This window comes from Rhipicephalus sanguineus, chromosome 7 (assembly GCF_013339695.2).
Source record: "Rhipicephalus sanguineus isolate Rsan-2018 chromosome 7, BIME_Rsan_1.4, whole genome shotgun sequence".
NCBI classification, from domain to species: Eukaryota; Metazoa; Arthropoda; class Arachnida; order Ixodida; family Ixodidae; genus Rhipicephalus; species Rhipicephalus sanguineus.
This window is the reverse complement of record NC_051182.1, coordinates 105,479,810-105,551,898: the sequence shown is the minus strand read 5'-3', so window position 1 is coordinate 105,551,898 and position 72,089 is coordinate 105,479,810.

The following is a 72,089-nucleotide window of genomic DNA, read 5'->3' as shown; positions in this document are numbered from 1 at the left end:
ATTTATTTATTTATTTATTTATTTATTTATCTTACGAACGAGGTCCAATCAGTGGCGTGGCTCTGTCGTAAAACAACTCACTGCCACGCAGAAGGCCTGGGTTTCATCCCCGCTGCAACCGAAAATGTTTATTATTTATTTGCGTCTATCACCTATAGACTATTTTATGGGTGGCTTTCGGTGCCGCCATACTGGGCTGTTAACCTTGCCGTTTCTGATCTTGAACAACTAAATGAACAGCGCTATGGTGGGCGTCTACACATGAAAAAAAGATTGGGTTGGTGCATTCGGCGTTTCCAGACCTTATCAGTTCACGAACATCACGTCACAAGCCACAAACACAAGTTAACAGCCCAAGATGGGGCGCCCATATGTCTTACGTAAAATATTCTATGAGCCGTTTTTTTTTTTTCGCTCACAACAAACAACGCCGACGCCGACACCGACACCGCAATTTCTGCGACACGGGCTCTTTAACGCTACCTCGTTACCTCGTATTTTCGCATGCGATTTGGACAAGTGAAAAGCAATGGCAACTACCATCCTCAATTATCTCGGCTCTGCGTGTTTCCTGTACAGAATTTTTTCTACGCCATGTTGGGATCTCGTTCATTTCGACACAACTGGTTCTTCGATCCTTCACCGTTCACAAGAAAAGCGGACGCCGTTTATCTTCTTTTCTTATTTCGCAACTTGACCTTAATTAAGCTGATCGCTTAGCCCTGTTGCAGCTGCTGCGAGTCTTACTTCACAACTGCTACCATCGTTTGGTATATTATAGGTCACGCGTGGGTAGCGTGAGCCCCGTAGCTGTCGTTGAGCTACAAACAAAGCGAGAGGGGCTCAAAAGGCCCTTTCTTCTTCGCGCCTGCTGTACAGATTCCAAACAGGCGGCGAAGCATTTTGAAAGAGTTTCGTAGACCTGAGTTCCCTGACGTGGTAAAAGCCTTTCTTTTCTTTTTCTTTTTGTTTTGACCTCCTCTCCGTTCTTTTCAATATGCATGGTTGCGGGGAACTCCTGCCTCTCGAAAGCTTGGCGGCCGCGTTTATTGCAACGCCGAAGCTGGCTTTATCGAGTAAATACACGTGAACGAAATTTTTAGCTAAGCGGGCAGACGCCGCCATGAATTACCCGCTCCTTGATAGTTATCCATGGGTGTACATGGCTTTCACAACGTCCGCTCTGATCTTTGCAGTAGTTTAGCGGTAAAAAAAATCAATTACTGTACGTTCAATACAAAGAAACAACACTCAGCGAAACAAATTTCGAAGACTTGTCCTTCGTCATAATGACTGCGGTGTTCTCAAGAATTCTTTAAAATTACTGAACTCACAAGTACGCTCCTTGTCTAACATTGCAGATGGGATTTCAATAAAGGCAAGCTTGCTCTTGATATTGTTATGTAATAACCTGTCGCCTTATTTATATCAGTGTACTGAAGTTTTTTTGTAAGTAATATTCAACCGACGAAGCGTGGCTGCAGTTAGAGGTGTAGTAAAAGTAGTCAGTTTTCATGCATGGCTTCCCGTCTTGCTTCTCTTAACGCAGTTTTGTTTTCATTGTTCTTATTTGCATATGAGGTTTGTGGAATCCTGTACTCAAGGTGCCGGAACCGCTATGAAAGTGCTTATCCCTTTGATGATTGTCCCCCTTCATAACCCTTCTGCCACTATGCAGGATTGAATAAAACCCATGGGCTCATTTCTGTGCCCATGCGCTTATAGTTGTTGACTAATTGGCCTAGAATTGCCAATTTTTAGAATCTTGGTCAGCTCATTTGTTATACCGGCCCGGGAAGGCTTTGGTCCCGGGTTCGATCCCAGGACCAGGACGAAGTTTCTTTTAACTAGAAGCCTTCCTTTCGCAGAAATACTTTTGGATTTTCTATTGGCTTGGGCTTCAATCAATTGGCTTCGGTTGTCAAGTATCGCTTTCAATTGTCTTGACTTATCTTTTTCAACTGACTTGCTTCTCCGTGGCTTTCTGGCTCTACGGCTCTACGCAGAGTGAGAATGTCATTAAGCTGCCTTTCGCTACGGGCACTGAGGCTTACCAATGCGTCGTAGCGGTGGCTTGTTGCAGTGCGGGACCGTGGGCGGCGATCCGAATGATTCGGGAAGACGCAAATGGTTCTCGGCGGTCGATACATCACCGGCAGCTGAAGCGATGGAGAAAAGAAGGGCGAGTTAGGATGCGGCGTGGACTCGTCCTATTCACTCGGGGAATCGATGCGTCCGATTGATGTAGGATGCGTGGGTCGACTGAATGGCATTAGACGTGTAGGCCAGACGATCATGGCGTGTTGTAGACTGCTTTGCTGGTAAATTACGTCCTTTCGAGCGATTAGTTCTTGTTTCTTATTGCCAGCGCTAAGTGGGACAAACAACAACAAGGAGATGCAAACAGCGTAGAGGCTAGCAATGTATAAGTAATGCTGCTAGAATTGATAGTTGTTCGCAGGACTCGGCCGTTCTATGAAGAATCCTGCAAACACAATTGACGCAGGGAGAAAAAAGGGATACAAGTGAACGCGTTCGATCTTTTTCCTTTTTTTATCTCATTCAAATGCGACGTTAATGAACTATCTCTTGACATCTATAACAACTAGCCCTACAAAAAGCACTCTGAAATCCAGCAGTAATAAAGCCGCTCTTGCAGTGTCACTGTTCTTGTGTTTACTGTTTATTCACGTATTTTCTCCTTTTCATACCTTAATTCCTTTCTTCAATTTGAGGATACGTAACAACAATCAGGAGATGCGTCTGATCATCCACGCAGCCGGTATTCCTTGAATTTTTTATATGTGTTTCTTTGTGAATCGTGGCAACTGCGTTGCTCCAGTCGTACGTGCTGCTCTCTAGCGTTGCTTTTCTCAACAACGGCGCATGTGGCGAACTTGTTTCTTTCGACTATGGACTGTGAGGAAAAAAAGAAGCGTTAGCAAGAGCCCTCTTGGGCCTCCGCGCCCGTGAGAACGCACGAAGGATGGCCGTGTCATGAATGATAGATCAGAAGACGGGTGCCCACTTCCTAGAACAGCAAGACGAATTGCAGTGCAGCATTGTAAGCTTGTTCTTCCGGGGCGTTGGCTATTGTTTCGCAAGCTGCCGCGTTGAATGCCATGAATGCGCAATGAGAAACGCAGCATACGTGCGTCTACGTTCAGCGCTCTCGTTGGGTGACTTAGATTGAGTGCAAAGCAGGCCATTTCCTACGTGATGTGTAGCAATTTTTTCGTCGTGTAAGGAACGTTCCGCTTACTATCGTGGTCCGTGCTGGACGGCGGTCGTTGTCAGGAGGTTTTTCACAAAGATTCAAACATCACTTTAAAGCTTAATGTAATTTCGCTGACTAAAGAGCTGAAATAATTGGAAGGGAAAGTCAGTGTCGTGTAATTCATAGACATATATCTTTCTTTCATGCCATAACTTGGACGGGAATAAAATTGAATAAAGGCTCACCATTTCGGTGAATGCCAAGGTACACGAGGCGTTCCGATACAACAGCTCCACCAGTGTTGTAGCTGTTGATTGATTGATTGATTGATTGATTGATTGATTGATTGATTGATTGATTGATTGATTGATTGATTGATTGATTGATTGATTGATTGATTGATTGATTGATTGATTGATTGAAAAAAGTCGCAATAACTTGTAAAATCATTCTGCAAATACAAAGGCACCATGATGACTGCGCATGATGTTCTATACCTTGTTCTGAATTGGTGCGATGCATCTACTAGCTGATTTAATAGCATGCACAGGCGCGGGCATGCGCGCACAAGCCATATCTTTGTTAGGAGTGGTGTCCCATTATTTAAACTTAAATTCTTCATTTCCTCCTCTCCGTACTGCCGTTTTCTGGCTCACTGATTTAAAGCACGCAGTTTCGCAGCCGAACCGTACAACTTTCTCCTTTATTGTTTAAGAACATGTGGGCGACTATAAAACAAGGATACATAATATAATAATTGTTACGGTTTCCCGTGCAGAAGAAGAAGAAGAAGAAGAAGAATACACACTAGGGTTTAGTCTTGAACGTCGAGAAACTGATATTCAACTTCATTTTATGCTTAGTAATGAACCCCTTATCGCTAACTTCGAAATATCAAGTTCGATAATAATGCCTTGCTTGTCTGAACAGCCCTGGTGTTCATCTCTTGTGCCCCGTGGAGAAAGCTGTGTTGCACATGTCACTACCGGAATTTGAAACAGCCCTGTTTGTTCCCTTGAAGAATGTAATGATTATAAACAACGCCTTCTTTGCTGTATTAAATATGCAACGGTCTAGTTTGATGGGCTGCTCTGTGCAGTGGAAACTTCCGACGCCAACAGTGATATCCCTGCTGGCGAGTAGCTCGACCCTCCCTATAGAGTAGCTCGATTTCCTGCGAGTTGCTCGATCGATCTACTCGCGGTAAATATTGAATGCCTTTGTAGCGCTTTGTAGACTTCCTGAATTGTACAGTTACTACTGCAAGTTGGAGCACAGGAACACATTGCGTACATTTGATAAAAGACACACACAAATAAAGAAAAAAAAACAGCGCTTGAACGACGGGAGGGAGCACCCGCGCAGTTTATTTACGTAGCCTTTAACGGGAGCATTCGCACCGGGGTGTAGTGTATTTGAAGAAAGTGCATCGTGCGGTCATCGCCCTATTTTCGTGCCCGCCTGTATTCATCTTAGGCCGATTAAAACGCCGAGAAAGGAACCGCGGGACGAGCAGACTATTACGTCATCGTCTATTCGCGGCGTGGCATGCCATTGCGTGCATTGTGTCCCGGGTCGATGGTGGTGGTACATGTCGTGGCTGAAGGGGTTGTGCCGTATTTGGAAAGGACCTCTCCACCACGTGAGGTTCGTGCGTGGCCGCGTGAATCAAGTCGGCCCCCGCCGCCTGTTGATAGAAGGGTGTGTTCTAAAAGGAGGTGGTGTTCGTGACTAGTAGGTTGCCCTTTTTGCACGCGCGTTTCTTTTTTCGTGTTGTAAGTGTCAAATCAAGAAAAGCCATTTATTCCCGCATAGTGGACGTGTTAGCAATTTTTCGTGCGTCGCTTCAGCAGGACGATATTGAAGCATTTGATTGACTGCAGCTAAATTGTGGCTCGTTCGTTCGCTCACTCGCTCACTCGCTCGCTTGCTCGCTCGCTCGCTCACTCACTCACTCACTCACTCACTCACTCACTCACTCACTCACTCACTCACTCACTCACTCACTCACTCACTCACTCACTCACTCACTCACTCACTCACTCACTCACTCACTCGCTCGCTCGCTCACTCGCTCGCTCGCTCGCTCGCTCGCTCACTCACTCACTCACTCACTCACTCACTCACTCACTCACTCACTCACTCACTCACTCACTCACTCACTCACTCACTCACTCACTCACTCACTCACTCAGCATTAATGACATAGCATTACTGCAGTCTTCACGAGAGAAAAAAAGTCGAATTTTGGCACGAATTATGTTCCATCATACTTAAATTTAGCTTCATTTGTCCACCTTTCTTTCATAAACAAGGCCGGATGATTGCCGTTGTTGAATTGAATTGAATTAAATTTATTTCGCGCGCATGAGAAATTTTAAACATATGATACCGAAATGTTCACGATACTCATGGTCACCAGGCCTGCCTTATATTGTAATCGATTCGAATACAATATGTGTCTCTAAAATCCTTCTTTCAAATTCAAATTGAATTAGCCGTATGCGCCTCACAAACAACCATGCTATCGCAACTTATTCCGAAACAGATCACACGTGATTACATCACAAATATGAGCATAAAATATTTGCACATGCAAAAGAATCATTATGGTCACCAGCGTTCGTGTGATATATATGTTTAGCTTGCCAGGACCGATTGACGGACTGCTTAAATTGTCTTTTGTTAAGCCACCGAATAAATATGCCTTGCGCGGAACATCGGATCTCTTGGCTTTGCTATGTACGAAACAGCCGCGGCAGATTTTTTTTTTTCTTTTGACCTGACCTGATCGCTTAAATATTCGTTCGATGCCTGGAGGGCATTGTGCAACAACCACGAATGATCGCTGCTGAGAGGTTTTGTGTACTGCTAAGGCGAGATCGATCCATCCATTTTTGACACTGGGAGAAAAAGGTGCAGGAGTTGTACAAACGCACCACGCCCTAAAACTCTCTCTTGCCTGTACCTTTTTGTACTCTCTCTTGCCTGTACCTTCGAACACTGCTATTTAAAGTCTGTGTGCTGTAAAACGCCTACTATAGAAACGATGACCACGCGATGCACAAAGTTTGTTTTGTGGCTCCTGAACACTATCGATTGGGCAGTAGGGAAAGGACCATAGGCGTGCGCACCTGGGGGGGGGCAGGGGGGGGGGGGCGGCCGCCCCCCTTAATCACCTAAGAGGGGGGCACAAAATCTGCCCTGTACATTGACACTTCTAGTCACCTAAGAGGGGGGGGGGCGCAAAATCTGCCCTATACATTGACTTAGTATGGTGGGGGGGGGGGGGCGCTGCGATGAACCTTTGCCCCCCCCCCTGATGGGGAACCCAGCGTACGCCTATGGAAAGGACCGTATTGACAGTTCGTCCGCCGTCCATTACTGTAACGTGCCGTAATGATTGATTATATTCCATCGCAATAGTAGATATTGCAGTGTACATGATGGAAGCATGGCGGATGATGTTGTGGCCCCCTCCAAGCAAGTTGGAAACCTCTGCACCGGTGTCCAATTGACTACCTTGAAACGGGACTGAAAGTGATGAGTTCAACAACTACAAGTGAGGAGATCATATCAACAGATTCACACGGAAGGCGTCTCCTCCGGCCCATAGAAGACACTTACGGAGTGCAGCTTTTCCTGAGAACTGCTGCTCTCTTTCGATCCCCGTGCACGGTAGTCAACTGCACGCAACCACATAGGTTTCCCATTTGCTCAGGGGGATAGGAAAGACGGCTTAAGGCGGATTAGTGCTGCATTCAGTGTGGCACAGAGCACCCAGCTTCTCTCCCCCATGTCCACTGCATTATCCGCTGTAATGATGGAAAATATTCTACTATTATGGCGGATTACATAGGTAATGGATGATTGAAAAATGTTCGATAGGCTCGTGAAAAAAAATTTAGTCTTTATTTTAGATGTAGAAACTAAGTATAACTGAACGGTCGAGGGATTCCTTCTTTTTTTATTTTCGAAAGTCTGCCCTTAGGCATAATAATTATTGATTCAGAAATACGCATACAAATTTGCGTCGTGTATGAAGTCCAGTAATGAGCGGTGGTGAGGTCCACTAATCCAGCGGTCAAGGTCGGGTGGTCGGCCACGCCTGAGGCCTGTTGCACGTAGGTGACGACGACGGCTTAATTGTAAACGCGTGCAAGTCCACAATAAGTGTGCGACAGTTACATCGTGGATTGGGGCGTCGCAAAATGGGCACGTCGTACCATACGGGCCGCGGTACTTCTTCTCCCAAAGGGTGGTCACGCATGGGGTAATTAAGCGCAACCCCAACACGAATCCTCCGCTACGTAACCTCCTCTCGGCGAATTCTTATTCTATTAAACAAAGGCTTAAGCGCATAGAAATACTCATGCGACCGGCGAACCTTCGAGGGCCGCATATCTGTGCACTCGCTGGCGGCGAGGTTTTTGCCAATCATGCCGCCGCCTCGCCGAAATCTTTAACTCATAGAAACTTAGCTTAAAACGTAGTCCCAATCGTATTTCCTCGCATTTCTCGCTGTTTGTCCTTGGTGCGTGCTTGCACGCTGATGTGTGGTTAGTATAAGTATGGTTAGACCGCTCACGCGCGACGCGTGGCGTGACGCTGAAGGCGAACTTCTCGTCGTGCGACCACTAGCGACAAGGACGTCTCGGCACCTTGAGGAATTAACGAGCGACGTGAGGTGGAGCCTATACGCCGACCGCTGCCGGCTCACGCCCCGTCTACCGTGTTTTCACTTGACGTGCTTCACGGGGGGTAAGGAGTGGGCAGAACAAAACAAAACAAAACAACGCAAAAAGACGTCGTTGTGGGAAAAAAACAGCGAGGGTTCCTTGTATGACACAGCGAGAACCTATAGGCTTCGTGAATTTAAGGGCGCGTGACGAAAATGGGTGACAACACCGCGACGACAGGCGTCGTCACGACGCAGTTTACCAGATAGCACTTTGAGCGTCGATTGTACTTCTTTAGTTATGCTTCCTCCGTTGGCTGCCGACGTCGATCAACGGTGTCTCGCGACGAGGAAGTAGTCGCACGGTTCGATTTCTTTTCTTTTTCACTGTTTGTTTCTACCCCTACGCATTATTTTGCAGGAAGACGTTAGATGAAGTGGTTGAAGGCCGCAGTGCCAGCCAATGGCGACTCGCCGGAGTACTGAGCAGCGTAGTAATAAACGGAAAACAGGTGAGAGCTTGTGGCGAGAGTCCAAGACAAAGTTTCAATGAAATCACATTAGAAGGCTCCCCTGAGAAGTCACAGGAGATCCTGGTCATGACAAGGAAATTCAAAGAACAGAAATTGGCTTGGAGCAGCGCACATGGTAGGCATTGTCAAATTATTACAGACCTATACACCTTTCTACTATCATTGAAAATAAGATGACCAAATCGCGGAAATCTGCTTGTGTTGCAGAATATGGTGCAGTAATATGCTGATTAACAAAGTAGCTTGAGAATTTAAAGCGGTGGAGCAAGGACGTCAGTCGCAACAGTAAAAAGCAAGAACTCAGCGGTATACGGATCAACGAAAGGTAGGGAGTAGCCCATATTATAGTTCGCCTAAAACTTAAAAACTGGACCTACGCAGGTCATGAATGCGTAGTAAAAGTATACCTTAGCCTACTGAAGTAAAAACAGAAGTTTTGCTACCATTCCACCCTGTGAAAGTAAGTGTACAGCCAAGCTATTAAACAAGTACCTTAACCGCAACTTATGTTGGACGAAACAAGCTAAAACTACTGATGTAATAATTTTATTTACTATCTCTACCACGAAGCTTGCTGCTGTGGGTCGCTAAAGTACGGAAGAGCGATATTTTCTGGCAACCTGGGGTTATTTAACGCGCAGGGGCGTAGCCAGAATTTTCTTTTTTTGGGTGGGGGGGGGGAGGAGGGTTTCAACCATACTTCATGTACGCTCGTGCGTGCGTTTGTATGTGTGCGTGTATATATACGCAAGCAAAACTGAAAAACTTCGGGAACGAGCTTGAGCCCCCATTCCCCCCTTCCCCCTTAGCTACGCCACTGTTAACGCGCACACAAATCTAAGCACACGGAACTTATACATCTTAACAGCGTGAAGCAACAATCACGCGAGGAAGAGACATAAACAGGAAGGGCGCTAGACATCAGCTGAAAGTTTACTGACGTCGAAGTTACGGCTAACTAGCCCAAATTTCTGCTTTGAATAGTCTAATTACCCGCGTGTCCTTGCATGTCGCTGCCATAAAAATGCGGCCCCCATGACCGGGACTCGAACCCGCGTGCTGTAGCTCAATATCACTGCAACACTTCACCTGCTAAACAATCACGGCTCGTACACTTTCGATTAACGTCACTATATATGTGACTAGGCGAGTACTATACACTCTCGTGGCGAGCGGCATCTTGATTCCATCAAGCAGTATAACATCGGCATTCAAGCTGTTTCCGGAGATGAAGTAAGGAACTGCCAAGTGCTGTGTGGGTCTGCTCATGAGGGTTCCGCCCACGCCCAGGGACCGTCGGGGAACCCTGCGATCCCTCCTTGCTTTAATACAATTATTGCCTTTCTCTTCTGCCCTCGTAGACAGCGTATTACGGCTCTCGCTCAAGTACATACCGGAAATGAGCAGTAACTAACGCAGACAGCAGAAATATACCTACGTGCTGCAATTAGGAAAACCGAGAATGCCAGCGCACGAATACAAATGGTGAGCTCAGGTCCACTTCACTGCTGATATCTTTTCTTCGAAGACGTCAGGTCCCTCCTCGTGCGCGCGACCATCAGTAGTATAGTTCGTTGACTCAACTTGCACTAAATTTAACGAATATACATTTATATGAGAAAATATGCAAAAATCAATCTTTCCCTCCTGCACATTTCTCCCTCCTCTTCTTCTCTGCAACTCTTATTCTGTACTGAAGTCGCGCTGATGAAAATGGAAGTAATAGGGACATCTCAACATTCTGCTGCCGTGACTTCATTAAATTATTCGCCTTGTTAGCGATTGCTAGTGCCCACGAGTCTTCCGTTCGCTTGCAGAATCCAGTCGATTTTCATTCACTAACTTGAATATGTAATTAAGGCCGGGCACGTTCCACTGCGGCATCCCTCGTTGCTAGAGTGCTGCTCTGACGCGAGTTAAGCTCCCTAATTGAATATGTGAAAGGAAGGTGATCAAGACACGACGAGGCACCTGTTCTTTGCAAGCAACTGAACAAGACACTGCCGACTGTCTCGAAGTCGGTTGTGTCGAAGCGCTGTGTTTGCAAAGTGTCTGGACCTCGTTGCCGAGCTTGCCTACTATATCGTTTCCTCTTGCGCGATTTCTCGGCTTCTCTGAACCTTCCCTTACTTGAACTTGACACACGTGTATTCTAACCTTGTAACGACCGTCCATAGCACTTTCTCTGCGAGTGTTCCCGTTACCACAGTGAACCTGCGTTTCCTTATCAATCCGCCATTTTCACCATTCCGCGGCGCATGCGCCCTCTCCCTAGCGGAGAAGTTGCGAAAAGTCTCTTCATCTCGGAGGCTTTCCTTCTGGCAATACCGGTTGTCCCGGCCCCCTACCAAAACCCTACAAAAACGGCAGAGGGCAGCACAGAAAAATGGAAAAGGCGGACTTAAGGCGAGAATCTTCCTACTTCTCGGCGGATTGATGATCCTCGCCTTCGGGGTCCTTGCGCCTTATACCTCGCATTCTCCCTTTGTAGCGAGGCAACGACCCTAACACTTCTTCCTTGCCGCTTGCTTTTCCTTTGCAACGAGGCAACCACGGCACTCGGTCGAGCTGTTTTATTGCGATAGCAATTATTTGGACACACTCAACGTTGTTTTGCCATCGCCGTCGCCGTCATGCTCCGTATAAAGTCCAAATCGATAACATCGCCCGGCGCATCGTATGTTCTCCGCGGTAATAAAACTCGCTAACGACACGTTCACCTCCACTTTCCCTCGTAAGAGTTAACCTGTCATGACGAAATTAACAGCAACAGAGTCGTTGTCAATGCATAACTTATAGTCTGAGCTGACTCAGTGCTTCACTATACTGTCCCATGTGCAAGGCTTGGGTTACTGGTTGGCTGCCCTCTGCATAGAAAACGGCACAAAGACGTCTCTGAAGATTGCGCGCGTGCATGCAAATGCGCAGTGGCTCTCCATTTATTCTACTCGCGTCTCCGGAAGCGGCGGTTATCGGGCGACGCATTCAGCATTGAGCTGCTTGTCTGGACTAATAGAGGGCGACGGAAGGAAAGACGTGTTGACCGATCGCCGCAACTGCTATCGATCAAGGAAGCCATTACGGTTAGGCTTTCACCCTCTCTTAATGGGTGTTCAAATACGCGCCGGGAATACGGATGCGATCCCCCTGATCTCTTGAGCGATTGCATTGGACGAATGCACCGTATGCAAATACATTAGCATCTTCTAATAGTCACTGAGAGTTATTCAATGTAGGGAACAAACACGTCTTTGTTTAGGGTCTTGGTGTCTTTCTCTTTTCTTTGAATTGCTTTCTTATTTTTTGCTAAAAGATTTGTGAATGTGGGAAAAATTTTCTCTAGCGTCATTTAAATGAGCACAGTTGCATTAATGTGTATATCACTCTAAAATTATATGCGTTACGTTCAATGGGGAGTGCATAAACTAAACGTCATTTATATTTTGGACGATATAATTCCTGTGTGAAGAGACACGCCGGAATGTACGGTTAGACAATGTTGCGCGCATTTATGTAAGGATTGGCGCACGCGACACATTTTTTTTTGTTGTTATCTTTTTCTATTTGAGAGGGGGGAAGTGTTTATGTGGCTGCCCCGTGTAGTTGTATGCGATTTGCAGCTTCCACTGTGTTTCCGCAGACAGGAAATCGTTGAGCAGAGTGAGATAGAGGGATAGATAGAACTAGATATTGAGATAGATAGAACTTTGCGAATGTGTCCCCATTCTCACTGTGCCGCGTGTCACTGGACCTGTAAACTCCACTACTTGCGAAACAAACTTATCTTGACACAAAGACGATGCGCTGCGTTGGAATCAGTTTCCTCCGCGCCTTGCTTCCTCTCTTAAAAAGAATAAAAAATAAATCGAAAGTATATAAGACGGTCTACCGGTAAGGTGTGGTCTCCTAGGCTTTCACGTGCACTTGTAATTACGGCTTTATATCTCTAAATGTACACAGACAGACACAGAACTTTATTGGGTCCTGAGAAACGCTACTCTTAGAGCAACGCCGCGGGCCGCTCCCACGTGGGGACGGGGAGGCCTAGCCTCACCGCCGCATCATGGGCTCTCTGGACAGCCCGTAGTTGTGGTAAGAACTCTGAACTTCGTAAGGCAGAGTCCCAATCCTGTTCTGTGAGCCGACTTAGAAAAAAAAATATAGTCATGAGCCAATTCGTATTGATGTACTTAAATGCTAGAGACATACCAAGGAACTCCTATTTTGCAGAGATTCCTGGACAAAGAGTGTATCGCCGTATATCAACAAGCTTTAATTTATACAATCAGTATCATTTGAGGCAACATATATAGCCTTCCTATCGACTTTTGTAATGAGCCTTCCTGTGAAAGGTTTGTCTTTATCAAAGTAATAGGTCTGCTTGTTGAACTGCAGTGCTGCGTGATGCAGTTCTGCTGTTTCCTATGTGACCCTTCTTCACCCAGTTGCGCACCTTTATGGACGCTTCCTTTCCTGCATATCTCGTTCTAATGTTACGTTGCACGCTACGAGACCGCGGGGGAAATCGGTAAACAACCGCATTGTTCCGTGCAGTGGTTTATCGACGAATAGCGGCCCATTACACTAATATTGCCGGGCGTACACAGGTAATGGATCCAGACATCCAGATTTCTTAGATTGAGGGACGCTTGCATCGAACAGCATCGCAATGTTTTCGCTCATAGAACAGATATAAAGCACTGGTCGAGATGAAACGTTTGCCCTATGAGTCACGAATAGGGGACCAATGATACAAATGGCGAAGTCATTACGGTGCGCGGTCCATAGCCACTGCAAGCCATACAAATGGGTCACATGGAAGTGACATTGCTGTACTGCTGAATCGAACTTCCTTGAGAACGTAGCATGTGACAAACGCCACCCTGTGTTTCACGTCTTGGGACAAATCGTGGAGTTATCAAAGTATTTTCTCGTACAGCGAGTAAAGGTGTGAGTAGGCTACATATTCAAAAATTATTGAGGATGGAACTTGAGACTGCGATTGAGAACAGCAGTTTTTTTTTGACAGTTCTTTTACTTCAGGTCTCGACTTTCCTGCAAGTTTTATCTTTCTGGCTTTGCAGGCTGTCTACAACAACTTCCCGTTCGAGTATTTTTCCCGCCCGGGAACGTTGCACTTTGAGCTGCGTTTTCTTAAACGAAACCGGCTGCCACGAGCCGAGAGGGTATTTGCGGTAAGACGTGCCATGTTTGTAGGGGAGTCCTGTTCCTCAGACTTGATGCTGCGCTCGTGTCTTAACCCCTATGAAAAGAACTCATAAAGAGAGAGCGAGAGAGAAGCAGAAACGCAGGGCATGCCTCGTGGGTCGATGGATGGCTGTAGCGTGCACGATGAGATTCCAAAAGCGGTGGCGTGACCAAAAGGGTTGCGCCATATTTAGAAAGGCCGCGCGGGGCAAACGCGGAGGGTACCGTGTAAACCTAACTCTATACACTGCCGCCCTTTAATACACAGCGCTACTCTATAAAGACGCTTATGTTCTTCGTGGTGGCTCCTTTTGTGTGCACGTGGTTACATTGCTACGCATTTTATTTTCCGTTTCGAGGAGGTCTTCCTGACTCTGTTTGTTGTTAAAGCTACACGCGTGACAGCGAAGTATCGAATATAACTGCGTATTATTTTCGGACGTTCATTGCTGTCGTACATAGCGTGCTCGCTGAAGGACTGTAATAGATTCCGCGTAGCAGTTTCTGTGACTCGTTCCGCCGCTCTATGCGATACGTGAGTCGTTTGAATGAGAAGCATGCGCGAGTAGTATCATATGCGATGTATGCAAATGATGCCATTCCTCGTGGACATTCATCAGCCGTCTTAGCGTTGCACTGATCGATATTACGCGATTTCGAAACTGGCTCCGTCCTTTGATGCCATGTAAATATATGTCGGGAAAAAAGTGCTCCACACTCGCCGCCATGGCTACCAGTGGCGCCGACTAACATTCCTACGTTTAAATGCATATATAACCACATGCGCCACTTTTGTTATTTTTATGGAACTAGTCCGTTGCACGCGTAGCCGCCGCCTTGCGCAAGCCGCGCCCTAATGTCTGGGAACCTTCCAGATTATTTTAGAATCTTCTTATAAGCTCGAGCGCGCAAAGGCAAAGAGTTGAGTCTGTTCTGGAACTAACGCGGCCACCCGCGATAAGGCCGGAATGTTCGATGCCGCATGTATGAATGCCGACGCTCCTTACCGCAGATCCGTTTTATCGACGGCCGCCGCTCTGTTCGCCGCTATCAGTGTACAGCGTGTATTGCCGTAGTTTGGCTTTTCGTTTTCCGGGCACAGGTTCGCCCAAATCAGATGTTTATTCTGGAACCTACCGACTGCTACCTTCTTCAACGCCGTGACCACGTGACAATATACATACCCCATAAAGTGGTCGGCTGGACGTCCGCTGTCGTAGCTCAGTGGTAGAGCATAGGAAGCGTTATTCAGGGGTTGAAGGTTCGGTCCCTGCCGGCGGCCACTTATCTTTTCGTCCACTTTACTTTCATGACATTTACATCGTAATTACTTCAAATAACATCCCCTACACTGTACTTGGCTTTCTTGTCTGTTAGATTTAATTAATGTTGTGCATATACGTTGACACTCATCCTCAATTTTTTTTGTCTCTATTCGTGGCAGCGGCCCGCGATCCTCCCCCTATAAAACGGGGGTGGATTCCTTCAGGACCTAAATAAAGTTTCTTTACCTATTTCAAAAGAATATCAAGCCCGCGCACTGTCACTTTGAATTGTTCACTTAAACACTTGGGCTAGACCACGTAGCATTGCGAGTATTAGTGGACGTGGTTTCCACTTTATATAGGAGGCTTTAGCTCCAATCATTCCAGTGTGTCGCAAACAAGCAAAGATTTTAACAACGCCCGAGTTTAGTACTTTACACAGGAGGACGAAAGGATCCACAGGATGCTTCATCATCTTTTCGCATTGTTCAACATTATGCCGTTTGTAAAACGTGTACTAACCAAGCCAGATGAAAAAAAGAAGGTTTTACGTGCGAAGGCCACGATATGACTATGACGCATGCCGTACTATGGGATATCGCAGCAGCTTTGAATATCTGTGTTTTGACGTGCACATAAATCTTTGCGCACGGGAGTTTTTGCATTTCGCCTCAATTGAAATGCCTTCGCCGTAGCCGGCATTCGAACCCGTGCCCTTGAACTTCGCAGTGCAGCACTTTAGCCGCTAAGCTGTCACTACGGATTAAGCAATTTGAGCACGCTGCTGTATAGAATGAAGTAGCTCAAATAACTAATATATTGGTGGGGAAAGGGGGGGAGGGCAGGGCAGGGCATAGGAACGTGAGTTGCTTTCTCAACGATTACGGTCGTGTTGCTATTCCTTATTTCATATGAAGCGGTTATTCATATGGGCGAACGTGGTGCCATCTACTCCTTCCCAAATTTTATTATTATTATTATTATATATCCTTTAATATATGTATATTGTTTATATAGGTTTGCACGAAATTACAACGCAGGACAACGCCCTCGAAAGGGAATACACGTAGTCACGCAGCGTCGCTGAAAGTTAGTGAGGACAATAACACGAATATGCTGTGAACCTAGACTCTCATAGTCAATCGCTCACTTTTCAATAGTGAGCGATTGACTATAACGTCTTTGCAATAAATGGCAATGCAGCACATACAATTATACATCTTTCAAGGGCTGAAGGAAAGAAATTGACGAAGTGCTCCTGCGAACACAGCTACGAGAACATAACCGCAAAAATGCGCGATAACACTCCATAGACGACAAATCATATGCGTTTAGAAATTTAGGACCTCTTTCATCACAACGATTCTCTCGTAAACATTTCAAATACGTCGGGCCTTGATAATAGACTATGCAATTGACAGATAATTCTTTAAACGTTCAACCCAGAAAAATTTGCTTGATGAAGCTTCAAAGCGATTAATCATTTCGAAAAAGTGCGGGACTGCCCGCTGTTTAAAATTGCGGTCTCTGTGCATACGATTTCGCGTTTGAAAAATATCTCAGGACTCTTTATATCGCAAAGACTAAAATATTCAGGTGGGCGTTCAGAATGTGTGTACTTACGCACTGAATAATGGAATGGGAGAACACGGGCCGGAGGTCGTAAAGTGCCCGCATAAATGCTTCTACAGGATTCTTCATTCATTTTTTGTGTACTGTCGTGGTTGGATGTGGCACAAATAAAAAAGTGCGACGTGAACTAAGTAGTAAATGTAAATTTTTGAAGGAACAGTCTATGTAAAAATAAAGACAGAAGCACGATGTTTTTTTCTTTTGTTCATGATTCATTGTGGTTTAGAAGTGCAAGGATAAAAAAAAAAGAACTTGCAGATGATTTTAAGGGCTGTTTATGAGCACAGCAGAAAGTAAAGCACTGTTGGCTCTCCATTCGACCACAGGCACCGTGTTGCAGCTAATATTGAGCGTTCTGTGGCTCCACGTTCCCGAAACAGTATCGCTGCTTGTCGTAATTGCGTTCAGAATCCTCGCCATATGGGCGCTGCAAAGCGTCTTCGAACCATTCCCCCTCCCTCACCTCCCCCTTCTCTGCTTTGTTTCTTTCCGAAGGGTTATTAGCTGGGAGGTTACCCTAATCACACACCGCTTGCCCGTTCGCAAATGGAGAAATAATTTCGGTTTACGGCACCGAGCGCAGTTGGGATGTTTCCGACTAAGCAGCGGAAGCAACGAAAGTGTTTAGGAATCGTTCAGCCGCATTGAGATCATAGCGACGAACTTGGCTATTAGGGAGATGCAGTTAAGTTCCCACACTCTTCTGTGTGTAAGATGAAATGGCAGCTAATGTTTATAGACAGCCATTATACTTTATCCAGAACAGCACACGCGCTTCGTTCATGAGGCTAGCGTAACCGCTCTGCACTGGGTGTTCCCCTCGGTGCAGGCGCTGCTCCTTTGCCTGGTAAACCAGTTCGAGTTTATCCGTCGAGTCCTCTTGATGTCCGAGCGACTTCAAAAGTCTGCCGCTTTCAATGAAATTAATAAAGCGCCCGTGTCATCTGCGCTAGCATCAGCAGCCGTGAAGCAGGTGACTAGATGTTACGAATCAACAGTGACGCAATCTTTATTACTGCATTTTCACGATGACGTCAAACACTGGCTGAAACGGGTCGATATATATGCTCGCACACTTCGCATCTTTCTTGATACATATTAAACTTCTCATCGTCGTGCTTGAGCCTCTTACACTGCTCTTGCCTTCATACCAGCTATGCCGTGACGCTTTTTCAGCACTCTCGTTTCGTGACTGGCCACCCAAGACTGCGCAGGCTCTCTGCCTCGCCATTCGTGCAAACAACGAGCGACGTCGCGTGAAGCAAGCCTTCCTCTCAACGAGCTCCTCGGGAGAGGAGGGTGACTGAGAGAGAAAGAGAGGCTGGGGGCAGCGATGCAGTAGTCAGTGGCCTCACACAGGGAGACCCTCGGCGTCATGGGTCGAAGAACGCTTCACGAAGGCGCGTCGGCGTCGACGGCTGCAGGGCGAGACGCCGAGCTACTGGGTTGCTGTATAGCTTCCTTTGCAAGTCCTGCTTTTGGCTTTTCTTGTTAGTCCTTTGTGTGGCGCCAAGGAAGGCTGTCGGGGAAAGTGTTTGCTCCCTTCCTTTGTTAGTCTCGTACTCTTTCTTGTTTTCCTTCGCTAGGATGGCCTGCAAAGCCGGGAAGCACGACAGAACGGAAGAAAGGAAGTGGAAGAAAAGGAAGAAGCACTTTCTTCGGGAGGGAGATGTCAGTGTCCCGTTTCTTGTCTGGAACCACCTGAACCCGTCTAGAGACGAGCGACTGAAAATATGATTCCTCCATCCATATTTTAGGCCACATCATGGTACACTCGTAGGCACACTAAAAGATTAAGACGCGAACAATGGGCTGTATTCTGCGCGAGCATGTCCCTGTTTACCTCAATGGCTATAGTGCGGGGAATAATTGGGACGCTTGCGGGAAGGACTTCCCCCAAAAGACCCTTTGAAGCTCTCGCCCTGAAGCTTCGGAAAGCTTTTGCAGGGTCAGCGGAAGAAATTGCCGGTGCCTTTTAGTCTCGTAGCTCACAGGAAGCCGTGGTAGACTTGCCGCCTCTCTCCTGTTCCTTGATGGATGCGCCTTTCACATTTCGGGAACTGGAGTCAGCGCTTAGCAGTTTGCGACGACATTGTTCAGTAGGTCCTGATGTCATCAGTAACAAGATGCTCGCGAACTGCCGAATTAAGCCGCGGAAATAACTCCTAGACATATTCAACGCAGTGTGGAACACAGAAGACATTCCAAATATTTGGAAAGTTGCATGGGTAGTGCCTATTTTAAAGTCCCGAAAAGGTCGCCTGGCCTCGTATCGCCCGGTTTCTCTAACATTCATCGTATCGAAACTCGTAGAGAAACTCGTCGTAGAGATAAGCTTCTCGACTTTTCTGCGCCGTTGAGCAGCATTTGCGCTCTCCTTCTCCAAGGCGTTACCCACCTGCAAACGCCAGTCAGAGGCGCTATCAAGCTGCTCCAGCGAACTGTCAGACAGCGGCTACACGGCGAAGGCGAATAGCTGCGCGCGCGCGCCGGTGCCAGTGTGTCTGCCATGGCTACGACGTCACTCCTCTCGAATGCACAGAGCAGCAGCGGCGAGTCGCGCGCGGCGGTGGCGGAGTCTGCGCGCGCGCCGGCGCCAGTGTGCCTGCCGCGGCTACAACGCCACTCCTACCGAATGCGCAGACCAGCAGCGGCTAGCCGCGCGCGGCGGTGGCGGAGAGCGCGTGAGATGCCGGCTCCGGTGAGCCAGCTGTGTGACATCACTGATCCTCGCGCATGCGCAGCACGGCTCATGGGGATCCACGCGAAATCGGCTCCGGCAAGGCAAGTGTAGCTAACGCTACAAAAGGACTGGTTATTGAATAATGAAATTGAAATAACTGATAACTAAATGTCGAAGGAGGAAACAAGCGACATGATTTATTTCGATTGCAAGAAACTTGAAAGAAACGTGATGGACAGGAGTACGTAATCTATCTATCTATCTATCTATCTATCTATCTATCTATCTATCTATCTATCTATCTATCTATCTATCTATCTATCTATCCCCGCCACGGTGGTCTAGTGGTTATGGCGCTCGACTGCTGACCCGAAGGTCGCGGGATGGAGTCCCAGCTGCGGCGGCTGCCTTTTCGATGGAGGCGAAAATGTTTCAGGCCCCTGTACTTAGATTCAGGTGCAGGTTAAAGAACCCCAGGTGAGCGATAGTATGCTCTAGCCTGCTACTCTACACGGGGGAGGGAAAAGAGGAGGAAAAAGAGTGATGGATGACGATGGTGAGTTAGAGTGGTGAGTATATACAGTCCCGTCAAGGTGGCGCAGTGCTATAGCCGCTCATTCAGTCCAATGGCTTGCAGGAAAGGTGCGACAGCTCTATGACCACAGTTGTACTGTTGGCGTCAGGCCAAGGGCGCGCGTATCGCACGACTACTGGCGCTTCTCGGCGGTTCGGCATTCGCCCTTCGTTGACACGCGGCGCTGCGTGACTGATGTAGCTCGTCGAGCGCGCTCCGCGATTGTGTGCGTGTCTGTGCCCACGCTTAAACCGCCTTTGCGAAACCGTAGACGGTTTCACGATTGCGATAGTTGCAGCAAGCGTTCTACCGCAAGAGACTTCCGGTCACCTCATTTATCCGCTCTAACATCGAAGCGGAAAGCGTGCTTTGAAGTTGTCACAGAGTGAGGAAAGCCTCTTTCTGCGACTTCAGATGAAAGGAAGGCGCATAAAACTCGAGGGTACCTTTTATAATCTTACGTGCACCTTAGAAGAATATTTATTTGAAATATTTGGCTAGACACGTGGTGAAAGTGCTGGAAACATGCACACTACTCGCCAAGGTATTTCTTCCCCGACAATGCTATAGTAGACTACGTCAGTGGACAATGCCGGAAGCTGTCTAGAGCCTCTATTTTTAAACGCCTGCTTTGGCAGGTCCTCGCGCCATTATTATTCACTCCAAGATCGCTCTTTGAATTCACGCACGTAGCGAGAACAGCTACCTCATGCGCCGGCCTACTCCTTCATGGTCATTGCAAATAGTGCTCAGGGATTGGATGAAAGTCCCGTTCTGAAAGCCTCCGTCGTCGGCTTGCCATTTAGGAGACGCCGTCGGTGTGTCCAGCAAGTGAGTTAACTTTTGTTACATTGGATGGACTGCAGGATATACGCGCATGGCGGAGGAGCAGCTGGGATCGGCCCCTCTTTGATCAAGCGAGAACGACATATGAGCCTGTCCTTGAAGACCCCATGCGACGTAAATTTGGTAGTGTTCATGTTTTCAACGCCGAATTTTTTTACTTACTTGACATTTTAGGTTTCCTCCTTAATAATATTATAAAGGAATTCAATAGCACGAGTTTACTGAGGCAGAATCATCAGCCGAAGTGTAGAGTCAACAAACGATTGAACAGGATTGACCCATTCCTTATGCCATTGTTTGCTTATTCTAAAATAATAACTGTGAGAAGACGTGAGAAAATGCCATGCAGCACCCGATATAGACCGTTTTCCGAGATTCATTGCAAACGTCGAAACCACGCCCACGAGGAGGCGTACTGATCGACGCACGCCGTGGCCTCTTGAGGGTGCATGTAAACGAGAGTTGTCGTCCATACATGGACATAACGTGTGACGTCATTACTCGCTCATATGTACCCTCCCCTAATAATTTTGAGTGCTTCGACAATTCCCTTACCGCGTTCACCGAGTCAGTCCCGTAGACTGCGTATGAGCGTACATCGTCATTAGACGTGTCGTCGCTGTACGATAACGGGCTCTTTTTAAGTACCTGCTATACATGGGCAGCGATGACCACACATATGGCTCCGAAACGCGTTTTTCATCTGGCTGCTGTTATCGGCATTCGGGCGGCCGCTTTGAAAACTAGCTATCTTTGTTCCACTCAATGACCAAGCGTCTTATCTCGTATGGCTCCTTTGGCAAGACCTGGCAGTTGTGAGGCATAAAGACGAGCCTTTAATTGCAGCTGGTTCGAAGAGATAAGTGGAAAAGAAACAAACGGCGACGTGACACTGGCGATCGGAAACTTAGTTGCAGTTAAATAAATGCAAAATCAAGTGTAACTGTGCGCGCGGTATAGGTCGGTGCTTTTTTCAACGTAATGATTTATCATGCAATGGTGGATAGCTATGTGCGTGACATAAATACGAGCTGCATGGTACTGCCACTGCCGCAGAAGCCACTGCCGCAGAACGCGCAGCCGGCGCTTCCAGTTCCAACAACACGTCGAGTATCTGGGACTCGTTCACGGAAGAGTGAGTCACAAAAAGAGTGTTCCGCACTCGCCGCCTAGGCTAAGAGTGGCGCGGGCTAACACTTCCAGGTGCTGTTAGATACGAACTGCGCGCCATTTCAGCCTCCAGCTCTTCAGCGCGTAAGTGCGGCAGTCCCTCACAGGCATGGGAGTATGAGTCATCCTGCGAGCGACGCCTTCGCGCCGGAGCCGAGGTGGTTCGTGTTCCACGTTCATCGACCCGGGGACGATGACCTCGCCGTGATGCAACCTGATACAAAGAGGCACTGCATCTCCAGGCACGCGCTTTCACAGCAGTGGACCAACGCCGCAAGGAGTGCAGTCCCCCGGCAACACGGCTCTGGGTATCCCATTGGCCGAAAGTGACGCCACCTGTTTGGGACTGTTGATTGGACGAACATGACATCCCTCCCCCCAGTTCTTCATTGGCTGGAAGTGACGTGTTGTAATTTACAAAGCTTTATAAGGCGCACAACCACCGAAAGACGAGTCGTCTACTCCTGGCCGTGGTCCGCAGCGTACGATATGCTGTCGGCCGAAACTATATGCATCTGCAACCTTTTCACCCTATTCTCTTAATGCACCTAATCTAAATGAACCCAAGTTTTTCATCGTACGTCCGCATCATTCACGGCCAACTCCCGCACCTCAACGGCTAGATTCAATGGTATTGAGCACACATAAGTACTCCCCCCCCCTCCCCCCCCAAAAAAAAGGACGAGGAAGCGCCCTCCGTCGTAGCTGGAATGGTAGAGCATCGGACGCGTAATTCAAAGGTTGTGGGCTCGGATCCCACCGACCGAAAGGGCGATTTTTCGTCCACTTTAATTCCTTTCAATTTAACGGATAATCATTACACTACAGTTAAGAAACCACAAATAATGTCCGCTATGAATTTCTTGGTTTAATTGTCGGTCGGTTTCATTCGTTGTGTGTAATAGGCAAGAACGAGCCCCTCGGACAATTCTCCTTCTTTTGTACTCACTGAAGAATTCAGTTCATATTATCAGCTTATTCACCTACGCAATGGAACCGCCGTGGTAGCCCAGCAGGAAAGGTGCTGCACTGCTAAGCACTTAGGCACGGGTTTTATTCACAGCCACGGCGGCCGCGTTTCACTGAAGGTGAACTGCACACACACGCAAAAAAAAAAAGATCGCCCTTTTATTAAATTTAGGTAACGTTAAATACCACAGCTGGTCAAAGTCAGTCTGGAATCTCGAACATCGGCATTCCTCGTAGTCATAGTGTGGTTTGGACAGGTAATACGTCATAACTTAGCTTAAGTTTCAACTTGTGCATGCGGTGGTCTTGACGCTCGCAGCAGCTGTCCGCCTTCTTGCGGTTTGATCGATGAGAGCCGTCTAGTCGCGCTTACTTTCTTCAGAAGCTGTGAGCCAACGTCCAGCTCTCCGATTTCGGATCGTGCGCAGGCGCGGCCACTCACGCCATTAGCATACCGTACGCCGCACCTGCGCCGAGGCGTGAACTCCCTGTGGCCGCACGGCGAAACTAATGCAGATTCAATGCGGCCGTTGGCAAGGAGATATTTCTTCGAGCGTAATACGAGCGCTGCGAAAATTATGCAGCGATAAAAGCCCGTGAAATATGATAGCTTCGGACTGTTCCGTCTTACATAGTGCCTGTAATACTGGTGTCACGCGGTGCACTGCTGATGGCGATTAAGCCCGATACGGACAATGTTTCTCAACAGCAATTCGCTTCTTTTTTGCAGTTTGCGTAAAGAAGCCAATCAACATAAAGAAATTCTAGCCGGATCAGGCACGATCGCAATCAAAAGTGACCGTGTGGCACCGGTATAATATGTGACAGTATGCTGGCACCTACTCTTTTTCAAGTAAGCGAACACTGAGTATTCCATCACCGTTCTCGATATGTTTCCTGGTATGCTTTACAGGACAGATGCGGAAAGATATACAAGGACACAACATGCACACTTCCAACTTTAAATCTGCAGCGAATTTGGGCGTTTTGCCTTTCTCTTATCGTGCGAGCAAGCGCAGTGGGTTCCATCTTTCTAAATATGAACGACAGAACTCTTTAATAACGTTCAAAAATAATATTTGTATTTAGTGCCAATACCGAACATAAAAAAAATTGAGTCAGTTTACCCGGTTAAGATACTACTTGCAATTACTGATTATTTAAAGTTTGCAATACTAGACTGCTTGCTATACATCGACATACAGGAGAATACGAAGAACAAACGGACACCTTTCTAAAATTTTGCATGAGGACCAAGCCTGTGCGCCAGCCCGTCATTCTGACGTCAGAGATGCCAACGTATTTCATTCTACGATCACAACTAGCCTCGTGGCGATGAGGACAATCGAACCTCTCAAGTGTAACCGTAACTGAAGTTCTAAATCTCACTAATAAAACAAGGGTTGCTATTGACTCCGCAAATTATCGTGATCGTTAGTGCAACGTGTTCAACAGAGTTCAAACAGTGGCAGGCGACATCGCCGAAACGAGTGGACGTACACCGAAGCGCTAGTTTCGACAGATGGTAGATTTGCGCTTAAACGCGAGGCACCTGTTTCATTTCGTTTTTTTTTTCCTTGTTGTAGCGTTCGATAAGGAGCGAGCAGCCGTTATAGCCTCGAATACCCTGCGCTGCTAAGCTTCTCGAAAGCCGGTTAAAAGCGTTTCTCAGGGCTATGCGGGGTAAAGCGAGGACGCGTGAGCCATCTATAACGGCCACTTCGTGTGGAAAATGCCGATTTACGACGGCCTAGGGCGCAAATCGAAACTCTGGAGGCCCTCGCCGCTGTGTGAGACGAACATGATGAGAAGAATCCCAGAGCTTTGTAGCAAAGTCTGGTGCCTTCCTTGTTCCATTCTCTATTCTTTTCCTCCGCTTCTCTCTCCCCCGTGTAGGATAGCAAACCAGATGCGACCTGGTGAACATCGCTGCCTTTTCTTTGCCTCTCGCTCTCTCTCTCTCTCTCTCTTTCTGGTGTTTTCTCACTTTCGTGTTTACTTACGTCTCTTTACTTTGAAGCGTTCATGTACGCGTACTTGTTGTGACGCTGTGAAGGGAAAAAAAAAGAAAGAAAATAAACAAAGAAAGACGAATGATCGGAGAAATCGATTTCTCTGGCCTTGATTGGAAGTTATGGCCCCTTGGACAAAGTATAGACATTGATGAGACAGCAACAAAAAATAAAAAACCATTGACGCAAAAGATGCAGCCATGCCTTTCGAAGAAACTAAACTTGACGCATCCAAGACGAAACTAAGGACGAAAAAAAAAAAAACTCATTACGAGAAGTATTGGAAACAAAGAAAAAGTGGTGGCAGCAATCCATTCGCTGTATCACATTGAGGAGAAGGAATTTCGTCTTGCGGGCGACGTCTTCTTCTTCCAACTGGGAAGGCGCTTCTTTTGCAGACTGGTCCTCGCTACACTTCTGCCGCGTTATGAGTTGCTTCACTTCCTTCCCGAGATACTTTTAATCTGACCCCGCCCTCTGATTTGGCCGGGCAAACAGAGAAAGACAGAGAGAAAGAGAGAGAGATCCCGCGGAATGGTGCGTGGGCTATGGGGAAACGACGTGGACAAATGGGGAGGAAGGAATGGGCATAGAGAAGAGGGAGGTAGGGAGACCTGCACGGCAATGGCGCCAAGATGGATCGCTGCATTGCGAGGGAAGTAGGGTGGTGGGGAAGGTGAGAAGAGGCCGCGTACTCCTCTAGAGCGCGGAGCGATCGATAGCGACACTGCCGTGCCCCTTTCCCAACCCCGAGCGTTTGAAGGAGTGCGGCGGCGGACGTGCTCTGAGGACCTGTCGACTGGACAAATGGTCGCGATCGCAGTTCATTCCGGACCTGTTCCCATTTGATGTACAATGCTTCTCTGTGTGTGTGTTTGACACGCAGCGGCGCGCATCTGCCGTTTTCTTATTCTTCGTGGTGGTCTAGTCGTCTTTCTGTTGTACTGGGCGCGGGAAATGGCAGTTTATTGCTGCAGATCTATACAGTAGGACACATGCATAGAGAGTGGTGAGTATAGGACGTTTGCAGGCGCGTAATTGAGCGATTCATTTCGGAACAGCGCAAAAGACGGAAGACACAGAAGAACACTTAACAGCACGTGTTGTTAAGTCCTATTTCGTGTATTTCGTTTTTTGCGCTGTTCCGAAATGAACCCGAACCATCTAGCCCATCTCTCCCTTTTGCTGCAGTTAATTGAGTGACCCGGCTGTGGGGATTCGGTCGGCGTGGCATTCCCGTGATGGCGATGAGGTTTCGGGTTTGATTCGACGTAGCTGCGTTTGTGTTTAGTTGAGATGCGGAGTGCGTTTAGAAGGTGGCGCGCAGGTGTCTGCGTGGAGATTTAATGCATTACCCTCGGTTTGTCATGTTTAGGGCCGAATGACGTCGGTTTCCTAGTCGCCAGTGTTCTGAAACGTCCAAATTCACAAACACTCAATAAAAGTACTTAGTGATACTAAAGAGGACAGTGATTGCAGATATACGTGGGAATGGAATTCGCCCTTAGCTCAAAATATTGGTACTGTCAAGACGTTTATTAACGGGCACTCAGCGACGGCGCACGGCAGCGACAGTCAAAGCGGGGCCGACTCTCTGCACGAGGGGCGTGCTCTCAGAGAAGAGAACGACCCACTGGAAGGCGCTCGACAGGACGACCCATTACTGAGTAGGAATGCTTCGCTACAATTTCCCCGGCTACGAAAAGGGAGCCGCCTGGCGACCTAGCAACTTGTCACTATGAGCGGGTCATGGTAGGGCTTCAGGCGCGCCACGTTGACAATGTCGCGCCCTCGACGGCGCATGTCCAAAGATGGGTCGGTGGGTTCGATGAGGTAGTTCACCGGGGATGTGCGTTCGACGACACGGTAGGGGCCTTCGTATTTGGGCAGTAGTTTGGAAGAGAGGCCAGGTGCAGTGGTAGGGACCGAGAGCCATACGAGCGCTCCAGGAAGGAACGTGGACGCAGAACTGGTGGTGTCACCGCGAATACTTTTCTGCCGCTCTTGGCTATTCGTAGTAAAGGTCTTGGAGAGCTCGCGACACTCCTCAGCAAGTCTGGCTGTGGCAGAAATAGGCGCACATTCAGATCGATCCGGCTTGTAGGGAAGGATTGTGTCAATGGTGTGCGACGGGTGCCTGCCATACAATAAGAAAAACGGTGAGAAACCAGTAGTGCTCTGAGGAGCGGTATTGTAGGCGTACGTGACGAAGGGCAGAATGACATCCCAATTCGTGTGGTCGGCGGCGACGTACATCGAGAGCATGTCGCCTAGCGTGCGGTTGAAGCGTTCGGTGAGGCCATTCGTCTGCGGGTGGTAAGCAGTAGGTTTGCGGTGAACAACGTTGCACTCTTTGAGAATGGCTTCGACGACTTCCGACAAGAAGACACGGCCTCGATCACTGAGCAGCTCCTGGGGTGGACCGTGACGCAGCATGAATCGGTGGAGCAGGAAGGAGGCCACATCGCTCGCTGTAGCCGCAGGGAGGGCAGCAGTTTCAGCGTATCGCGTGAGGTGGTCTACAGCGACGATGGCCCAGCGGTTACCAGCGGACGTCAGGGGAAGTGGCCCATATAAATCGATGCCAACGCGCCCAAACGGTCGGTCAGGGCAAGGTAGAGGCTGCAGACCTGCTGGCGACAGGTGCGTTGAAGTTTTGCGGCGCTGACAATCGATGCAGGAGCGAACGAACTTCTCCACGTAGCGGTACATCCCTCGCCAAAAGTAACGTTGGCGAATGCGGTGGTAGGTTTTCGATACCCCAGGGTGTGCACACTGCGGATCAGAGTGGAACGACTCGCATATGTCATAACGCAGACTGCGGGGTATTACTAGTAGCCACTGGCGGCCGTCGCCGTTGTAATTGCGTCGGTGGAGCAAGTCGTCGCGAACGGCGAAATGGTGGGCTTGACGACGCAACAAGCGAGTGGATGGTGTGGCCGATGGATCAGTCAGCAAGTCTATCAGTGAGGCAATCCATTGATCCTTGCGCTGCTCCGCTGAGAAAACGAGGTTGCTCAGTTTGCCTGCCTCGTCCCATTTATTAGGGACGCTCACACGCTCGTAGATCGCGAGCCAGTCCTCGACGTCGGTGCCATCCGCGCCGGTGAAGATAGGAGGGTCGCGGATGCGGGGGACACCCGGACATGGCGTCGGTGGAAGAGGAGGCGTTTGCTGGGCGGCGTCTTGAGTCATGGTAGCAGGCACGGTACGGGATCGAAGCTCCAAGGGCATCGAATGCGGACCGCAGTTGTTTAAAGGGCACAGCACCTCCACCAAATTGTCAAGACGTTTATTAACGGGCACTCAGCGACGGCGCACGGCAGCGACAGTCAAAGCGGGGCCGACTCTCTGCACGAGGGGCGTGCTCTCAGAGAAGAGAACGACCCACTGGAAGGCGCTCGACAGGACGACCCATTACTGAGTAGGAATGCTTCGCTACAGTACTATGAATCAAACAGCACTTTCGTCCTTAAATGATTGAAGTACGGCCTCCTGCGTGGCTTCCCTGTCATGGAGGTGTTGTTAGTGAGAAACTGCGCGAATGATAACATTTCACACTTAATAGCTGCTGCTCATAATTGCTGCCCGGACCACATACGCATGCGCTGTGAAATTCCTGTATTACACTTTTTCTTAGCGACGCAGTCATTCCCTAAGTATCAGATTTACGCACGTGCATAATATGTGTGGCGTTTCCTTCTTCCTCATATGTTCCATCCGATTGCAGTTCCTAACGTTGCAGTTTCTTGATGTTGCAAATATTATGTTGCAGTTCCCTTGTATAGCTTCATTCATCTGTTTCTATTCATCCATCTGTTTCCCATCTAAACGATGCTAAAATCAGTGAAACAGGCCGCAGCACGTGCCGAAAGCAAAGTCAATGTGAAAAGGTTGTTCTGCAGGGTCGTATACGCTGCAAAAAGGGCGATGCCCATTGAAAGGAAACGCGTACGCAGACGGTGAGAACCTGCTATTGGAGAGTCTGAATGTGTTTCTATCTGTTTTCAGTCTACCCAATTACAGCATTTCATGCTCTAACTGCGTAGGCAGAAACCGATGTTCAGCCATTTGACTTCATGTAAATGGCTGAACGGAGGTATACGAATGGGCCGTGTTCTAGGAGCACTCTGCAAGCTACGCGAGGTCGCAAGAGAGAGAGAGAGAGAATTTTATTTGAAGGCAGAGAGGTCGGCCTGAGCTAGTGCGCTCTAGCCTGCTACTCTGCACAGGGGAAAAGGGAAAGGGGAAAAAAGGAGTGATGAGGGGTGATGATGGGGAGAGGAAAGAGATATGCGTATATACAATAATACAATAACCACGTGACGTAGTGGTTTCGCTATAGTCTTGTGTCCAGTTCTGTGCTCCTAAGAAAATCTATCACAGCATTGATAGCAGTTGGTGACTTCGTCTGGTCGCACATAGCTGACAAAATACCCGTCTCACTTAGTGTTGCCACACCGATTCCTGACAACGTTAAAGCAAGTGCATTACGTTGTGACACGTAAAGTGGGCAGTCACAAAATATATGTGCTGTTGTTTCATGTACTTGACATCGTTCACAGTTCGGGCTGTCCGCACGGCGGATGAGGTGTGCATAGCGGCGAGTGAATGCAACTCCCAGACGAATCCGGTGCAGCAAACTGGCGTTGCCTCGGTTCATTCTAGCCGGGAGGCGAAAAGTCATTTCCGGATCTATTTCCCGCAGGCGCCTGTATCGATGGTCTGGCTGAGACCAATAAGTGGTTATGCACTCTCGCATGAGCAATCTCAATAAAGAGTTCACGTCACCTCGCGTGTACGGTACTTTCACGTCGGTGGGGGCGTTAGAGACAGCGGTTCTTGCTTCAGAATCAGCAAGCTCGTTGCCTACCAATCCACAGTGTCCAGGAATCCATTGCAGTGTAACTGAATGACCAATCTTCTGCGTAAGGTCGAATGCGTGAATGATTTCTAAAGCAAGTGCATAATATTGTCCCCTTCTTGAGCAAGAGTCAATAGCTTGTAATGCGGATTTTGCGTCTGAGAGTATCGTCCATTTACGTGGTGATTGTCCGCACACGAATTGGATAGCTTCCCGTATCGCAACAAGTTCTGCAGCTGTTGAAGACGACCTGTGATCTAATTTGTACTTCCGGGAGGTACCCAGATGAGGAATCACAAAGGCTGCAGTCGAAGCGCACGGAGTCACAGATCCATCGGTGTATATGTGCAGAGTGTCGTCGTAACGTTGAGTCAAATATGCCAAGGTGAGTTGTTTGAGCGCAGCACACGGAACGCGACGCTTCTTCGTAATCCCGGGTATTTGAAGGGACACCAGTGGCCTGTTCAGCGTCCATGGTGGCACTGTGGGGATGATGACTGGTGTAAAGTCAGAAGGGATGACGTGCCTGTGTGTATCGAGGCATCGTGAGTAGGTGCAGCCTGGTCGATCTCTCTGGAGCGAAGACAAGGGATGGTTTGCGTGGCGAGTCAGCAGTCGAAGGTGGACTCGAAGGGGTTCACAAGACAAGTAAACCTCTACAGGGCATGTACGTGATTCCTCTATGGTGCCAGAGGTTGTTGTACACCTTGGTAGCCCTAGGCACGTTCGCAGCGCTCGCGCTTGAAGGCTCTCCAAAGTACGGATGCATGTTGCACGCATACTGGAGAGCACAGGTGCACTGTACCTTAGATAGCCAACGAACAATGCCTGGTACAACTGCAGGAGACTCTTCTCAGAGGGGCCCCATCTTAGTCCTGCTACAACTCGAAGAACGTCTACAAAACTAACAAGTTTGGTTCGTAGCGCAGTGACATGCTTCGTCCAAGATAGGCTGCGATCAATGACGACACCTAGGTATCGGTAGTGCGTGACAGCAGGAATCACTGCTCCGTCAGCGAAGATCGGGTACCGCGTCATTGATTTCTTTGTAAATACCAATGCAGCACACTTCGTTGTTGAGAGTTGCAGGCCTTGACGGCGCAAGTACTTTGACGTTACTGATGTGGCGTGTTGAAGTCTTGCTCGCAGTTGCGGACGCGTCGCTCCAGATGCCCATATGCATATATCGTCAGCGTAGGCGCTGACTTTGACAACGTTAGGGAGCTCAGCTGCAAGACCAATGAGGGTGATGTTGAAAAGCATGGGGCTGAGGACCGCGCCTTGTGGAACTCCACGGCTGACATGGTGTAACTTCAAACGATACAGCGCGACTGAATGCGCATTTTAAACCATAGTAAGAGCCTATACCCGTGCATGCAATTGCGACAACGTGACTCGTGAGGCGTAAGTCCTTTCGTTGCACAGACCTGAACAAGTAGACATCATCTACGTGTTTTCGCATGGAGTGTCCGAGTTTTTTCTATATACGGTTAACTAGTGAGCGCAATTTGGGGCATAAATGAATTAGCGCTAAACTCAGTTAAGAAAGCTATGGTGCGTACGCAGTACATGGTGAATACCTAGGACGCGATACTCTGCATCTCTGAAAGGGAAGGCTCTTTGTTACGTTGCGCGTTTAATTCTGCTCGTAATGTTTGTGAGGCCTTACCTAATCGTCAACGCAATTAGCAGTACGTGACGTCACAGAGGTTGTAATTAACGGTCAACGTGTCGCGCCCTCGTCTATTTAGCCTCGCAAAGCCATTCTCATTTATTTTTTTTACGATCTAGCCTAGTCAAGCTCCCCAGATTCGTTGTGTTATTATGCCCTCTGTATCACCGGTCGATAAAGGTCACGCGAGGCTTATTCCACTCCCCGGCGCCGCACGTTACGACACCATCAATAATTCGCCTGACCCTCAGCGTGCGTGCGAAAAAAAATCCAAACGTGTATAGCCGACAGCTGCGGAGGTCCTCGATCAACAGAGAAAACGTGCATAACATACGTAAAATGATGAAAGATCAATATTGATAGTAATTAGTCACCGCCGGTTGTCAAAGACCTCGTTTCGGAACAAAAAGAGAAAAACAGAAAACACTCGTACACAGAAAGAACACTGTTCACACGAGGCCCATAGCCGGGGGGTGGGGGTTGCCCTTGAACTTGAACTTGAACTTGAACTTTATTTATTTCAACATTCGGGATGCTGAGGGCCGTGGTCAAAAAGCCTCTAATGGGCTTGACTGGGACCACGACCCCTTACAAATGGGCAGCATAGGCAACACTTTTATTGCAGTGACAATGTACAAAAATTTGAGCAAGCATAAAGCATAAAGCATAATAAGCATAAGCATAATAAAGCATAAGCATAATAAAGCATAAAGATTGAAAAGTAATAAACTCAAAGAAATGACCGTAATTATTTCCTTACACATACGATATCAATAAGAGAGTGTAACGATGCAAGAAAAGAAAGATCGCAAGTTTAGCACCAAAGTAAAAAAATATGGGGCATGTGCCCATACGCTTACTACACTTACAATCAGAACAGTCACTCAAATGGAAGACGATATGGCATTCAAGTGAAACGGCAAGAGGAAACGCAGCATTTCTTTGCCGTAGTTAGTGCGCGTGCGTGGGATAAACCATGTGTGATTGAACGCGTGGACCCGGGACCCCCCCCCCCCATTACCCGAAATTTTGTCGAAGGGGGCTGTTTTACCGAGAAAACTAATGAAAATAGGTGTTTTTCCCGAAAGTCAAGGCCTTCAGCAATTGCCTCCCCCCCTCACCACCCCCCCCCAAAATACCCCTGGCTACGGGCCTGGTTCCCACGTTATCGTACAAGAATAAAACGTATCTTCGGTATAGACCGGAGAAGGCCTCTCTCTAATACAGTAACATCATTTTTGCGACGCAAGCTTTTCCACGTCTCGGATACGTTAGGATGCACGACTCTTAGATCAGAATGAGTTGTACAAAGAAGTGTTTTGAAGGTTCGGAGCACGTCGGTGTACAGACATTTATAGATAACTGTACACTCTCGAAGAAATAAAGGGTTGGTTCGAGGGGCCCAGTTTTCTATTACGCACAACCATACATCCGACCAACAGATAAGGAAGCGGAGAAAAGTGTAGGGAGCATTGTTTCGTAGATTACGGCTTAAATATAGTATTTGTGCGGTAAAAGGAAATAAAAAGTGAACGAACAAGCCATCCGCCGCCGGTAGGGACCGAACCCACATGTTATGAACGGGATGCAGGTGTTGCAGAGAGCCCGATCGCTCGCGCTTAAGGGACCTATGAACTTTTTCGGCCGACAGCATGTCCGCTCAGTGTAATGCGCGCGTATCGATGCGGATGTCCTGCGATAACGAGTTTTACTACTGCTGTTGCGTATTCCAGGTACTGTAGCACTGCATGCGTCACTTAGTCTTGCTGTTCGCTAAACGGAGTGCGACAGTGTGGTTCGCTTTTGTGCATTTAAAAGTTTTAAAACAAAATTCTCAGGCACGTATCAACCCACCTAACGTGTTGCCAAACGTGAAGTGACCGTCAAGTAATTATACAACCACGATAGGCTCGTTACACGCTTAGAAAAAATTACGTAAAGGGGTACACGGCACAGTGCGAGATAAGAACCAATTAGTGAACGCGCAGCAGCCGGCAGCAATTACGTGGGAGAAATTAAGGTGCCGTGCTAATTAGAATACCCGAAGTAATAATCGAGCCATCGCCAGGTTTTCGCGTTCAGTTCGCATTCGTTACTGTCGCGTGCTGTGAGTACAAATCCTGAAATGTTAATTTCGTCTTCCCGTTTCTAGAGATTAACCCTTCGCGTTATTATATAGGTGACCGCCCTTCGTCCGTACTCCTGTAGCTTACTGCATAGTCATTTATTGGTTGTTAGAGTGAACGTTCTTACTTTTTTTGTGTGTGCGCGCGTGTGTGTGTGCTGTGTTTGTGCCGCAGAAATAAAAATAACGGGAAATAACGGTGGGGGGGGGGGGTTACAACGAGCTTTAGTCAATCCTGGCAGTATTCGTTTCTACATATGTAGTTATCAATACTCATCAAGGACTCCATCCTTTCTTTTTTTTCTACGTATAAAAAGAGAGGCTTCTCGGGCCTCATGTAGTACATTTTTGCGAATTTCTCTTCAGCTTGAAACTACGAAGAAGCTATCTCCAAGTTTTGTCGATGAACATACGATTCGCAATATAAAAGTGGTTCTGATAGTCTTGTAGAGATATGCCACGCTGCCGGCGAAATGCGCCACTTTGGAGCTGCCTGGTATCGCTGTGACATCGGTGGAGAAGTGTTCCAGCGCCGGACCCAGTTTACGCAAGTTTTCTTTCCCAAATTCCACGATCTGCGCGCGCATTGCCTCGGCGCTCGTATTCTGTAACCCTGATATAAACCATGGGTGTGCGAATATTGGAAAATTTCGAATAACGAATCGAATAGCTCGTTATATTCGATTCTGTACTCGAATAATGCACATTAGGAATACCGAATACTTTTCGAATATTTTTCGAATAATAGGCCCCAAAGAGAAAACTTCAAAGGAACGAAACCTGGAAACAGAGAGGGGTAACGTTTTTTTTTTATTATTCATCTTATTAGCAAGATGCATGCAGCCCAAGGTTTTACTGGACCATCGACGCTGTATTCACTACAGAATGAGGACGTTTTTGCATAAAACGCCTGCGTCGCCAAAGTGACAGTTATGAACCCACTATCTTGATCATGACTACAGACCGGATTTTAGGGAAATGCCTATTTTGTTCATTGCGTTCCTATCGCGCCACTTTGATATACGAGCATGAATTAGAGATTAAGAATGGTTTTTATAGTGTTTTTATAGTGCCTATAAATGCCTACTTTTGGCGTTTGTGCCTAAATGCTTACCAATGCTTATAAATGCCTGTTTTCAAAATTGGCGGATATATTAACACTATTTAGCCTCGAGTTTCGCTCCCGGCAGTAGTTTGAGACCGTTATTCATGCTACCGCGCAACACTGACTGCTCGAAACTTTATGGGGTTCAACCTAGTCCTCTAGTTCAACCAACTCCCGAAAACAACCGCCAGCAGCCGGTGACCTTTTTAATACAATTTTTTCTCTAGGCCTCTTCCATCCGCATCCTGTCACGTGGCGATGTCCAATTTCTCACGAAAAATATGGCTCGGTCCCGCATGCAGTGAGGTGACCTTTGCTACAGCTATAGTGTGTACGCTCCCACTATCGGCTCTCGTTAGCCCTGGTTAAGGTTGGTTAGTGCTTGCTCCATAATGGCTGGTGATATAGCCGGTGTTGTTCTACAGATGGACAGTACTGTTCACGAATACTAGCTCTACGCGGCTGTAATGCCGACATTCTCTTCAGTCCGCCTCACTTAAAGTTGAACTTTTATCCTCTCTGCCTCTCTTTGTTTTACAGTGGACCTGTAAATGGTTAAGTCAAACCGAAATTCGTCCGTCCTATATGCGTAACAAGTTCTAGCGCATGTGTGTCACAAAAATTGGCCAAGCCCCACAACTCACCACAGGTGCGCTGAAAACGAAGAAGTCGACCGCCTGCCAAAAAAAATAACGAAATAAAAAAACGTGTGTGCCTCAGAATTTGGGCCAATCTCAATACTCGCCACTGGTGCAGTAAAAATGAAAAAGAGAACACACGGGCGGCAGACCCCATTTAAGATTTCTGGATAGGCGTAACCAATAATTGACAGAGACCTTAATGAACCGGCGGGACTAACCCAGGTCGCATTATTCGCCCTCGCTGGTTAATCACCTGTATGGAGCTCTTGGGCAGTGATTTATTTCCTTCTTTCCTTAACTCAGGGAGTGAAAATTCTCTTTAGGATTTAAATATCTTTCCTCTCGAGTTTACGGCCCTCTGGCGAAGAGCATTTTGATCTCCTACCCAACTCAGAAATGAAAGGTACAAAAATTAAAGAGCGCTCTCAACTAACCTAATTAAAACCTCCAGCTTCTGTCCTCTGATCTCGGCACGGAAGCACGAGGCGTCGTCGTGATATCGTTTACTCAAGCAGACGCGAAAGTCACGCACCTGTTGTCTTGCGCGTTTTTTTTTTGCTGTTTGAGCACACGCGCATCGCGTTTGCCACGGTTGCACGCGCGCATTCAAGCACGCGGAAGGTGCCTACGCGCGCGATGTTGCGATCTCGTCAGATGCCCGACTCGCATCTCCCTCCCACCTCTCTCATACCCGGCCGCTGCCTCTCCCGCGTGTTTGCCTTCCAACCGTGGGATGGTGACTCTTTCGCCCCGACCATGCGAGAGGAGAAGGGTGAAACATTAACACTTACGCTCTCTTTCTTCTTCTTTTTGTTGTTTTTTGCTCCGTAAATCTCTTGCACGCGCAGGCGGCGGCCGGGAGATTTTGGCACGCGCACCACTCTGCTGGCTGTTATGTTGTTGACGAAGAAGGCGCTGCTGCGATTTGTAGTCATAGCAACAGGAAGACAAGAAACGTAGCAAGTGTCAGTCAAGCACATTTCTTTTAAGGCGAACGCCATAAGTGGCCGTGTTGGCGCTACAACACGCGAGACTCGCGCGAGATTTTGCGAGACGTTAGGATGTCGTGAGGTATCGGAATATACCGCAGAAGGTCTCGCAAGGTCTGGCCAAAAACCTACTTGACCTTGTCCGAACGATGATGTCACGTCATGGCGTCATCGTGACGTCGCAGATAGGCACAACTTATGACGTCACATGGTGGTGTGATCACACGGCATCGTCGCTTGGTCAAAGGTGTGGGGTTAGGTGCAAAACTGCAGAAGCGTGGTAAGTTGATTCAATTGGTAATAGTCCATAGTGCAACAGCGCAAAAAATTCGAATGAGAACACAAAAGGTGCATACCGCTTAAGGGTAAGGGGGATGGACATGTAGGGTCCCTGTAATCGAGTGAGAAGAAAAGGAACAGGGCATTTGCCTCCGAGTCGTCTAAGGTGCATATGGGGCTATGTGAAGTTTTCGTTAGACTGATAACGTTAAAAGCGAAAACGTACTATGCTACAACATTAAGCTTCGCGTCTGCGCGAGAGTGGAGGTAGAGCTGTCCCTCGCCCGCTGTGGTATACCTGTAGCTTAGCAGCTTACGTGTAACGTGGTTTACCTCAAGAACGCGCGTTCGAGTCCCGGCCTCGGCGGCCGCATTTCACAGGGGCTAAAATGCGAGACAACACATGTGTACTTAGATTCAGGTGAACGTTAGCGAACCTCAGGCGGTCGAAATTAACCCGGGATTCCCCGCCGTGCGCGCGCCTCGAGATCACTTCGTGCTTTTGGCACTGTTACGTTTGGCCTAAAAATTCATCGAGGCCGACGCCATTGAGCGTACAGCTGTCTACCGGAATGCTGTCTTCTCCCCCCGTATCGGCGCTTAGACGGAGGCAGGAATGCCGATTCTTCCTGTAGGAGCTTTTGCCGGGCGGGCGGACATGTCGCTGTCGACGGATTTCCCAGAAAAAGGACGTCGGAATTCGGAGACCCCCTTTTGGCTTGTTGTTCTCTGCGTGAGAAAGCACCGCGGGAGAGTTTCTCACCCAGCCACATCTGCCTTCTACCCTACCGCAGCAGGGAAAATTAACCTGCGCCAGAGGGAGCGGTCTGCGTGTTTTCCGGAATTCGACACACCCGCTTTGTCGTGCGTTTTGGTCAGCGTGGGACTGCGCCGTTGAAGACGCTCCCATCAACCCAGGTGGGGCCTTCACCCGAGGCAGCCATCATTCAACACTTCTTCCAAGTATTACTGGCAGTGGAAACGGAGGTCATCGGCCCTTTCCCCTTTGGACTGAAACTCCTCGCCGACCTTCTCACCTACGAGTCTTCGGGGCGTGGCGAGTGTATTGTGTGACTCTTTGCCTCCTTTCGGGAGGCCGGACGCCAGGTCGACAGGTCACCGGATTGGCGGGAGACGTTGACACCGGTTTGCCAGTGCTTATGCAGTGACAGTCTCGGGGCTATAAAAGCCGAAGACTTTTGCTGTTATTTCTCTTCTTTTCACCTCCTGACTTCATCATGTAAATAAACACGTTCCTGCTTGAAAGAACGCGTCTCTTCCCTGAGAGCCAGCTACCGTAACGAGACCCGCCGAACCCCACTCCTTACAACTGGTTGGCAGCGGTGGGATGGACCTTGCGACATGGTGCTGCGTTGTGGTGAGTGCTTGGTCTTTGCTATGACTTTCCAGGCTTCATTTTGTGTGTATACTTAAGTAGTGCAGAAGCTAGATTGTTTTTTGTGTGGGTTAGGTAGATCACCTCTTTATGAGTATTGAGTGAGTTATAGGGATCACCTAACTATTAGCGAGCAGGACCAAAGCAAAACAGCAGTCATGGAGTTGAAGACAATGCTAAAAGACGAACTTTTGTTTGTATGTGAGGATCTAAGCATTGAGGTTGAGGAAGGAATGGGCAGGTCTCAAATTGTGAAGCTGATTATGGAAAGAGCCAGTAAGGGGGAGATTGAAACCGCGTTAAACGTTTTCAAAAGGTTTGAGGAGCAAGAAAGAAAAAGAGAGGAAAGGGAAAGAGAGGAACGGGAGAAGGAAAGAGAAAGAGAGAAACAGGAGAAGGAAAGAGAGGAACGGGAGAAGGAAAGAGAGTTGCGGAGAATCGAACTTGAGAATGAAAGCAGACGTTTGGCTCAAACGAGTGGAGGGGCTCCTGAGAGAGTGAGCGAGATAGATTCATACCGCATGGACAAATATCTAAACCCTTTTCAAGTCGGGAAAGATATAGGAATATTCCTCGGGAGTTTTGAACGGACTTGCGAGAGGATGAACTTTGCTCCAAGTACATGGTCGCAGCGGTTGCTTTCGCTGTTACCGTATGAAGCGGCTGAAGTAATTACCAGACTCAGCGCGCAAGAGGCAGATGATTACGCGAAGGTTAAGGCTGCCTTATTAAAGAAGTACCGCCTTTCAGCCGAGGCATTTCGTCAAAGGTTTCGAAACACAGAAAAGAAGGATAGTGAGGGATATCCGGACTTTGCCTACGGCATGAAGAGAAACCTAATAGAGTGGTTGAAAAGTGCGGAATCCTACGAGAGTAGAGACAGGGTCATCGAATCGAGACCATCTGTCTAGAGCAATTTTACAGGAGCATTCCACAGAACGTGAGGCTATGGGTGCAAGACAGAGATAACGTAAACACTGTGGAAAGGGCGGCCGAGTTAGCCGAAGATTACGCAATGCGTAGAAAACTGAGCATCGAGGGTGGAGGACCGGACGGGCGAAAGGGATCGCGGAAAGAGTTTTCGTTCAGAAAGGGCTCACAGGCGAAAAAGCTAGACAATCCGACGGGAGAAACAAGTACGCCAGAGAACAAGGGTGAAAGCGCGAGTGGTGGACATTCCCAAAGAAAAGAGTTCGAGGCTTTCAGACCCATTCGCTGTTATAACTGTCAGAAGACCGGACATATCGCGGCAAACTGCAGAAGTCCTAAGGTGGTTTTTTCCTACGCGGACGAAAGTGACGAGAACATAGAGCTGTTACGCCCGTATCTCCATGACCTGGAGGTTAACGGCAAACCTTGCAAAGTGCTCAGGGACAGCGGCGCCACCATGGACATTGTCCACCCATCGTACATTACTGTAGATGACTTTACGGGAGAAGTGGCGTGGATCAAACAGGTTGTAGAGGAAAACAGCGTCTGCCTTCCTATGGCTAAAGTAACGATCACTGGGCCGTTTGGAGAAATTGTGACTGAGGCAGCGGTCTCGACATCTCTGTCGTTGCAGTACCCGTATATATTTTCAAATCGGTCAGACAGGATACTGCGCGAGCGGGGTCAGAAACTTGGAGAAGGAACTGTTCAAGCGCTGACTCGGTCCAAGGCGCGAGAGCTCGCCTCTGTGGCACCAGAAGAACCAATCGCAGCGTCAACAGAGACGGAGTTAGGTAACCCTACAGGCGCGCAGATAGAGCCAGCTGATAAGCAAAATGAGGCTTTATTGACGGAGTTAGATCATGACCTAGAGGGAGAGTCAACTGATCAGCAAAATGAGGCTTTATCAACGGAACTAGATCAGGGAGAACTAGCTGACACTCGCACAAGCAAAATGGGGTCAGTACTGTCGCCGGCCTCGAAAAACTTTGATCGGCTTGTACGAGTAAACAGAGAGTCGCTGGCAGCCCAGCAAGAGAACGATCCTAGCTTAACTAGATTACAGTTTAACGCTAAAGAAGGGATCGCTAGGGGCAACGTGACGTTGCATAAGAAAGGAGGTTTGTTGTATCGGCACTACAGGGATAAAAGAGGCCGGATTCTAGATCAATTGGTCGTTCCTAGAGAATACCGGGAGGATCTTTTGAACCTCTGCCATGGATACGGGTGGTCCGGCCACCTAGGAATAAAGAAATCCAAAGAGAGATTGCTAATGGAATACTATTGGCCTGGGTGCTTCAAAGATGTGGAGGAATTTGTAAGATCCTGTGATACGTGCCAACGCACGGGTAAGCCTGGGGAAAAGTGGAAAGCTCCGCTAAAATTGGTACCTATAATATCAGAACCATTTCGACGTCTGGTGATAGACATAGTGGGTCCCCTACCAGCAACTAAGTCGGGTTATAGGTATTTGTTCACCATGCTGTGCCCAGCCACGAAGTTTCCAGAGGCAATCCCTAAGGAGCCCACTTCGACAGAAATAGTAGACGCGCTTCTGTCAGTTTTCACACGCGTCGGCTTTCCGGCAGAAATACAGGCTGATCAAGGGTCGGTTTTCACGAGCTCGTTAACTACAACTTTTTTACAGAAGTTTGGGATAAGGTTGATACACAGTTCTGTCTACCATCCTCAATCAAACAGCGTCGAGAGATGGCATTCAGTCTTGAAGCGAGTGTTGCGCGCTCTTTGTTATGAGCATAAGGAAGACTGGGAAAGCTGTCTTCCAGCTACTTTGTTCGCTTTGCGTACGGTCCCACATGAGGCCACGGGGTTCTCACCGGCAGAATTAGTGTATGGCAGAACGCTGCGTTCCCCACTTAGAATGTTGAGAGAAATGTGGGAAGAAAGAGGGGATAGTCAAACAGTGGTAGAATACGTGCTAAATCTGCTAGAACGACTAAGTACGACACAAGGGCTTGTCGAAAAGAACATGGACAAGGCTCAAAGGAATGCCAAGCTTTATTACGACAGGAATGCCAGACTTCGAACATTTAGCATTGGGGATCAAGTAATGATTCTCAGACCATCGCGAAAGAACAAACTAGAAGTACATTGGGACGGGCCAGTCGAAGTGTTGCATAGGCTTTCTGACACTAACTACGCGTTGAAAGTGCCAGGTCGAAGGAAGGAAGTTAGAATCTACCACTGTAACCTGATGAAGCCTTACGTAGAACGACATGGGGTTGTGAATCTCGCCCTAAAGGAGCCCGAAGAAATTCAATCCGAGTTCGACGGATTCACCAAAACTTCCGACTCAGAAATTAGCCTTGAAGAGGTTGTAGCTTTCTCGGTGGGCGCGGAAGCGCTTAAGCCTGAACAGGTACAGGAACTAAAGGAGCTACTGAGGCAGTATCTCGATAGGTTCAGTCATCGGCCGGGTAGAACCGAACTGATAACCCACGAAATAGAACTCACATCAGCCGAACCGGTAAGGTCCAAACCTTACCGCGTGTCCCCACGACAGAAGGAGATTATGGAGGCCGAGATACGGCGCATGCTGGAGCTGGGGGTGATCGAGCCTGCTGAGAGTGACTACACATCACCACTAATACTTGTGGAGGCCCCAAACAAGGACCCTCGTCCATGTGTAGACTACAGGAGGTTGAATGCCATCACTAGGGATCAGTTGTACCCGATCCCAAATATTGAGGAGCGAATCGAAAGGGTCAGCGCTGCTAAATACATTTCAACGCTAGATCTCGTGAGAGGATACTGGCAGGTTCCTCTTTCAGAAAGTGCCAGCCGCTATGCCGCATTCATTTCACCTGTAGGCACTTTTAGACCTTTGGTTCTAAGCTTCGGGCTAAAGAATGCGCCTTTCAGTTTCTCCAAGTTGATGGACATCGTACTGAAAGACCTACAGGAGTTCGCACTCCCGTACCTTGACGATGTCGCGATATTTTCAGACAGCTGGGAAGATCACCTAAAGCATCTGAGGGAAGTATTTTCGAGGTTGAGAGGGGCGGGTTTGACAATGAAAGCGGAAAAATGTAGTTTTGGCTGCTCTCAAGTGACCTACCTAGGCCATGTTGTTGGGCAGGGAACGAGACAGCCGGCCGAACTGAAAACAGCTGCGATTGCCGGTTTTTCACAGCCACGCACAAAGACCGACATTCGGTCATTCTTGGGACTTGTCGGCTACTACCAGCGTTACATTCCCAATTTTTCGCAACTGGCAAGTCCGCTTACAGACGCACTGAGAAAAGGGGAGCCCACTAACTTGCATTGGGATGGGGGTAAAGAAGCCGCCTTTCAGGGTTTAAAAGCATTGTTAGTTTCACGACCTGTGCTACGCGCACCGGACTATAGTAAAGAGTTTATAGTTCAATGCGACGCAAGCGACAGAGGCATGGGCGTTGTGCTTACCCAAGTTGGTGATGATCATGAGGAACATCCCATTCTCTATGCCAGCCGCAAACTAACGGTCCGGGAGGAAGCCTATAGTGCTTCCGAAAAGGAATGTGCCTGTTTGGTTTGGGCAGCCCAGAAGTTGTCATGTTATTTGTACGGAGCGAGGTTCATCTTTGAGACAGATCACTGTCCTCTGACATGGCTCAATCAAATGTCACACAAAAATGGTCGCTTACTCCGATGGAGCCTCACCCTCCAGCAGTACAACTTCGAGGTTCGTTATAAAAAAGGGAAATTGCACGGCAATGCGGATGGTCTGAGCAGACTAATCTGAAAAGTGTTGTTGATGAATCAAGGGCCACATTATATTGTATCTTTTGTTGTTATCTTATGTGACCAAAACTGTTCTTTCTTTTTTTTTATTTCTCTTTGGCATGCCTTCTTCCATGAATGCTGTAGCTTTGGCGGCACGAAATTCCGTCAATATTTTAGAGTAGCGGGTTTTTCATTTATTTATGTCTTGAGAAGCCTGGAGAGTTTTTAGCGAGTCCAAGGCGCTTGATCACGGCATGGCATTGTGTTGTATAGTTCACTTTGCTGCTGTCGATCATTATGAGGTGGTTTGGGAGTTTGTTGCGAGTTCGCAGTTGCGGTTCCAAGACAGGACGTCGGCCTCGTCACCAACCATTCTCTTCGTGCCCAGCGGTTGTGAGCGCTGGCCAGCCGAGATTTTCCGGGCGGCGGAGGAGCTGTTACGTTTGGCCTAAAAATTCATCGAGGCCGACGCCATTGAGCGTACAGCTGTCTACCGGAATGCTGCCTTCTCCCCCCGTATCGGCGCTTAGACGGAGGCAGGAATGCCGATTCTTCCTGTAGGAGCTTTTGCCGGGCGGGCGGACATGTCGCTGTCGACGGATTTCCCAGAAAAAGGACGTCGGAATTCGGAGACCCCCTTTTGGCTTGTTGTTCTCTGCGTGAGAAAGCACCGCGGGAGAGTTTCTCACCCAGCCACATCTGCCTTCTACCCTACCGCAGCAGGGAAAATTAACCTGCGCCAGAGGGAGCGGTCTGCGTGTTTTCCGGAATTCGACACACCCGCTTTGTCGTGCGTTTTGGTCAGCGTGGGACTGCGCCGTTGAAGACGCTCCCATCAACCCAGGTGGGGCCTTCACCCGAGGCAGCCATCATTCAACACTTCTTCCAAGTATTACTGGCAGTGGAAACGGAGGTCATCGGCCCTTTCCCCTTTGGACTGAAACTCCTCGCCGACCTTCTCACCTACGAGTCTCGGGGCGTGGCGAGTGTATTGTGTGACTCTTTGCCTCCTTTCGGGAGGCCGGACGCCAGGTCGACAGGTCACCGGATTGGCGGGAGACGTTGACACCGGTTTGCCAGTGCTTATGCAGTGACAGTCTCGGGGCTATAAAAGCCGAAGACTTTTGCTGTTATTTCTCTTCTTTTCACCTCCTGACTTCATCATGTAAATAAACACGTTCCTTCTTGAAAGAACGCGTCTCTTCCCTGAGAGCCAGCTACCGTAACGAGACCCGCCGAACCCCACTCCTTACAGCACTTGGAACCACGGGTTACTTAAAATAGCCCCTCAGCGGAGACGGAGGGGAACGGGTGGGGCTGAAGGGCGAGCGGAATGGTCGTAATCTAAACAAACAAAGCAGAGGTATGTAGGTGTTTCCCATCAGGATGGTGAGGAACAGTTGCGAAGGAAAACGCTCTGGAAATGACGCGTGGGTCATCCGGAACAAAGGCTTGTCTGATTTCGCACCTTTCTTACAGAAAAGAGTTAAGCCAAGAATTATACCAAAAAGATTTACATCAATGCTGCTTGAGAGTGCTTACGTGTTCCACAATTTCGCGCTCACAAGAAGCCGGCGCACAATGTACCGCAATACACTTCATCGTCCACAGATGATTTCCACGGCGGAGACCTACACTCTACGATAAAAAGGTGTCGTTTGACTCTTCTGTGCTACAGATGTGACTTCCCCATGTATAACTCTCCTTAGAGAGGCATGCTGACTCTCTTTAGGAGAGTCGTGGGATGTATGACTCTCTTTAAAAAGACACGCCATCTCTCTGTTCGAGATTCGTGCGTCCCACGACTCTCCTAAAGAGAGTCAACGTGACTCTCTAAAGAGAGTTATACACGAGAGAGTCACACGTGTAGCAAAAGAAGAGTCAAATGACACCTTTTTTTTCTTAGAGTGTGCAAGTACTCGCTGTGTTGAGATCTCATAAGCACGATGCGCACTCTCCTCTCGACATCATCGACAGGGACCTATGTTGGAGCCCGCACGTGGCCTACCTGAAGCAGCGCCTGACAGCAATTTCCCAGTTATTCAAGTTCTTGGCAGGAAAGACGTGGGGGATGTCAGTAGACGCAATGCTGGAACTCTACAGAGCGCTCTTTCTCGGTTTTCTTAGATATAGCCTGCCCGTGCTGAGTAATACTTGTAAGACCAATATTCGTGTTCTGCAGGCAGTACAAGCTCAAGCACTCAGAGCGTGCCTTCGTTTGCCCAGATGTACGTCAATAGAGGCAACTATTGCGATTGCTCGTGACCATCCAATGCAAACTCACATTACGGTGGAAGTCCTGAGAACGCACATCAGACATTTTGCACGTGCTCCCTGTCATCACCTTGCAACACTGCCTTCAGAGAGGCGCCACGCATCATTTTCTAAAACTATCGTCAAGTACAACGACAAACTTCCCTCGGGCTTCACCACTGCATCTAAACCACCGATGCCCCCTTGGTGTTTTATTCGACCCACAGTTCAACTCAGTGTACCAGGGATCCGGAAAAAATCTGAGCTGTCGTCACCTGTGTTGAAACAACTGTCTCTGCTTCTTTTGTACGAGAAGTATGCGGACAGTGTACATATATATACAGATGGTTCCACAAACATCCAGTGTTCGTCCGGTGCGGTGGTTGTCCCAGCAAGAGCTATTACCATCAGCTTTAGGACCGACCACTCCACGACGTCGACAGCTGCGGAACTAGCTGCTCTGCGCGCTGCACTTTGTTTTGTTAATCGGGAACCACCTCAACATTGGTCTATCTTCAGCGACTCAAAGGCAGCCCTACAATCTGTGCTATCTGCTCTGCGTCGCGGGCCATATGAACAGCTCGTTTTTGAAATTCGAGGTCTTCTCCACACTTCATATGAGAAAGGGCACCACGTGACGTTTCAATGGCTGCCAAGTCACTGCGGCGTCGTAGGGAACGAACAGGCCGATAATGCCGCTCGGACAGCTCATGAAAGCACACAGGAAGATACCATCCCACTTTCAAGGTCTGACGCTGCCAGCAGTCTTCGAGGCCTTGCACAGGAGATCACGCTCGCTCTATGGTGCCCACCAAGCAGCCAAACCAACCGGACTAATCGTCAACGCCACCTGTCCTCTTTGATGCATGTCTGTATGCCAACTGGACTCCGCCGAAGAGAGGCCACACTGCTTTATCGCTTGTGGCTAGGGGTGGCATTTACGAAATCCTATTCCTTTCGAATTGGAATGGCCGACAACGCTCTCTGCGATGCCTGTCGTTGCGAGGAGACGCTACACCACGTCCTGTGCGACTGTCCGGTATATAATGCTCAGAGACAGTCATTGGCGTCCGTTCTAGCGCGCCTTGATAGTAGACCAATGTCTGTTCAAGCAATACTTGCATGTGGTCAACAGAAGACATCACAACTGAAGGCGACGAAGGCACTGCTGAGGTTTTTGAGAGCGACGAACTTGGCCAAGCGCCTGTGACAGAAATGTCGCGTACCACGCAGGAGTGACCAACTACCACGCAAGAGTGACCGACTGTTTCCATGTGTGCTATGCTACCACGCAAGAGTGACCGACTGATTCTATGTGTGCTGTGTCGTGCTATATTTTTATCTTTCTCTCTCTCTCTCTTTCCTCCATCTTTAAATCTCCCCCACCCTGTCCCCATGTGTAGGGTAGCAAACCGGTTGTCCTATACTGGTTAACCTCCCTGCCTTTCCTTCTCTACTATTTCTTCTCTCTCTCCTCTACAGAATGACAACTCTATCAGCTCAATGCGCACTTCAAGTTGTGGGTTCCTTGCAGGTAGTCCTTGCAAGCCTTAATTTACCATCTTGGATTCCAGTTTACATTGAGACAATCGCAGAGGAACCGGACTCAAGTATTTCTTTGTTGTGGCTGCCTGGGTATGGCCGGTGAACACCGACGTGTTTGTGCGCTTTTAGGGGCGAAGCTCCTTAAGGCGGCACCCGTTCGTCCCTCGTCGTGCTCGTAGTAGTGAGTAACAAGTCTTACCCTTTGGCTTCCAAGGTGGTGCCGGTGGGAGATTTCTCCTGTGCGTTGTTGAACAATAAAAAATTCGCAGCGTGCGCGTTAACTAAAAGCCGAATTCTTCTGTCTCTGTAGAAGTGTAAGTGTTAGCTAAAAGCCGACTTCTTCTGTCTCTCATTCCCATTAGCAGCCATTGTTTACCTCCAAGGTAGTGCCTGGTGAGATTTCTCCTGTGCGTGATTAAACAATAAAAATTTTGTTCAAAACGCCGTTGATTGATGAAATAAACCAACGAAAGACGCCAGATGTTTTGTAAAAACAAAACGAAAAAGACGCCAGCTGCTTAACGAAAGACGCAAGGTGTTTTCTAAAGCAATGGTTTTCTAAACAATGAAAATTCACAGCGTACATGTAAAATTAAAGTGAGCTGCAAGTCGTCATAACTCATCGAACCTTTAGTATAAACGCGCCCGATCTCACGTCGGTGATGATGTACTGGGCAGAATTCACGGAAGATTCACGGTTTACCGATGAACCTCCGCAGCTTCGCCCACTCATCATCATTCACTCCGTGGATATGCTGTGATTTTTTTTACTTGTTATCTTTTTCCTCCTTGCTTTCTATGTTGTTTTTCTAGGACAGGCTATCTTCATAGTATACTACCGCTAACTCTACACGCAAAAAGAAAGTTTACATTGAACTTATATCCCGATCACGCACAAGTGTCCTCTACTTCAGTTTGCGCACGTGTCCTCCCTTTGAAGGACAGACAATTGAGCTGGTTGGTACGGATTTATGATAGAAGCAGGTGGGCTTGCAAACACGGACATTAGAGGAGAGATCAAGAAAACACAACCTCCGGAAGCAAGATTGTTCAGATGAAGTAGGAGAACACGCAAATGTGCTCACAGTACTAGAAATGACGCTCTTCTTGTGGTTGTGAACATCATGACCAGTAATTTCTATTCATCTGGATTATTTTCTCGATAACGTTGCCAGCGAAGAAAAAACGATTCCGAGTTGTACATTGCTACGCATCTGATGTCACGGCGGAGCAAGTGATCTAGGTGGTGAGAGTGCGAAGAGATTTCAAAAATAAAGAAAGCCGAAGGGGTGAACACAATATTCTGCAACAAATACTTCCAACTGAGTCCTTAGGCACGCGCTTAATACTGTGTAAGGAAGGAAACCAGAAGCATTTCGTCCGCTTTACTTTCCTGCCGTATTATTCTCCCATTTCTGTTTCTCTCTCTCTCTCTCTCTCTTTGCCATGACGGTTAGAAAGCTCTTCGCGTGTTTTCCTGTACAAGTGCACCGAGTTTCCTTATAGCGTGACCGTGTCGCTCACAGTTTTTTACTTAGAGGTATTTCGCTTGATATCGTCCGCCACAATGCTGTTCGGCACGCCACCGGATAGAGATTAAGGGTTCTGTAAACGGCTTCGTTTCTCCAATCTTGCCTCTTTCATTGTTATTTTTCCACTATGCAGGAAGCTTGTGTGTTGCTGATTCATTCCTGTAGCCTAATAACCTGGCTCCCCATAAAGGGGCATCAAAAGCCTTCGCTACTGTGGCTCCATACGTTCGTAGCATGCAGCACGACAGTGAGCCGTGTTGCTTCCGTGAAATCATTCTTAGAAGTCACGACAGAAGGTCGCTGTCAAAGCTTTACGTTGCTGCGAGGCTGTGGTTGTGCCATATTGCTTATCATTAAGCAAGCCTCCGCTGTTTGCCTGTATATTATACAGAAACTGACCCAGCTATAACATTAGCTAATACCTAAAGAAAGAAAATAACTTGTCCATTATATGGTTGTGAACCTAAAGCGGTTTTAGTCAGCTGTCCTCTACAGCAAGCAGCTTTGTATTTGTGTATTTATCGCTTCTCGTTATCAGAAAAAAATGAGACAGTTGCAAAAATATGCTTGGAACGCCTTACTTGAGACCGTGCCACCCAGTCAGTGACGTAGCTTCCTTCAAGAAATGCAAGACGCATCTGTGGCGCGGCAATTTATTCAACTACAGTGAAAAAAAAACGGATTTCTCTGATATTCTTACCTGTGGCAGTTACTTAGCCAGTAACTGTAGCTGCTGGGGCCGCGCACCAATTCGGCGAAGCGCACGTGACTACCGCGTATGGCGGCTGCAGGCGCTTCCGCCACAGCGCCTTCTAGGGTACGGAAACACGCCGAACACTCCCCACCCCCTGGTGCACTATTTAAAATGCTGGCTATGTCCCTGATAGGTCACACCGTGATCGCCATGTTTTGATGACACTTTTCACGCTGTTCCGAAATTCTTTCCGCATTCGCCGCACTCGCGAGACACTTTTACAGCGAAAGCTGTTATAAAATGACAGCGGCAGAGGGGTAGTTGTCCGCCGTGCTGCCGCCGGTGCCCTTAACTACTATCGCGCGAAATAAGAAAAAATTAAATTAATAAAAAATACCCGGGTTGGAAATTGAACCCGGGCCTCCTGCGTTGCAGGCGAGGATTCTACCACATATCCACGCTGGTGATTGAAACTCCTTTACAAAAACACCCTATACAGGCGTCATATCGGGCAAGGAATCGCGTTAGCATGTGTAATATAGCGTGGCAGAAGGGTAAAAAAATTCGGCAGATCCCACGCCTTGTGGGAATCGGTATCATGCGACGCAGTCAGCGAGTAGTTCTATGCTGCATTTTTAGGTTTTGAACTAAGCGTTACGAGGTGGATCGACAAGCTTTTGTAAGTGTAGTAGTTGTGTGCACATCGTGGGCTTGCAAGGCACGTCGACAGCACTGGCATTTATAGGGTAACTTATGGTGTGACGTGTGTCAGCACTCACGTTAGAGTACGTACATCTGTATTATCAAAACGAAGTCTATTTTACGGTGCGATGATGTGAATATCACATGCATCTTTCGTTGTAGCAAAACTGCTAGCCGGCCTAGTTGGAGTTGGTGTTTGTCATGCGTACGTAGGGCAGACTGGACGTTGCTGCAACACTAGACTAAGGGAGAATTTGTCCAGCCTGAAAGGTCGCCCTAGTACGCATATGGCCATGCACTGTAAAGAATGTGGGTGCATACCTCAGCCTAGAGGCACTGGCATTCTGTTCAAACACCCGAACAAGACTGCGAGGGAAATAGTCGAGGCGCTTTGGATTGATAGACTAAAAATTACACCATCTCCCGTTAAAGGGGACCATGAGGCGATGCGAAGCCGGAGCACTTGCACGATCGCGTTCCGTTGGCGTTCGTTGGGCATGCTACCGACCTCGCGTCGTGGAACGCGAAGAGGGACGCTACGCGCGTCGTATCTTCCATCTAGCCTGGCCGTTAATTCTCACAGGGCGAGCGGGGAACGCGGTCGACAGGAGGGCGAGAGGGGGGCAGCGTAGGAGAGGACAGAGAAGGGGAGGGGACGCGCATGCGCTCGAGCTCATCGCGGCGTTGCGCAGGAGAGAATTTCGGCATGTCTAGCCCGCGTTTCAGAGGAAGAGTGGAAAGGGGGAGGGGAGAGGGAAATTGGAGAGGGGACGGGGAGAGGGAAAGTGGATAGGGGAGGTAGGGGAGAGGGGTAGGGGAGAGGGATAGTGGAGAGGGGAAGGGGAGAGGGTGAGTGGAGAGGAGGTGTGTGGAGAGGGTATGCGCATGCGCAGTAAGGGTGGTCACGCCGCACACCACCACCACCACCGGATTGAGCTCCACCTTAAGATACTTCACATCTAAAAGACAAGTGCATTAGCCAGCCATCTGTTGCTTTATTAGATAAGGAGATTTCGCTGCTGTCCGCGTATCTTTAATGACGTTCCCTTTTCATTTTGTCGATATAGGTGCCTTTGATGGTTTTTTTTCTTCTTTTTTTCATATGTGTGTGTTTGTGTGTGTGGACGCGATGATCTCGGGAACTGTGGTCTAGTGATTATTATATGCGCGGATGGTGTGTGCTCTCTGGCGGAAGCGCGCAGATCACGTTGGGCTTTTAAGCAAACGTTTTTTTCTAAAAATAAATCAGTTGTTAGATTGCGCTTGTCCGTGTGTCTCCTTTCTTCGTCCCCGTTTGTTTACGCGCAAGTACTACAATGATTTCGTTGTAGTATTCATGCGGGGTCGAGCGACGTTTGAATACAGCTTGCTGAATCATATCAATGCAAATGTAATGTTTATTAGACTGCTATAAAACCGGAGCCAACACTGGAACCACAGACGCTAACTTGACATGACGCCTTTGCAGGAGTACATATGTAGTGTTTATTGCTTTCTTATTAAGTTAGATAGCCAGCATCACAACCACAATTGAGGTTGCACCGACATTACGCCTGCATAGGGTGTTTTTCCAAAGCACTTTCTAGGCCTGGCGTGATGGCTCTGTGGTAGAATACCTGACTGCCACCCAGAATGCTTGGGTTCGATTCCTGCTTGGATCGTAATTTTTAAGCTTTGCATTCTTCGGGTCAACGCAACCGATGTCCGTTTTTCTTAACGCTCTGGCATTTAAATTACCAATGTCTGCTCTCTCCGTTTCTGGGTAGATACAAACTGTCAATCACCTGTGGCGTATACCCCTACACCGCAGCCTGCAGTAAACGGGTATGTGCCACACGTGTCTGGAGGAAAGGGTTTGACGAAGTACTAGACAAAATTTTCACGTTATTCAAGTCAGGGCCACGCAGTCACATTCGTCAAATCCTCTTACCCTCCCATGTCAATTTTGGACTACACTAAGTTAAGGAGGCGATCACGATAGCACCCAGACGTAGGCGGCTATGTAGATAGATACGTAGGTTCGCTAAGATAGATACGTATGTTCGAAAAGGTTCGCTAAGAAATGCTTCGCCTTTAATAACAACCAGTCTTCACACCATGTTAATTGCACTAAGAATGTATGGATTAAAGCTTCCCACCCACTGCAATGTGCTCAACAATAATTCTTCATCGTCGTCAGCCACATGCAGCATCAACAAAGTGCACATAATGCCTACAGTTGTGTAGCGGGTACCTCGCTTATCCGAAGAAAGACGAATGACATAGTGGATGCTTCCCTACATGACAAAAAAAATTATGATTTGTGGCATAGTGAACACCTTGCATGTGTAATTCTATTAGTTTCCCCAAGAGTGTCTATAGAATGCAGAACATAATAGAACATTAACACCGTATCAAACACGCAATAATTCATTTTAAAATATCCTTTTTTTCCAACAACGCTTAATGATTGGAATTCATTAATGAGCAAGTGCTACAGCCTTCGTTAGAAAAGTTTATTTCTAGTTTGTCCTCACGAACGTTCTCTTATGTATACATATCTGTATCTGTGTATATGCATTCATATGTATTCAGTAGGAACACACATTTACTAATGAACCGCTTTTGTGTGTATATAGTGGTTTGTTATTTCTGTTATTGTTATTTTACATGCCTACATAAGGTATTATGTCTCCACATGCACATAATTACGGTGAAGATTGCAATATATATGTGTGTGTGCGTGCGTATGAACGTGTGTGTATTTTATGTTCTCTGTCGCGCGAAATCATATGACCCGGTTGCGCCTATGAATTGTCCTACATATTTCGTTGAAGCAGTTTATGTATTGTCAATTTTCCCGCCCTACCAAAATCCCTATCAGAGATTGCAGTATTTATAAATAAATAAACAAATAAATAAATAAATAAATAAATAAATAAAGAATGGGCTCTAGAAAGGCCTCTCAACTTTCACTGCGACTGTGCTGCGCTCTCCGCGCGGGCCTAGCGTCTTTTTTTTTTTTTTTTTCAAAAACTGCGCTCTTCGTGAAAGCCGAAATTTTGTATTTAGCTGAAGAACGTGACGTCTCTCGCGTTAAAAAAAAGTATGAAACTGCAGGGCTGTGCCTCCTCGCGCGTCATCGCTTAAAATAATATGGAGGGTACGAAAGGGCGGCTGAAAGAGGACCGCCACCACTCCGTAATGCAGCTGCTGATTTTCTGGCTGTTTACAGTAATCTTATATATATTCCTGGTTTTATAAAGGTCGTTGTATATGCGCCGTTGGCGCCGTTAATGTGACGCCCGGGCAGGAAGAGCAATTTCACGGATATCATTTGATCTTCCGTCCACGTGCAAATGGCGCAGCACTCAGCCCGCTCATGCTAGGGTTTTTTTTTTTTTTTTTGGCACATCAAAGTAGGGCGGCCAGGATTTCGAAAGACAGCGCACTGCGTGGTGAGTTTCGCAAAATGGTATATTTAAAGAGCGGCGCCGTTCTCCGGTATACTTTGTCACCGTATTAGGCCTCGTCCCTCAAAACTTTCCGTGACCGCCTTTAAGATGAGTTTAGATAATTAGCTAAGGCACCAGCTGATTGTTCAACCGGGTTGATCCACCTGGTTGATCCACCTGGTTGCTCCACCTGATCCACCTGGGCTAGTTGATCCACTTCATGAATAAACTTTAGTTTGACGATAGCGTTTGTATGCTTTTACTTTTTTTTCTTGTGTCCTTGCGTTTCGCGCTAGCAGTTCAAGTATAAATTCCTACAAACTAGCCCAAATTTCAGTTCGTGTAAGGTGTAACTCGGTAATGAGCAAAGGGTGAGAAGCTTATGGATAAGCTAAAGCTATCCCATCAAAGCCTCCGAGAAACACCCTCACTCCTGTTTTATAGAAAGTGTCACTTAGGCCTCGTGGCTTACGCAAGGTTTGAATACGTGGAGTGCGAAAATATGTGACGAAAGTCGGAAATATAAAAAAGGCAATAGGCAATATATATATATATATATATATATATATATATATTGCCTATTGCCTTTTTTATATTTTCGACTTTCGTCACATATTTTCGTCACATTATATATATATATATATATATATATATATATATATAATAAACTGGCTGTAGGGGACATGGCTTCGCTGTTTCTGCGGTGTATCGCTGGAGGACTTCGCGCGCCTCGTTGTGAAGGGTGGCGTGACCGTGGGACGAAAGGGTTGCGCCATGTTTGGAAAGCCACCGTGTCATGACGTGCCGGCCGTCGTGTATCCTGTCGTGTACATCGCGCGTTGCTTGCTTAGGTGTCTGTCACATGACGGCGCTGGGAGAGCCTCGTTGTTCTACAAGCGGCAAAACACCATATCGTGACACGCTATGCTGCGCGTACGCGCGGGTTGTTTCCTTTGACGGTGTTTTTTGCTTGTTTGTTTTGTTTTGCTCCGAGAGGATGTGGGTAGAGCACTCTTCGTCGAGTGATACTGTTCAAAACACGAAGCAATCCGAAAGAAAATAACAAATGGAAACGTATATTGACCGCGCGAGATGCAATCTCGTTCGCAAAAGTATAACCGATGGAGTCGCACTACGTTATGTCCTGTTTTGTTAAGTATCGAATCTCATGCGAGCGGGCGAGTTAGAAGTACGCGATATTGTCGCACTTCGCGCGGATTGAGTATTTGTTCCGTAATAATAATAATTGCTGGGGCTTTACGGGCCAAAACCACGATATGATTATGTGGCACGCCGTATAGTGGAGGGCTCGGGAAGTTTCGACCACTTGGGGTTCTTTAACACACACCTATACCTAAGTACACGTGCCTCTAGTACATCGATCCAAACTCCGACCGCCGCAGGCGGGATCGAATCCGCGACCTAGATACAAACAAAAATCGAAACATACAAAAATCGAAACCGGCGCAGACGCACAAACATATAGCAATACATTTCATTCGTGTCAACTGCAATTCTTAACGACTAAACGTGATTACGAATCCCGAGCTGCAGTTTCTTGCTTTCTCTCTTTTTACATATTTTTAACGCGATAAAAATGTGGTTACACTAGTCGTCACACGGATTGAAAGGCAAGGATCCTAACATTCATTCATCCACCTTGTCTATAGTTGCTTGAACGCAGTAATGAAATGAAATTAATGGTAAACGCAAGGCAGGATTTCAAAATACAATTTCATTGCTGCCATTGCCTGTAGACGTGAAACGCAATTTAAGTGGGCGTTACGTTGCGACACTGTAGCGCTGGCGATGTGTCAGCGATGCTGCGGCAACCGACCGAAAGGCTGCACCTGGCGAACGAAGCTACTAACGACCTAAGTCCTGGCTGTAGCGTAAGTGTTGCTTGTTACCCCAATCATTCTTCGATCGGCGCTTCTCCAACGATCAGAATCTTCTTTTTATCTTTTTTTTTTCTTTACTGACCGCGTTAATCGAACGACTGTTATCGCATGACGGCTTGGCAGGAAAAGAATGCATCCAGAGTACGAAGAGCTTTTTTTTTCTTTATTTGTTTGTTTACTTGCGTGTTTGTTTTCCTGCGTGCAATGATTTTTTTTCTCCCCCCTCGGTTTGCGGGAAGTTCGAGGTTTCACAGAGTCGGGAGCGGTTTTGTTCCCAGTCCACGAACGCTGTCGATATTTCTTCCGTCCTCGGCCGCATCGCTTGAGCGGTTGGGCAAAATCGCTATAAGCATTCCGCTATGCGCCTGAAAGAGATTGTTTTTCGAACGGCTTTGCGCAAGAAAAACACAATAACCTTTGTTTGCACATTTTTTTTTTTGCCTTTTCTTGTACCAAAACTTGCGATCGATGCAGTATGTCGTCGTGGGGCCATCCCTGCAAGAAGCTCTTTCTAATGATGCCACGCGGTTTCCTTTTTTTTTTTTCGGTATCTCATCATCATCGTCTTCATCGATTCAAAATTCCATCGGAGAGGCGGGAAAGACGACTCCCCCTCGTTTTGTATCGCATCTCGTCATTCGCAAAGGCGAGCCTATTTGAATGAGAAGCTAGATAGATAGATAGATAGATAGATAGATAGATAGATAGATAGATAGATAGATAGATAGATAGATAGATAGATAGATAGATAGATAGATAGATAGATAGATAGATAGATAGATAGATAGATAGATAGATAGATAGATAGATAGATAGATAGATAGATAGATAGATAGATAGATAGATAGATAGATAGATAGATAGATAGATAGATAGATAGATAGATAGATAGATAGATAGAAAAAAATTACCCTATGTTGTAATTGAAACCAGGATGCACTAGGTTTGCTAAGCTACACGGGAGTTGGGTAGCAGACCGTCTGCAGCCCTGGTTACAAAGGAATACTTTATTTCTTGGCATTGTGCATAGCTAATCGAGGTAGTGTGACGCAGTGTAAAATACGTTAATAAATATAGGGGAGCAACAGTCTAATGTTCTTTATGCTTTCTCTAGCATGGCAGTATTTTCTCGCCTGTGACCTTCAATTAACCTGGAGCAAAAAGCCAGAGCCGTTATTCGAGCTCTCAGATAAGACCATCCGGGCATCGTGGCGAGAACAAAACGAAAGCATCCGGGCATCCATTAAAAAAATATCAAAAAAGAAACGCGGTATCTGGACCTCAACCCTTTCTACAGGACCGCATTACATAGGCTAGTTACTGCCCGAGCAGGTCAATAAAATGTTAAAAAAAATGTTCTTGTTCTTAATGTTTGTTTGCAATATCACTGAGGCTGTAACTATTATAACGCTAAAGGTTTATTTGTTATTTCCCATAGCGACGTTCCAAAGGCGCATGCAAGTAACCATACACTTTGCCTGTGCTTTTTTAAACGCAACCTTGCCGCCTCGTTCGCCAGATGGCTCCATCCGGAGTCCGGCGCACCGACGTGCTGTAGCATCGTAGACGCATACGCAGGGCTTAGCTCAAGATTTATCCGACACAGTGACAGGAAACAACGGCGTCCGTGCGGACCAGTGCACTGTATGCTGCAGTGTGGTGTGGTGTGGTAGGGTTTGTGGGGTGGGTAAACCTTCATGGGCGAGTTGGTTTACACGTACATAACTGTATGTTGCGGTGTGGTGTGGTAGGGTTTGTGGGGTGGGTAAACCTTCTTGGGCGAGTTGGTTTACACGTACATAACTGTATGTTGCGGTGTGGTGTGGTAGGGTTTGTGGGGTGGGTAAACCTTCTTGGGCGAGTTGGTTTACACGTACATAACTGTATGTTGCGGTGTGGTGTGGTAGGGTTTGTGGGTGGGTAAACCTTCTTGGGCGAGTTGGTTTACACGTACATAACTGTATGTTGCGGTGTGGTGTGGTAGGGTTTGTGGGGTGGGTAAACCTTCTTGGGCGAGTTGGTTTACACGTACATAACTGTATGTTGCGGTGTGGTGTGGTAGGGTTTGTGGGGTGGGTAAACCTTCTTGGGCGAGTTGGTTTACACGTACAGAACTGTATGTTGCGGTGTGGTGTGGTAGGGTTTGTGGGGTGGGTAAAACTTCTCGGACGAGTTGGTTTACACGTACAGAACTGTATATTGCGGTGTGGTGTGGTAGGGTTTGTGGGGTGGGTAAACCTTCTTGGGCGAGTTGGTTTACACGTACAAAACTGTATGTTGCGGTGTGCTGTGGTAGGGTTTGTGGGGTGGGTAAAACTTCTTGGGCGAGTTGGTTTACACGTACAAAACTGTATGTTGCGGTGTGGTGTGGTAGGGTTTGTGGGGTGGGTAAACCTTCTTGGGCGAGTTGGTTTACACGTACATAACTGTATGTTGCGGTGTGGTGTGGTAGGGTTTGTGGGGTGGGTAAAACTTCTTGGGCGCGTTGGTTTACACGTACAAAACTGTATGTTGCGGTGTGCTGTGGTAGGGTGTGTGCGGTGGGTAAAACTTCTCGGACGAGTTGGTTTACACGTACAGAACTGTATATTGCGGTGTGGTGTGGTAGGGTTTGTGGGGTGGGTAAAACTTCTTGGGCGAGTTGGTTTACACGTGCAGAACTGTATGTTGCGGTGTAGTGTGGTAGGGTTTGTGGGGTGGGTAAACCTTCTTGGGCGAGTTGGTTTACACGTACAGAACTGTATGTTGCGGTGTGGTGTGGTAGGATTTGTGGGGTGGGTAATACTTCTTGGGCGAGTTTGTTTACACGCACAGAACTGTATGTTGCGGTGTGGCGTGGTGGGGTTTGTGGGGTGGGTAAAACTTCTTGGGCGAGTTGGTTTACACGTACAGAACTGTATGTTGCGGTGTGGTGTGGTAGGGTTTGTGGGGTGGGTAAAACATCTTGGGCGAGTTGGTTTACACGTACAGAACTGTATGTTGCGGTGTGTTGTGGTAGGGTTTGTGGGCTGGGTAAAACTTCTTGGGCGAGTTGGTTTACACGTACAGAACTGTATGTTGCGGTGTGGTGTGGTAGGGTTTGTGGGGTGGGTAAAACTTCTTGGGCGAGTTGGTTTACACGTACAGAACTCATCGTATTGCGAGAGAACACGTGCAGAAGAAGGGCAGGACCCCACGAGCCGTGGCGCTCGCACGTCGGCGTTTGTGTGCCCCGGGTTATCCCTTGGGTTAACAATGTGTTTCGTCGCATTCCCGAAGCGGACCCCGGAGGCCACGCAGAAGGAAGCGCGCGGTTGAGATCCGCTCCGCCAGGTGCCGAAACGATCCCAGCTGCTCATAAGAAAACCGTGTGCTCTTTCAATAAACTGGTTCAATTAATTTTCATTTAGCCCGGCCGTTAGTTGCCCCATACCATAAGTAAATTCATGTTCCGATATCATATGTATTCAATATAACTCTTAACTTGAATGAGAAGCGTCGATTTCGCGTCAGTTTTATTTTTTACGAGAGTTTTTCTGAATATTCGTAAAATCGGAAGTAAGCTCTCGACCAGAAGTGCTTGGAAGGGAAACACGAGCGTCACTCGGTGCTCCTGCCACTAAAAAACGCGGTTTTGAGCAACTGACCCGGACCGCTCGCGTAGATTTGCGTTGACTGACAATATGAGGGACTTGGGTCCTGACATCCACATTTCAAGCATAATAACTGAAGCGCGGACGCATTCTTCCATTTCACAGTTCCCGTGGGAACTGTGAAAATCATAACTAGAATACCAGTTTCGCCAGTTAGATTCTAGTTCGGTGTGATGTGCGCGCGCGTGCGCGTGTGTGTGTGTGCGTGTGTGCGTACGTGTGTGTGCGCGTATGTATGTGCGTATGCGTGCGTGTGTGTGTATGTGCGTATGCCTGCATGTGTGGTGTGTGTGTGTGTGTGTGTGTGTGTGTGTGTGTGTGTGTGTGTGTGTGCGTATGCCTGCGTATGTGTGCGGTGTGCGTGCGTGTTTGTGTGTGTATGCATGCGTGAGTGAGTGAGTGAGTGAGTGAGTGAGTGAGTGAGTGAGTGAGTGAGTGAGTGAGTGAGTGAGTGAGTGAGTGAGTGAGTGAGTGAGTGAGTGAGTGAGTGAGTGAGTGAGTGAGTGAGTGAGTGAGTGAGTGAGTGAGTGAGTGAGTGAGTGAGTGAGTGAGTGAGTGAGTGAGTGAGTGAGTGAGTGAGTGAGTGAGTGAGTGAGTGAGTGAGTGAGTGAGTGAGTGAGTGACTTCATTTGGTTGCCTTATATTATGCGCTCACTTTTTCTGTTTTATAGACTCGCATTGTTTCGTCCCACTCGAACTGCGTGCATCTCTTCATTTAATATTTTGTGTTAAAGGAGAGCCATAGTCGGCTCTTGAAGCACCGCTTGTTCTTCACATCTTGATTTGCTGCGTTTTGTGTACTGAATGCAGAAAAAGATAGACGTAAGGAAACGAAGCGATTTTAATGTATAACATCATTGAAAGATAATGCGCCCGATGGATAAACCGCAAACTGGTCGTTCTAGTAAGGGTGCCCGACAGTGTGGCGCATTGAGCAGTGAGCCGTTATTTCTTGTCGCACTTCATTTAAAGGTGCCTCTTTTGGGACATGTTTCGCTGCGATGGCGTATTACGAAAATAGAATTGCTTACGCTGCGATGGTCTCCACGCTGATTAGGTGCTGCGAAGCAGAAGAGAGTCTAAGAACAGAGGAAAACGTTGCTTGTGCGGTCTAAAAATAATTAAGGAATCGATTCGCCGCACCGAGCATGTGTCGGTGGGCGACGGGAGTATTTAGAAAATGAGAGGAGCTCAATCTTAGTGAAGATCGAGGCCAGTGCAATATATATAAATATATATATATATATATATATATATATATAAATATATATATATATATATATAGAGAGAGAGAGAGAGAGAGAGAGATAGATAGATAGATATAGATAGATAGATAGATAGATAGATAGATAGATAGATAGATAGATAGATAGATAGATAGATAGATAGATAGATAGATAGATAGATAGATAGATAGATAGATAGATAGATAGATAGATAGATAGATAGATAGATAGATAGATAGATAGATAGATAGATAGATAGATAGATAGATAGATAGATAGATAGATAGATAGATAGATAGATAGATAGATAGATAGATAGATAGATAGATAGATAGATAGATAGATAGATAGATAGATAGTACCGGGCACAGTTCCCATTGAGAGGCTGTCTTCGAGTCGTGTCGTGGCGGCATTTCTTGCGGCGAGGAAGAAGACTAATGGCGAAGCAGTTACATGCGAATCAAGATAGGCTGACGCGAGCATTATACCAAACCTTAGCTTTCATTGTGTGTCAATTTGGAGCATTCTACTTTGGCGGCCTACACTGTAAAATGCTTTTTGGAATTTTTCGGAATGTAACGGCGAAGACCACCTTCGTTTCTTTCCTTATTTCTACCTCTTTCTTGCTTCAACGAGAGCGTAACGTTATTCACTTCGATCACGCCTCCTGTCGGTTCCGGTATAGTCTTTATTTTGGTAGCGAACGCTTGCGTGCGCGTGTTGCCTCCTTCGTTAGCGTGTGCTTCGCCAACAGGCGAAGCACACGCTGCGTGCCTGGCTGTAATGGCCTGTCGAGTCCCGCCCGGACGACCGCTTTCACGGACACCAGCTGCTGATGCTGCACGTTGCCTTCTATGTTTTCAGTGTTCGCCTCGTCTGTGAGTTACCCCGCCTCTTCCTTCGCTGGCTTTTCGTTAGTTTACTCTGTCGTCGTTCTACTTGAATCGTAACTGCAGTTTGTATAATGCAATTAATCAGCGGGAGACACCAGAAATAATCGGCGGGAGACCACGCACAACAGATCACTACTCTGTTGTGTGTGATTCTTTCTTGTGTGTCCAAACTACAGTTAAGCTATAATAACACGCCCAGTCTTTGACCTTAGCAAGTTCCACCTAAAGCGTTTCGGATTTACCGCCCCGCGGCGCCTTTCTTATTTTTTTATCCGAGCAGCGGCAGCGATGTGATTTCGCTTGGCGTGCTTTCAGAACTCCTGGTTTGTCCAGAAAGGAAAGGAGTATTTTATAATCCGGTCAGCTAAAGGTGTTCATTCGAAATGCGCTAGAAAGCTTACAGTAGAGTTATCGTTTTCTTGTGCGCAAGACACTGTGGTGCTTCGGGATGCTAGTTCCCGAAGACACGCAATAATCTTGATGTCTAAGTGTAGTGTTCGCCCACATGTCTTTGTTTGAATATGCATATTCGAATTTTTGTTTGTATTTTTGTCCTTCTCGTGAGGTGCGTTTGTGGATTCTGTGTCCTGGTGCTCTTGTGCATGCGGTATTGTGTCTACGCGTGCTGATATTCATAAAGGTTCGTATTAGTACATATATGCATTTGCATTAGTATGTCTAAGGGAATGTCTTTCTGCGCATATGTCTCGGTAACGTGATGCATGCAATTCTACTGCGCAGGTATACGCGGGAAATCTCACTATTTCGTACCGGCGTTCGACTCGTCCAGGCAAACACCACGGGCATCCTGGCAGCACTCGTACAGCACGTCCGCGCTTCGTGACGACGAGCTTCGACTGGATTTCTTGGTCGTTGAGAAAGTGCTGCGCAAAGTCGCCGCCGACGTCTCGGCACTGAGGAGAACCGGAAGTGTCTTCCGGAAGGTGAGCGGGAAGTTTCATTTCCGTTTGTTCCGCGAGTGATGCCGTGTGCGATCGCCACTTTCCCATCGCCTCCGTGGAAGCGTTTTATTTTGGCTGTGTCCTGTTGTCGGTGCGCGCTTTTCGAACATGTCGTACTGCACGACCTAGAAGGCAGTCTTATCGAGCTAACGTTTGTTCTTCGTTTTCAGCTGTGCTGTCGTCAATATAGCGGGACGCGTACCACCATGAATACTCCGTGAATGAGAGCATCATATAGAGAGCTGGTTGGTAATTTACCTTTGTGTGAAGTTTCGGATTATAAGCCAAAAAATAAAGAAACATTAACATATGCCGACTTTTGTGCACGCCGAACAACTTACCAAACAACCCTTTCTCCCGCGGGCCCATTGTGATTGCTTTTACGAAAAACATTTACTTTTTTTTCACACATGCGTTTTCCGGTTAACATTCCTGCCTTTCAGCACTACATTTCTCTCTGTCGCTACCGGCGGAACAAATGTTCAGGCTTTAGCTAGGTCGGGCGGCGTCCACAGAAACTGCGCCTTTCATCGCAGAGCGATGACGTCATGATGCGTCGCCTAGCAAAGCGTTGGAGGAGGAAAATGAGGAGGAGAGAAGCGGTGAGAAGGAGGAGAATAAATAAATAAAACAAAATAAAATATCTTGGCGATGCGGGATTCGAACCCGAGTACCCACGGTCCAAAGACGAGCGTCGTAACCCCTTGGCTATCCAGGCACGCTAGCAGAACAAGCATTTATGGGAAACGTGTGGAAAACATATAATCTTCTTGTTTCTTTTTTTTCATTTCTTGCTTTTTTTTGCATTTTATCTGTATATTTTTGTCTTGTAATTACTGACGCCCGCCTTGCTCAATGCCCTTCAAGGGGCCTGCAAGTAAGTTAGAATAAATAAATAGATAAATAAATAAATAAATAAATAAATAAATAAATAAATAAATAAATAAATATGATTGCGTTGCTATGGTCGAGAGAGCGACAAAAAACTCGAGAGAAATAGAAAGGAAGAGAAACAGAGACAAATAAAGAAGCACAGAAAAAGAGAGAGAGAAAAAAAAAGAAAGAGATATGGAAAGAAACAGAACGAGAAAGAAAGCATAGCATAGCCGTAAAGGCAAAAAGAGAAATCTCCAACCAGAAGGTTTATTTTAAATAACCCGACGTTTCGAAACCTGACCGGCTTCTTCTTCAGGGGTGAGATGGCCCGAGGTGCACGGCGCTTATATGCGCTTTCTTGCCGACAGTCGCCGCAAGCCTTGACAATAGAGGGGGGGCAAGGTTCCCGTGGTGCGGTTGATGTTTTCCGCTGTATTCTGTATATGCCACGACTCGAGGAGAAGCCGCCGGCGCCAACAGCTTTCCTGTTCCAGGATCACCGCATCGTCAGGACTAATGCGGTGGTCACATTTTTCGCAGTGTTCCGCTACTGCACTCCTTTCGCTGTTCAGCTGACGCAGATCGTTCTTATGCTGCCGCATCCTTTCGCGGAAGTTCTTTGTTTCCCCGACGTACGCGGCGGGGCAGTCTGAACACGAGATCCTATACACGACGCCCCTGCGCTTTCTCCGCAGGCGCGCGGTCTTGGGAAGGGGGAAAAAACGGCCGATGGTGGTGGATGGCTTGTGTGCCACGCCGACCCCCGCCTTTCCCAGAATGCGCGCTAATGTTTCGCTGGTTCCCGCGATGTAGGGAATCGGCACACGGCGTCGCCGAGGCGGCGCCGCTGGCTCTCTACCCCCACCGCCCTTATTCCTGCGCAGGGCCTTGCGAATGAACGCCTTTGTGTAGCCGTTGTCGCCGAGATCCCGGATTATTTTTCCTTTTTCTTCCTTCTGCCGTCGTGGAGACGAGCAGATTCTTTCGGCCCTTTTCACGAGGCTTCGTACAACGGAGAACTTGTGGCAGGCGGGGTGATTTGAGCTGAAGTGGAGGTAGCGTCCTGTGTGTGTTGGCTTCCTGAAGACAGAGAAAGAGAGGCTCTGACGTTGTCTTCTCACCAACACATCCAGGAACGGGAGGGTTGAATGGATCTCCATTTCCGCTGTGAACTGAATGTGGGGATCCACGGAGTTCAAACGGGCGAGCAGGTTGTTGGCCTCGCCGGATTTCACCACGCAGAAGCAATCATCTACGTAGCGAACAAACAACTTGGGCTTGGGGTCACACACGGCAAGCGCTCGCTTTTCGATGTCCTCCATTACGAGAGCTGCCACTGTTGCCGATATCGAGGCCCCCATGGCTGTCCCACTGGTCTGTCTGTAAAACACGTTGTTGAAAGAGAAATAAGTGCTTGAGAGGCAAAATTCCAACAGCTGGCATATCTGGTCTACCGAAAGTGGAGTTCGGTCGATCAGGGTGGGGTCGTCTTCGAGGGCCCGGCGCGTCACAGTCAGTGCGAGGGGCACGGGCACGCTGGTGAAAAGGGAAACCACGTCGAAAGACACCATGCGATCGGTTTCCTCAAGCGCAACGTTGGACGCCAGTTCTACGAAATGCTCCGAGTGGCGGATGTATGTGTCCGTCTTCCCGGTCAGAGGCACGATTACCCTGTGAAGATAGGATGACAGAGCCCGTAGGGGGGAGCGGGTGAAGTCAACGATGGGTCGGAGAGGAATTCCCGATTTATGAACCTTTGGGAGGCCGTAGAAACTCGGGGCGGATCCGTTTCTGCAAATCAACTTCAGGTAGAGGTTCTTGAAATCGGGATGATTGGTGAAGATTTGCGATAAAAGTCTGTTCAGATTGGTTTGGGTTTGAGGAGTCGGATCTTTCTTGATCTTGGAGTAAGCCTCCCCGTTCGGAAGTTCTCCTGCCCTCTTCTCATAGTCAGCGCGATCCATGACGACCGTGCTGTTACCTTTGTCGGCCGGTAGGACTACGATGGTCTTGTCCTTCTTCAAATCTATGAGAGCCTTCCTCTCTTCGTCAGGAAGGTTGCTGCTTAGCCGAGCCGGTATCTTGGAAAGAACTCCTATTACCTTGAGACGGGTCTCTTGACGGGCGCCGGCTTCAAGGTGTTGAATCCCGTCCTCGACTGCAGCGACTATCTTCGAGATAGGGGGAATGGCCGAGATGTTGAAACCATGTCCCTTGGCTAGTGCGGCTAACTCCGGGGTTGAGAGATGTCGGGATGAGAGGTTTGTCACGAAGGTGCTTGGGGGAATAGTCGCCGATTCCCGGTCCCGAAGTATGCTGCCCAGCTTCTTGTCTTGGGCTACCTTGTGTTTCTTGGCCTCGGTGGCAGCTGATTTCTTCGCAAAATCCTCCAGAGATGGCATTATATCGGGGATGCGGTGTTCCAGCCGGCGTCGGGGGAAGAAAAGGTCCAATTCTTTCTTCTTGATGGTCGCGTTGCACTCACGTATGCGTGCGGTGAGCAGACGTTGTTCAGTTTTTCTGATGATCTGGATGCCTTCAGATGAAGAAACTGGGTGTTTCAGACGTAGGCTGTGCGGGATGACGCCGTTCTCTTTGCACGTACGGTTGAAATCCAAGTGGGACTTGAACACCGCTATCCTTTCGACGATCTTGGTGAATCGCTTGGCAAGCTGCATGGTCTCTTGGCCAAAATCTCGACGTAATGAATTAAAGGTAAACATTCGGCAGAAGTCTGCCTGGTTGGGTGAAAGAGACCCGTCTCAAGGTAATAGGAGTTCTTTCCAAGATACTGGCTCGGCTAAGCAGCAACCTTCCTGACGAAGAGAGGAAGGCTCTCATAGATTTGAAGAAGGACAAGACCATCGTAGTCCTACCGGCCGACAAAGGTAACAGCACGGTCGTCATGGATCGCGCTGACTATGAGAAGAGGGCAGGAGAACTTCTGAACGGGGAGGCTTACTCCAAGATCAAGAAAGATCCGACTCCTCAAACCCAAACCAATCTGAACAGACTTTTATCGCAAATCTTCACCAATCATCCCGATTCCAAGAACCTCTACCTGAAGTTGATTTGCAGAAACGGATCCGCCCCGAGTTTCTACGGCCTCCCAAAGGTCCATAAATCGGGAATTCCTCTCCGACCCATCGTTGACTTCACCCGCTCCCCCTACGGGCTCTGTCATCCTATCTTCACAGGGTAATCGTGCCTCTGACCGAGAAGACGGACACATACATCCGCCACTCGGAGCATTTCGTAGAACTGGCGTCCAACGTTGTGCTTGAGGAAACCGATCGCATGGTGTCCTTCGACGTGGTTTCCCTTTTCACCAGCGTGCCCGTGCCCCTCGCACTGACTGTGACGCGCCGGGCCCTCGAAGACGACCCCACCCTGATCGACCGAACTCCACTTTCGGTAGACCAGATATGCCAGCTGTTGGAATTTTGCCTCTCAAGCACTTATTTCTCTTTCAACAACGTGTTTTACAGACAGACCAGTGGGACAGCCATGGGGGCCTCGATATCGGCAACAGTGGCAGCTCTCGTAATGGAGGACATCGAAAAGCGAGCGCTTGCCGTGTGTGACCCCAAGCCCAAGTTGTTTGTTCGCTACGTAGATGATTGCTTCTGCGTGGTGAAATCCGGCGAGGCCAACAACCTGCTCGCCCGTTTGAACTCCGTGGATCCCCACATTCAGTTCACAGCGGAAATGGAGATCCATTCAACCCTCCCGTTCCTGGATGTGTTGGTGAGAAGACAACGTCAGAGCCTCTCTTTCTCTGTCTTCAGGAAGCCAACACACACAGGACGCTACCTCCACTTCAGCTCAAATCACCCCGCCTGCCACAAGTTCTCCGTTGTACGAAGCCTCGTGAAAAGGGCCGAAAGAATCTGCTCGTCTCCACGACGGCAGAAGGAAGAAAAAGGAAAAATAATCCGGGATCTCGGCGACAACGGCTACACAAAGGCGTTCATTCGCAAGGCCCTGCGCAGGAATAAGGGCGGTGGGGGTAGAGAGCCAGCGGCGCCGCCTCGGCGACGCCGTGTGCCGATTCCCTACATCGCGGGAACCAGCGAAACATTAGCGCGCATTCTGGGAAAGGCGGGGGTCGGCGTGGCACACAAGCCATCCACCACCATCGGCCGTTTTTTCCCCCTTCCCAAAGACCGCGCGCCTGCGGAGAAAGCGCAGGGCGTCGTGTATAGGATCTCGTGTTCAGACTGCCCCGCCGCGTACGTCGGGGAAACAAAGAACTTCCGCGAAAGGATGCGGCAGCATAAGAACGGTCTGCGTCAGCTGAACAACGAAAGGAGTGCAGTAGCGGAACACTGCGAAAAATGTGACCACCGCATTAGTCCTGACGATGCGGTGATCCTGGAACAGGAAAGCTGTTGGCGCCGGCGGCTTCTCCTCGAGTCGTGGCATATACAGAATACAGCGGAAAACATCAACCGCACCACGGGAACCTTGCCCCCCCTCTATTGTCAAGGCTTGCGGCAACTGTCGGCAAGAAAGCGCATATAAGCGCCGTGCACCTCGGGCCATCTCACCCCTGAAGAAGAAGCCGGTCAGGTTTCGAAACGTCGGGTTATTTAAAATAAACCTTCTGGTTGGAGATTTCTCTTTTTGCCTTTAGTCTTTCACCCAACCAGGCAGACTTCTGCCGAATGTTTACCTTTAATAGCATAGCCGTGTACATTACAGTATAACAAGAAGGGGGGAAAGGAAAATGTGGGCGAGGAGGAGTGATGAAGAGGAGGGAATGGAGGTGGGAAAGGCCACCCGCTCTGTTGTCGCCTGTCTCCGCACCCCGAGTGCGTATCTGCCCCAACCTTTCCTGTAGTGAAGGTGTATATATCGTATGGGTATGCCAATTATCTTCAATCGTTAGTGAGTGCTTTATTGTTTCTTTCACATGTGTGTATATTTAGTTTCATAATCAACTTCAAGTTCACTTAAAATTCACACCCTTATAAGCTTAGCCAACCGTCATGAAACTGCTTGCGAAGCGTCGCGTTGACGAGTCACTTCTGCTGCGTAATTGACGACTCCACGTCAGTCAATGCGAGAGACTATACCTGTAATCTCGGCACCTGCTGGTTGAATGAGACGCTCATAGGTTGAGTGAGACGCGCAAATGATACGCCAGTAGTGGTGCTGATATCTGCGTAGCCTCGCTTGTTTCCTGTGTGAGTGATCCGCAAAGCAATGAACGACCCGGTGCCTCGAAATTAGGCAATTTATAGGCCAGGGGCAGTGTAAGTTGACGCCACACAAGGACATGGGAAGATCGTTTAGGTAAACATTTTCCCGGCAGACGACAGGACATCATTATGACTATCATCATCATCGTCATCATATTCAACAATAAATCGAATCGTAAGACTGCATAAATACGGCTGCATGGTCCACTTATCACTGGAGGCACCGGGCTAGCGATTAATTGAGATTTTTACCCTTGAATTGAGACGGACCCCTTAACACAATACAGGGGTCCTTCCTTATGAGCACTATATCATTATACTTAATCAATACCATTTTCTTGGAAAATATTTTAAAGTTAATTGAAACCAAACTGATGCATAGGCAGCCCCGCTAAAACTAATTCAAGAAGAATCCGCATATTTACGCAGAATACGACTGAAACTTAGCTCTATCAACATCAACAAGGGTAAGAAATAGACATGCCCATGATGGAAACCAATAACGTACTTCTCGAATAAACAAACTTGCTAAAGAACAACGCTAAAAAACATAGTTTCGTCTTCTAGTAAGAGAGCTGGACATGTAGAAGAGTTGATAAATTTTGTCTTTTATCACAGCAGGACATGAAAAAAAGAAGAAAAACCAAACACTTCGCATTTGCCGCTTTCAATGCGATATAACAAACCCTGAACAGGGTGTGGCGCTGGGACTGCCGTTTCCAGAATTGATCTTGTCTTCCTCAAGGCAGCAACTGCCATGAAGATAATAATATAATAATATCTGGGGTTTAACGTCCCAAAACCACGATATGATTACGAGAGACGCCGTAGCGGAGGGCTCCGGAAATTTCGACCACCTGGGGTTCTTTAACGGGCACCTAAATCTAAGTGCATGGGCCTCAAACATTTTCGCCTCCATCGAAAATGCACCCGCCGCGGCCGGGATTCGATCCCGCGACCTTCGGCTCAGCAGTCGAGCGCCATAACCACTAGACTACCGCGGCGGGGCATTCCGTGAAGAAGACAACACCACTTGTCAAAACGTTGGCTCCATCGACACGCCCCGTTCAGGGCTTTGTCATCTCTTCGAGCTTCTATCATCTCTTGAACTCCTACCTAGTATGTTTTTCAATACGATATCGATTTGCGCATTCTTTGCGTTGTACGCACTGAAAATGCTGGTAGTCTAACGAGACGAGCATTGAAGGGACACAACGTAAATTGCCCAGGATGTCCAGTTTGCCTAGATTATCGTTTTTCTTGCACTCTGGGGTCTTAATTATTCAATAGCCTAATGGAACATGGCCTTGTACTGCCGAGGGAATCGAGTTCCAAGCCAAGCGATGCACCAACTTGGTCCACTGAGTCTTTTGCCATTAGGTATCACCCACTGTTCAGTGGATCTTTCTCGATGTTCAATTTTTAACACATACACGTCGTGTTGTGGTAGCGCAGGAGAAAGGGTAAGCGAACGGTAGGACAAAGCTAACAGGCAAGGTAGGAACACAATAAAAGAAAGAAAGAAAGAAAGAAAGAAAGAAAGAAAGAAAGAAAGAAAGAAAGAAAGAAAGAAAGAAAGAAAGAAAGAAAGAAAGAAAGAAAGAAAGAAAGAAAGAAAGAAAGAAAGAAAGAAAGAAAGAAAGAAAGAAAGAAAGAAAGAAAGAAAGCAGACAAGCCCAAAGAACACGTCATAAAGAGACTGCGCATTGGCTCCAAATACCACAGACTGCTTGTATTTAATTGATTCGGAACATGCGACCGACAGTCCGTGCCGCCCTCCCTCCTTGTAGCGGCGCATCAATCGCTGGGGCGTTGCGGCTTCTGTAGACAATCGGCTGTTCGTTGCCTTCATACATACAGAGGCATTCCTGGGGCGTGCACACTACGCCTTCCATCCACCTCGTAATGGCTCCGAAATGCTTGCGCAATTCCTCCGTCGCTCGATCAGCGCAGTCGGGACAATACAGGAACGGCCACGCCGTCGCTGTCCAATGGAGCGTCGCAGAACATTGCCAGAAAGTCCGACTTGGGCTTTACCGCCTATCTTGGTTATGCCGAAATCATGGCAGTGACTATACTAATTACCAAGATGAAGTAACTGTTTTAAAATTTATTTACAGGTGTTGCAACGGCATTTTAGGCGACGCTGTTCAATTAACTCATGACAATATCGCCTTTTTTATGTTTAAAATATTTTGAGTAATATATCGGCAATATTGTGGATGTGCAGTGAAACGGGATTTGAATTCGCGTTTTCGTGACCATAACTATATGACATTAGAATAATTTTGTTCTTTGCTATTTCAGATATTCAGTTGTTTATTATTATTCTTATTCTGTTCGGCACATAGTACATACAAGCATGCATCCCCAATTGTGTTATTTCACTTCATGCAGGAGCGTGCATCAAATGTTTCACATTTTTCTTAATAGGCTTTAGTCTCACAGGAAGTGTCGCTTTTGAAGCGTATTTATAATGAACTACATGGATCGAGCACTATGTTCCTACATTGATGAATCTGGCTGTTTTACTATTAAAGTAACTCTGCTCTTTACTAAGCATTGCGAAGGAATATCCTTTACGCCACCTACACGTTCCAACTACACAGCAGCGCTCATGTATGAAGAAATATATGCAATATTTTTTATTGCCACGTTTGACGCAACAAGGAAGCCAGTCTGGTTGTTCGTGAATAAGGTCTATTCAACGGGCAGCGATTCTATATGTACGATGTTGGTTTAAAACGAAAAAAGAAAAAAACGCTGCTACAGGCGCTGCGTTGTTCCACATTTTTGCTTCACGAGGAGAGGAATATGTCATTTAGGCATTCACGAGTTTGTTTTATTATTATTTTAGTTCGTCGCACTATACATCTATATTCAGAATTTGTTGAAAAGCCTATTGAGAGTTCGCTTAGCGACCAAATGCACCGCCTTGAGAAATCGAAGTGGTTTCGAGGAAAAAAACGCTACACGATTTTTTAGAATGACGCTATAAAATTTTTATGTCGTTTATACACGACTGTATAACGTAGATAGCAGTGTTCGGTGACACCACTCACTTCCACTAGATGAAAATGCAAGGCAGGCATCACTGTCTACAGGAGCCACGTTGTTTAATGTTGTAGCTTTTCTATGCAACGTCGTAGTCGGAAATTAACTTCCATTCATTCAGAATACGGCACATGTATCTGCACTGAGCTAATCCCGAGTTCCCTAACAACCTTCACTTGGCGTCAGCTTCAGAAGATGCAGAAAAAAACATATACAGCAAAAATACATGTTACCGTTCATTGACTTATATTGACAACTCTAAACTGTGGTACATCCAGTACCTTTCGTATGTCTGAGGTTACTCGAAGGGTTTCGAGGATAATCACAGTTTCGCAGAGCCCTTCGTCTACATACTCAAATTTTCGTTAACGGGTGCCCATATTTAACCCATATTGAGCCCATGTTTAACGGATGACAACTACCAGCAAGTAGTTTGTAAACGGAGTTCTTGAATGTCATTCTAAATCTCCTTATGCAGCTGAAGGACAAACTTACATTTTTTTCCCGTGTGTGTGTGTTTTCTCTCACACTCTCTAGGCCCGTTTTCTGACCCCTACTTCCTCACCCCAGTGCAGGATAGCAAACCGGACACTAATATCTGTCTAAGTTGCCGGCCTTCCTCTTCACTTCTCTCTCTCCACACTTCTTCACTGCGTTTGGCCGTAACGCATTTTTGTCTCTTTCTTTGCTTCTTTGTTCTGTAGGTTTATCTTTGCAGCTTACGCATATAAATTTGAATCGGCTTTACATTAAGCCTTATTTAGACCTTGTCCATTATTCGGCCTGTTTGTCCGTGCTGTGAAACACCCGCGTAAGATGAGACGGCGGACACTGGAAGGCGCGGGGCCAGATTGAATGACACCCGAGTGATGTAGCCACTGGCAAATGGAGAGCGGCGCAACGTCCCGTCGCGTGGGTTTCCTCCATTTGAGACGCGCGAATCGATGCGTCCCACGGCGGCCGGAAGGCAGAGAACAGCCAGATCAGATTGCCTTCCTTCTTCGGCCGCCGCAGTATTGGGTATCAAAAGCGCCAGAGTATATATAAACGGCTGGAACGAAATGGGAAGAATCCAGATGTGGGCGATGTGGGAAAGCCTGCGATCGGTGGCCTCGTGGATTGTCTCGCAATGGCTCTGTTGCGGCTGGCTTCGATCTTGCTGCGCGTACGTTTTCCGATTGGGACCGCCGCTGAAAGTCCTTAGGCTTGGCGACAGTCACTGCTGTGGTATATGGAGGTGCTCGTTGCTCTGGTTATAGAAGTTATTCACGTGACGTCGTTGACACCATATTGCTGTTTAGTTGACAGCTTTCACCAGGGACAATGCGATCTTGGTAAATTATGTATGTCGCGGCACTTATTGTACACATTCAAGGTGGCTGCAGAAACATCATCAAACGTCCCCTGTGCGATGGCTGTACAAAGGCGCCACCGTAGGCCCTCGCGTGGCCGCTTTCTCAACTAATATCGGGCACTGCTAGAGTCACAACTTTGTTTGGCTGCAGAAACTGTCTTTTTACCAGCTTTTAAAGAAACGAAATGAGAGGTTGACATCGCACAGTGCACGGACCTCTAGTATTTTCGAGTCAGCAGCAGAACTCTGTAACCACTGTACTACCGAGGCGGACGAAGGGGCGCAGTAGTCCGTTTGCGTACTGTGCCGTCAA